Source organism: Equus quagga, chromosome 17, assembly GCF_021613505.1.
Source record: "Equus quagga isolate Etosha38 chromosome 17, UCLA_HA_Equagga_1.0, whole genome shotgun sequence".
Lineage (NCBI taxonomy): Eukaryota > Metazoa > Chordata > Mammalia > Perissodactyla > Equidae > Equus > Equus quagga.
Genome location: NC_060283.1, coordinates 17795170 through 17867258, shown reverse-complemented (window position 1 = coordinate 17867258; position 72089 = coordinate 17795170). Strand labels below are relative to the sequence as shown.

Sequence of the window (72089 nt, the reverse complement as noted above, 5' to 3'; positions counted from 1 at the left end):
GGACATGTTCCCTCTTGTGGGTCTCAGCAGCATTGTGTTCTCACATGGGCCTGGGGTCTGTTTGACCCAACATGTAGATCTGCTGTGGTCTCTGCTTGAGGTCCTCTGGACCAACCACTGTGCTTGGCAAGTGGGGCTTCCTCACTGGGACTGAGCTATCGCTACTCCTTGGTGGCACAGGGGCATGAAGGGCTGCCCCTCATTGCTAGAAAAGTGATCATGAGCATGAGTTAAGGGCTACCACCACCTCCTGGGGCTACAGTTTCCCCAGTGCATGTTCCAACTTTCAGGGCACTTGTGCTAGGCTGGAAAGTGTTTGTGTGCATGCACAAGGCTACTAGAAGAGAACAGGACATACTCATCTCTTTCGACTCCTTCCTGGGAGGCCAGTGCATCCACCTTTAGATGTGTAGCTGTGTGTGTCTCTCCCACATCCTGTTCTGCTGTGTGGGCTGCCTTCATTGGTCAGTGAATGTTCATTTAGTTCTATTTCAAAAGGGTGAGAGACAAACAGAACAGTTCACTCCACCATGTTGTTGATGTCAATTCCACTCTTGTTTCTTCCCAAAAGACACTTTTAATCTGGTATGAATAAATACTCATATGAGTGAGTTACTTCTTGAAGTGTGACTATTAATTCAACTGTTATATTAAAACATTTGCGAGGAACTCTGCAACTTGCACCCCTTCCCAAGTACTGAAGGGTGAATGAGGATTGAATGATGTGGTTTAGACACATAGGGGAAGGGTGAAAAAAGGTCATTAAATCAAGAGCAATGACATGGCAAAGAACATAAACAGAATTTAGACGTCAACTTATCAGTCACGGTAAGCATTTGATCCAAAATATTGTAAAATAAGCATGAAGATAACAAGTGAAAAATAAAATGAAACAAAAGGCCTAAGTCATAAATGTTGCCACTTATAACAATGGTTATTAAATTATTAGAAATATATATAAATATATAACATATGATAAAATATATTATATGAGTGACAGAAAGACATACTAATGCAGAGAAACTGACACAGACAGAGAGACAGAGAACTAATTAGATGCTGGGAATTATTCGAAGTTCTTAGCACATGATAGGTAATTTAATTTTTCTAAGATTACTCTGAAAAAATTATTCCTAATGTCTCCACTTTTCAGATATGATAGTATCTGAACTTCCAACAAAACTGGACATTGCAATCACAACAACAAAGAATAATGAAGGAGGCAGGAAATAAACAACAAAGAGGATATATACACATATGGTAATCTCATTCTGTGCATAAACTGACAAACGTTATGTTCATTGTAAAATAACAGGAATTCAATTTTGAATTGTATCATATTTACAAATAAATATGTGAAATAAAATGTGACTATACTGAGTTCTTCACTAAGCTTATGAGGTGTTACATAAAACTGAATGTGTAGGTCTTAACACTCCATTAAAGGTACTCTTTTAAATCATTTTAGATTAAATAAAAGTAAAGAACTAGGCTGCAAACTTTGAAATATGCTCAATTCTACTCTTGTAAATGGAAGAGGCAAGAAGATACGTGAATAAAAAAGGCTCTGTCACAACTACCTACCTCTTGACTGTTATCCCCACTTCAACACTGAAGCCCAATGATTTACCCCTCTACCAGCCTCCACTTTGGAACACTGAGTTCTGCTAAGAAAATATTCTCTAGGAAAATATTTTGGAGCCCTCCTCTTTTCTGAGAGCTTCTTTCATGTCCTTATTTCTCAAGCTATGGATAGGAGGATTCAGCATGAGAATCACTACAGTGTAGAACACCATGGCCACATTGTCAGTATCCACACTGTTGCCAGAACTGAGCCAGCAATACATTAAAAGGATTGTTCGTGGAAGACAATGATGGCTGTGAGGTGGGAGGCATAGATAGAAAAGGCTTTGCATCTTCCCTCTACAGAGTGCATCCTCCGGACAGTGATGAGAATAAAAAGTGGGAAATGAAGCTGATTATGATGGTGATGATTTCGTTAGAACTAGCCACCATGTATAGCAACACTTCATTCATAGTAACATCAAAACAAGCAAGACATAAGAGGGGGTAAATCACAAAAGAACTGGTTAATCACATTTGACCTATAGGACAGGATGTCAAGAGCTAAACACAAGTGAATCAGAGAACACACAGTCCCACAGAGGTAGCAGCAGGAAGACACCAGCTCCACACAGAGATTCCCTGACATGGTGACCATGTACAGCAGTGGGTTACAGATGGTCTCAAAACAGTCATAGGCCATCACAGCTAGTGGGATGACCTCAGTTACCAGACATGGGCAAAACAAGTAGAATTGCACAGCACATCCCAGAAAAGAAATGGTTTTGTCTTCATTTAACATATTAGCTAAGATCTTAGGCATGATGATTGTGGAGTAACAGAGATCCACAAAGGATAAGTGGTTGAGGAAAGAGTAAACGGGAATGTCAAGTTGATAGTTGACCTGAAACAGTGCAATCACGCCCAGTTTGCCCAAAACTGTCACTCCAAAGATGAGAAGAAACACCAGAAAGAGGAAGACCTTTAATTCAGGGAAATTTGCTAAGCCAAGGAGAATGAACTCTGCCACAGCTGTGCAGTTCTCCTTGTCCATGTCCCCACTTCACTTGGATTTGAGAAAAATGTTAATATTCATTCTCTACTATAAGAACCCCATTTCATTTTTGACTGTCTCCTAAGAAAAAAACATGAAAATAAATGAGATAGTAAATATTTTTCAGCAAAGAAATAAGACTTTGCTTTGTGAAGTTTATGAAAAGTTCAGACATTGTAGCTTACAAAATGTCTGGAGCTCATAGTTTAATTCACAGATCACACAAAAGCATTCACATCCATAAGAGCCTATATGATTCCTTAAACTAGCCCTAGATAGTTTATAGCTTGAAACTGAGTCATTAGAAATACAGGGCACATTATTTAATTACCATATCATCTTGTGAAATTCAAGTCTCTTTTTCACTTTTATCAGTACTAGAAACATTAGGATCCTGGGAAACAATATTTTATAGTACATAGTACTCTTCTCTGTTTTCCACTGAAATGATGATAAATATGCCCATTTAAGATTGTTAACCCACAAGTGCTAATATTATTCAACATCTTTTAAATGGAGAAAGTAGCTTTTATACTCTATGCTAGCATTTTTTCCTATGAAATTAGCATAGTGATCTTGTTAATAATGCAATTCAATGTCGTGCGTTGTTCACGGAATTGTTACTTGGAGTCAGACCTTCTGTAACTATGACTTTGAAGCCTTATAAAAAGCTATTTGAGAAATGAATTCACTACTTTAAATCTATTTGTAGAACTAATTGAAGATGTGAATATGAAACTATTAACACAAATTCTTGCTGCTGCATGGCAGCATTATTTACGATAATAAAACTTAGAAATAAAGTGTCAAACAAGAAGAAAATGGCTAAAGTTATAGCATATATATATTACAGAAAACTATGCAGCTGTTAAAATGAATGCTTTTGAAGAACTTTTAATGACCTGCAAAAAGAATATGATAAAATAGCAAGTTAAAAAATAGTAAGCCAGATTTCACGGATAGGATATTATATACATTTACGTAAGTTGAAATGCATATTTAATTCTCAAAACTTCCATGACACATAAATATTTCATTCCAATCACTTTCTTCAAAAAACAATGTAGAAACTTGCCTGAATTCTTACAAAACATAAGGTTTATGGAGTAGACTGGAGAAAGAGAGTGTGATGTTTTTAACAAGGGATGGACAGATTCCAGACTTTGACATACAGAAAATGCCCACAGAGGGTGAGAACACTCTTATTAATCCTCTCTCTCCTGACTCTTTGTTGATATATACATGACTGAAGATGTACTGGTTAGTTATTCTTGGAGGAAAAAGAATCTGGACTAAAACTCAACATATCCAGTTATGTTTGTCATTCTTCAAATGACTTCAAAGAGGTGAAGGATACATGTATTAAGAAATCCAGGTTTGCAAACAAATAATCATTCTGATGATAAATGTTATCTCTTCAACAGCCAGTAAAATTGACTTATTTGTCTTTTTCTGAGTTCACTGTAGTACATAATTTTAAAAACCTTTTTTCTGTTTTCTAGCCTAAAGATGAAAAATCAGGCTGCTGATTACTTATAAATCAGTGGTTCTTAACCAGGAGTTATTTTGATCTCCATGGGACATTTGGCAATATCTGGAGACATTTTTTGTTGTCACCATACGGAGGAATGCTACTGACATCTAGTGCATAGATGAGATGGTGCTAAACACTCTATGATGCACATGACAGTCTCGCCCCCACACACAGATAACAACAGCACATGCAAACACCGAAATATTATCTGGGCCCAAAGGTCAATATTACCAAGGTTGAGAAATCTGCTAAGGAGAGACATTTCAAAGTGTTTTGCACAGTGCATAATAATTCCTCTCCATTTTGCTTTTACACTAATAGCTGTTACAAGACACTTGGTTCTGTGGATTAAAGTCCTCCCGTTTTCAATTAAGCTTGTTTTCCAATATGGAAAGGGAAAATATTTTCATAAAGAGAGTGTTCAAAATACGTCATTTCTTAAAACACTCTAAGAGAAGGCTAAATACAGATTTCTTAAAATATGTCTAATACCACTGCCCTCATTTACAATTCCGCCTTCTCTCACACATAGCTATAGTAAATTAGTCCCATGAGAAAAAAATATAACAAATCCCAAGGCTCAGAATATATCATTCATGTGTATTCCAAAAACCAGCGTATAGTCCAACCAACCAACCTGTGGGATGGTCATTATTTCCCCTGTTTCTCAAGATGTTATGATGGAAAGTGTTTTAGGCTTTATGTCTTTGTGTCTGTACCTCTGGGGCCTATGTTCCTTCTGCTTCCCAAAATAATCATTGATCTTTGTGGGACATCAACAAGATATCAAGAAAACAACACCATCTTGGGACTCAAACAATTATGATTTCTATGAGATATAAACAGGGGGAAATACTATCTCAAGTTGGTACATATTATTATAATTCAAAATGATTCCTTACAGCATTTATAATGAATTACAGAGCGCTGTATCTTGCATCCAAGCATTGCTCTGTGAGCCAGGAATCACATCGCCATTGTGAAATATGTGAATAGGTCTTACAAATTTTGCCTGTCTTATACACATAAGCTCCTTCCTGGAGGGCATAAGGGCCGAAGCCACACTAGAGTTCTGCCAAATACCAGAAAGAGGTAGGGATAATGCACCTGTTTTACTGAGAATAATAAGAATTGATCACATTTATTGACTACTCCCTGTATACTAGGTACTGTTCTTAATACAACTAATAACACATTTCATCTTTATAATAATATATAAGATTGGTACAGTTATGTAACTTTATAAATGAGGTGACTGAGGCATAGTCAGGTCCAACTTGCCCAAAGGCTAACACAGAATAACTGATAGAATGAAATCATATGCTGCTTTTGGGGTTGTGCCACACATATGACCCTGTGAGGAAGATCAGACCTACTGAATGATGCTGGGATGGCATAGTCTTTACTCAGTGCTGGAGAACACTAAACAGGATCTCCTCAAGGATCTCTCCCACGTCTGCTCCTTTTCTGACCATATGATATCTTCCTAAACCAACAGTGTTCAAACCACTATCTGTGATTTGTGTCCTTGGATATATTAAACATTCCAAGAATTCCATGGATGTAATTAGCTACAGGTAACCAGTTTCCAAATTCTCAACAACCTATGTATGTTTTCCTAAAATTAATCCCTCTGATAATTTCCTGAGTTTGAGGGGTGTTTCTGCATCTCCTTTCCACCTAGCACTCACAATTCCATTTTTCTTATTTTTCAAAAGTAAAGATTCCTCTTATCCCTTCACATATTAGTACGTTAATTATCCCAATTAGAAGAATAAAAGCAAACTTCCAAAATCTAAAACATAAGAAAATTTGAAATGTTGTTTCTTATGAAGAATGAAGTTTTCCTTTTCAAGACACTTCAAACCGATGGTATAGCTTCTTGTCGTGACTCTGGCATATAGTACATATTTCTTTTCATGGAAAATGTTAGCATTAGACAAGTATTTTAGCCAATACAGTGGTTTTGAATTCAGATATATACTAGACTGATGACCATATTTTTTTTAACATATATTTGTTTTGTTGTTAGCGCACCATGAAACTACAGTCACAAAATGTATCCTAAAGAAGGAGAGAGTCTCATGACAGAAAAACTAAAAGACTATCTATAATGAGTATCATTGGCAGTGATATTTTAGATCATCTGGGCCACTCACTCACAGGATAGTTACTTTGCTTACCTATTTGTCTTAGATTTAAAGACATGGCAGGTGTTTGTAAAAATTAATTTAAAGGGGCTGGCATGGTGGTGCAGTGGTTGAGTTTGTGTGCTCGCCTTCGGTAGCCTAGTGTGGGCAGGTTTGGATCCTGGGCGTGGACCAAGTATTGGTGGTCAAGCCACTCTGTGAAGGTATTCGACATAAAAAAGCGGAGGATTGGAAACAAATGTTAGCTCAGGGCCAATCTTCCTCACATGCATACAAAGCAATTTAAATAAAAGTTTTATTGAAATGGATTTCATGGTCATTTTCCATAATTTGAATAATATCAATTGAATGTCTAAGCTTTTGAGTAAATGTAATTAAAACACATACAATAGTACCATGTTAGTAAAATATTGTACTGGCAAGGTTCAATGACATCAACGATATGTTAAATTTTCTAAACTTTTTAATTCCATTGTTTTGGTCAAGGTGCCTAGTCTAATTGGAAGGATAATAACATGCTTAATTGTTATTTGATAAGACTTGGAAGTTCTTTGAGGTAACCTTTTCAGAAATTGATAAAGTGAGTGGTTCTAATGATTGTATAACAAACCGCTTCAAAACATATTAGTTAAAAACAAAAACTACTTATTGTATTGGTCACTATTGCATGAGTCAGTAAGTTAGTACTGTTAGTCTAATCCTGACATGGTTGATCTTGGCTTGGTTTGCTGTGCCTATGATATCCACTTCACAGGTTAGATGATCTAAGAGGCTTCACACCCAAGTCTGGTGGTTTGGCTAAACGACAGCACATGTGATGGGGGTTTGTGTTCTGTTTCTTATTATCCACTATGATAGTCTGTGATGGTTCATGTAACAGCTTTTCTAAGAGACCGTGAAAATTCCAAAAGGTTGTGAGAAAGTCACAAGGGTTCTCTGACACAATGTCACTTCAGCTGTATTCTGCTGGCCAAAGCTAGTCACAAAAGAAACCTACATTCCAAGAGTGGAAAAACTGATTCCACCATTTGATCAGAAGAGTTGCAAAGGGGCATGGATGTGAGGAGGACTGGAGAATCCGAACATTGTTTGCAATCTGCTGCACTGGGTAACGAATTCTTTTGAAAGAAATAATTTCCTGGGGCCGGCCTGGTGCTGCAGTGGTTAAGTTTGCACGTTCTGCGTCTCAGCGGTCCCGGGTTCACTGGTTTGGATCCTGGGTGCGGACACGGCAGTGCTTGGAAAAGCCATGCTGTGGTTTGCGTCCCACATATAAAGTAGAGGAAGATGGGCATGGATGTTAGCTCAGGGCCAGTCTTCCTCAGCAAAAAGAAGAGGATTGGCAGTAGTTAGCTCAGGGCTAATCTTCCTAAAAAAAAAAAAAAAAAGAAAGAAAGAAAGAAAGAATTTCCAAAATTTTGACCTTCAACAAAATTGGAAGGCAATCTAATTTTGTTTAATGCAGTATTTTTTTAAAAAAATTTTGATGAAAGATCATTGTGAGAAATTGACATATAACCTTGTTAGAGTTGAAAGAGTTGATTGACATTACTATTTTAGCACAATTTCTGACAAAGTTTCTATTCACATTTACCTTTAATATCACCAAATAGTCTCAGTATTTTCATCAATTAAAAAGAAGAAATAGGGGCCAGCCTGGTGGTGCAGTGGTTAAGTTTGCACGTTCCACTTCTTGGCGGCCTGGGGTTCACCGGTTAGGATCCCTGGTGTGGACATGGCACCGCTTGGCAAAAGCCATGCTGTGGTTTGCATCCCACATATAAAGTAGAGGAAGATGGGCATGGATGTTAGCTCAGGGCCTGTCTTCCTCAGCAAAAAGAAGAGGATTGGCTGTAGTTAGCTCAGGGCTAATCTTCCTCAAAATAAAAAAAAGAAGAAATAGAAATGAAAGTGAAACCTCTTTCTTTCCAACATTAAGCGGTATCTTTAGATGGATACATTAATTGATTGAAATAGAAAACCCAAACACATATTCATAATATTTCTCATAAAAAGAAATATTTCTGAAAACAATTTAAATTTTGATTATGTTTTATCCAAATTTACAATGCAATTACATTTTTAATTATTGATGTAATTATTATTGTATCATTACAAGGTTAACTTGATCCAGAAAGTAGAATTTTTTATTTTACCGAAAGATTATGATAATAAGAAATAAAAAGTATGACCATGAATAATAAAATTATAATGTTCAATAAAGCGAGTAGAATTGAATATAAATTAAGGAGAAGGAAAGACACAAATATGACGATTTCAGATGTTATTATTTATGCTTTTTAGATGAATTATGCTAAGCAAAGGAAATCACACTTTTTGCTGCTATTTAAATCTATGATGAAATGTTTTATAGCTAAAATTAAATTCTTGAGATATACACCTTTTAAAAACTAGTTCAAAAACACATGATCAGTAAATGTGAATACTACTAATATGAGTCATGTTCTATATAGAATCAACCATAAAGAATCTGAAATGTCACAACTTGAAAATGAAAAGTATCTGATTGTATGTCAGCGTTTGGTGGAAAATGCAGGTTTTTGATTGTCTGCAGTCTTGAATGATTGCTTTAATTGTGTGACCACCAGTTTTACATCATTGGCTAAGTCATTTAAATGTTATGAACCTTGGTTTCCTCAAAGTAAAAGCTCAATGAGTTGTGTTAGTTGTACCACAAAGTGTGATTATCCTTGGTCCAAGCATGACATAAGTAAAATAAAATCTCTATAAATAGGCATTACCCATAACTGTTTCAATTTAAGATTAATATAAATAATTTCCTAATTTCAAAGAAAATTAAAAATTGTGTAATTGCCAGTTGTGTAGTGAAAGATAAATTTGTGAATACCCAGAGAAACATAGTCAATAGAAGAAAAACCATTCCATCATCAGACATCCAGTCTCTAAGACACTGTTTCTCACATATTTTATCCTTATGTATACAATCGCTGTTTAATTGATTCCTTATCAAATAATATACATAAATGAAACATTTTAATTATTGACCATAAATTCCAAATAATATGAACATTCCAGATAACTTTATGAGCCAAAATAAAATTTTTCCCCAGGTTGCTTGTCTCTTCCTTACTAAAACACTTGGAAATTTACATCCTCAATTACACTAATGATTTCTTTGGAATGTTATCCAGATATGCAGAGTAAAACGAAGGAGAAGGGTGTACAAGTTATTGAAGCAAAAGTGAGTTATTAATGTTGCATAGATCTATTATTTTTACTTTGCCAGATTAAATAGGTCTTGATGCTAATAACTATCTGGTTTCCATTTTATTTTGATTCAGGTTATATAGGCAGTTAGTTTTCAACACTTAAGGCAACTTCAAAAAGTTTTTTCTTTTAAGGAGCTCAGTTACAAAGGATTCAGAAATTACACTTATGTTCAGAAAAATAAAACATAAAGTATAGTTCATGTTTTGTTGTCTTTATAGGCATAATTATAGCATAAAATACGGGTTGGGTAGACACTTGCTTACGTTTTGCATATAAGATGTTCTCAGATCAGATCTAGCATTTCTAAGCCTTTGGTGGAGGCTCTCATAGTTTATGCTGCCACACTGGAGTTCCTTTCAAAATACATTCAGGATGTAGACCTTGTCTTGCCAACTTTCCATGTATGTTACATAAACTGTATACACAAAAAAATCACACTCACCCACACATACACAAAGATACACACATATATGTTATTTAGTATTTGCACAAGAAAAAGTTTGTTGGATCATTGACTCAATATTGCATTCGGATCTCCTTGATTTTGGCATGCTTTTGTCTCTGGAATAAAACTCCTTGGTGAAATGTACCTCCTAAAATTTTGTACATTTTTTTATCCAAGGAAAAGTTCAAACAATACTTACATTATGAAGGCATCACCCTAAAGTCCCTAGAAGGATTTGAACTTTTCTTTCTCTCATATCCTCTGTGATACTTATTATATTCTACCTTATACAATGGCCACTTTTATACTGCCCTGCTGTCAACAGTGAACATTTCATTTCTTAAAGGATGAAGAATCATTTATTTAACTGCTATATCTGCTTTTATAAGAGAAATTCATGTGTTTATTGAAAGTCTAGTCTACTCCAGGTATGTTATAAGAAAGGAGATGAAATTATTTATTAAGCTTACGGAAGGTTTTACACATGATATCTATTTTGTCTTTTAATGTTCACAATCAGATTAGTAGCTATTTTATGTTATCTCAATTTTGTAGATGAAAAATTAAAGATGAGAGAGATGGCTGTTTTATTTTCCAGTAAGAGACCGAGCCAAGTTTAGTCTCTTTGAACCAAAATCCATGACCTTTCCATTGTACAACATTAAATCTTCAGAACTTTAAAGATATCTTTAAAATCAACATTTATAGACATAAATTATTTATGTGTCAGGGAAAAATTACACCAAAATAATTGCTCAATAAGAAAAAACTTTAGTGTGCATTATTTTGCTGACTGTATCTTTGACATCCTTATTTCTCAGACTGTATATCAGAGGATTCAACATGGGGATCACCACAGTGTAAAACACAGAGGCCACTTTGACTGTGTGCCTGGAGTTTTTGGAGTTGGGCACACAGTAGAGGAAGAGGATGGTGCCATGGAAGATGGAGATGGCAGTCATGTGGGAAGCACAGGTGGAGAAGGCTTTGCGGCGCTCACTGGCTGAATGCATCTTGAGAATGGTTACAACAATAAATACATAAGACGTGAGAATGACGAGTAATGTGCTGACCCCATTAAAGGTGGAAAAAATGAAAAGCAGCAACTGGGTGACATAAATATCAGAGCAAGAGAGGGACAGCAATGAGGAGAATTCACAGAAGAAATGATTAATTGTGTTGGGACCCTGAAATGATAATTTGATGGCAGAAGATGTGAGTATCAAGGAACAAGCTACTCCCCATACATATGATCCAGCAACTAGCATGGTACAGAGCTTCTGTGACATAGCGACTGTGTAGAGCAGAGGGTTACAAATGGCCACAAAGCAGTCATAGGCCATCACAGCTAATAAAAAGGATTCAGTTACTGCAAAGGTACCAAAGAAAAAGAATTGTACTAAACATCCTATAAATGAAATGCTTCTGTCTTCCACAACTAAGTTCACCAGGGTCTTGGGAACAATGATGGAGGAATAGCAGAAATCCACAAATGAGAGGTGACTGAGGAAAAAGTACATAGGGATGTGCAGTTTGGGGTTAATTTTGATTATTACAATCATCCCAATATTCCCTAAAACAGTGACGCTGTAGATGGCCAGAAAAATCAAGAAGAGGGGGATTTGCAGTTCTGGCAAATCTGAGAAGCCCAAAAGAGTGAATGTGGTCCCACTTTTGTTTCTCTCTGGCATGGTTTCTGTTTGCCAGAATCTGACTCAGTCCTGAAAACAAATATTAAGGGGAATGAGAATATAAAGAAGCTTGGTTAACTACCCTTACCAAGACTGGATGGTGAAGCAAAATATGTCTGAGAATTTCTCTATTTTTTATGCAAGATATGCTAAATGTCTAAAATGTTAAAACATAGTAACTATTCAAAAATTTTCTCTAAGTAAAACCAATACAACCAAATTATTTTTTTAGTTCTCAATTATACTTTTTAATATTTGTAAATAAGAATATGAAATCAAGAGACTTATGGTTATTTCAGCTCTCCTTGAACATTGTAAGTTCAAAAAAGATAAGCTTAGCATAATACAATTACTAATTATATCAACCCTATAATCAGTAATAAAAATCAGAAATTTCTAAACAAATTGATTTTTGCATTATATATCCACACTGTGACATTAAGAATGAACATCCTTAACACTTTAAATTTGTGCCTTTATTGGTAATTCCATACAGCACTTTAATCTTTGTTTTTCACTCTGACTCAGTAAATGCATTTTCAAAATTAATCTTAATTAATTTTTTTCGGAGAGCATGCTCCTCAGCTCAGGGAGTCCTAGATGTCAATCCTTCCTCATTGCTTGAGGAAAAATAAAATTTGAACAGACGATAAAGATAATTTAATCTATTTCTTTATTCTAGAGGGGACAAAAGAGAAGCTAGAACTTTAGTTTTCCCAATGACATGCAAAATAAGAACCAATCTACACATCTGTGACTAGATCCTAGATCCCCAGACTCCTAGCCCTGGATCTATTATATAACATCAGACTCTGATCCATGTTCTGATCTGGATACTAACGCATTTCCTTTATTAAATATTCATACTTTTAATTGACAAACGAGAGACTCTAAAACTGTGGGAAAGAGTCCAATGACAGTGTATGTGCCACAGAGTCATACTAAAAATCAGCATCAAGATGAAATTAGAATGGGATTTAGGGACACTTTCTCTGCCAAGAATAACTAACTATAGTAAAGACTCTCACTTAAAAACTCCCCTTTTCTAGGTCTCTCTCCCTCTTTCTTTTCCTACTCTCCCTTCAAGACATATAAGGCAAGTATTAATTCTGTCTTTTATTATTTGTGAGGGAAAGGGATTGTAAATTGGATATAGTACTGCACTGTAAAGACATTTCATGAGAATAGTAATACAAAAGAACTATATTTCTCTAAATGGTTGTCAACACTTCTAACATCCTACCATTCCATAAAACTCTTTCTCTATCAGTTCTGGTAAGATTATCTATGGTCCCACAGAAATGGATTTTAGATGGCTCATCAATAAAAACGTCAGATCCTAGGCAGAAATGAGATACTCAAGGACCCTATCTGTTTCTATATTCATAAGTTTGAGTATTAAAGACAACCTCAGTAGACAATCCATTGCAAAGCGAGACATCCTAATAATCAAAGTTTTTTCTTAATATGACATTTAGTTTAGCTAAGGCATTTAAGAATTCATCTTAAACTAATGTTATATTTAGTATACTGGCTCTTATGTCCCAAAAGCTATATAGAAAGTATGACAGTTGAAATCTTCTTTTTTATAATTCTTTACCCCACTTTGCTGTAATTTTTGCTCTCAGAGCACACACGTGTTTCCTGCTTTATAATCTTAATTAAAGCTGGTCTTCTTTAATTTTTTTCACTAGGATCTATCCAATTTCTGATTGTTTCATTTTACTTAAATATTCGTGTATTCCACCTTGACTCCCCTTCCAAAAATTTATAGAATCAAGACTGGGGGCTGGCCCCGTGGCCGAGTGGTTAAGTTTGCATGCTCAACTTCAGTGGTCTGGGGTTTGCTGTTTCCGATTCTGGGTGTGGGCCTATACACTGCTCATCAAGCCATGCTGTTGTGGTATCCCACCTAGAAGAACCAGAGTGACTTACAACTCAGATATTCAACTATGTACTGTGACTTTGGGGAGAAAAAATAAAGAGAGGAAGATTGGCAACAGATGTTAGCTCAGGGTCAATCTTAAAAATAAAAAAAATAAAAAAAACCAATGCACATTGTCTAGAATTCTCAGAGCTCTTCTCTCTCACCCACCCTAGCACCTGTTGTTCATGGGCTGTTAGTGAGGAGCTCAGCTGAGCCAGGCTCTCTACTAGAACGCTCTGTAGAATAAGTGCTCATCCTTTTCCTTTCATGTTCAGATATGTAACTTTTGCAGTGGCTAAATATTTCTCGAGAACTATCTAGATCCAAAGGGTGAATTCCTCTCCTCACATTGTTGTCTACACACCCCTCATTGAGATTAATATCAATCTGTTTTTAGAATCTTAAAACAAACCTGCTGGTGGCAAAGGGAAGTCCTTTGCAGGTTGAGAGTGATGCATGTGTTCTTATAGCTATAGCCACTACCTTTGAGACATGAACCCTAGAGAATCCTATTGCCCTATTCTCTTAGGGTCATTAAATAATCAATTAAAATCAATCACTCTTCTCTGGTGTAATTCTTGTGTATTAGAAAACCTGGAGCAGCATGAGGACCATTTCATAAGAAAATTGTAAAGTCACTTCCCCCAGCCATCTGATCACTCCAATAACTTCCTACAATTATCAAAATTATGTAATTATAACAGTCATCATTATCAAGTATTAATTGAATGACTACTATAAGCTGGGCATAACCCTCTTCCTCTGTACCATCCACTCTCACCATATTGGAGAAGTGTGAGGATCCATCTTTTAGGTCATCATGATCCATTGACAGCTAAAGCAGAAATATTTACAAAGTTAAATATTAAAATAGGAAAATTATCTAGTCTCTTTGAAATCTCTGTTCTATTCTATTACTCTTTCTCCAGCTCATCTTTGTTTTTGTTTCTTGCTTTTTGTTTCTCAAAAAATATTACTCACTCTTTCCTTAAGGTCTTTTCTACCACTTTTTTCTCTACCCTTGTGTGCTTTCCGTTAAGTTTTTTCTCAAATATACTTTTTCAGTGAAAACTTCCATGAGCATACTATTATACTGCAAGGGCTACTCCACTACACAACTTAGTGTTTAAAGTACTTAACATGGTTCAAAGACATTTTTAATCATTATTTATTTCATTCTTTCATATTGTTTGTTTCCCCCTGCTAAAATAAACATTTCAGGAAAGCAGAGAATATTTTCACTGATCTATTCTAAATAACCAGATCAGTAATGAGTGTAAAGTAAGTGTACCATGAACCTTTACTGAATGATACATATGACCTTCCAAGGAACTTGGACAAGAGCCAAACCTACCAGAACTATGAGGAATTTAGGTTCAGAGAAGAGATAGTTCACTAAGAACGATAAGGTTATTTTTAGAAGTGATCATTGAAACTGGGCAGTCAAAATGAAAGACAAGGAAAACAACCTAAAACAAAGGTTCACTCTGCTGGATTTTCTATCTCTAGTCAGGAACTAGGGAAAGAAGGTTGAGTACATAATGAAGCTACATAATCATTCATTTTTTCCTTCTTTCATTCATTCAATAAATATTTATTACAGGTTTACCCTGAGCTAAGTGCTATCTTAGGTATTGGAGAAAAAGAAAAACAATGTCCTTTTGTCAACAAATTTATTTGTAATGGGGGATACAAAAATGTAATAGTTTTACAGTAATTATAAATGCAAAAACAGAAAATTGAAGGTGTCATTTTAAATAGGGAAGTCAGAAAAGACCATAGTGAGGTGTTATTTGAGCATAGGCCATTATGAAGTGAGAAAGCAAATTATTCAAATAACTTGGGAAAGAGTGCTGTTTGAGGCAAAGTTAACAGCAAATACAATTGACTTTCAGATAAACAGTCAGCATTTTTTTATGCTTCTCAATAATTGTGCAGTTTGTGGTGATATTTCATGCTTTCTAATCTCCTTCACAAAAATATAACTTGAATATTTCAGGATGACATTATTTATGGCAGAAAGAAAAAGATGATAGCCAATCTGGGTATATTGGTAGGTGTCTTTAAGCTGTGTTTATGCCACTGTGTTAATATTTCTTTGAACAATAACAAAATATGTGATGCCATTAGCTGAGCACTTTTGCAGTACATTTTCATTAATAAATTACCCTTAAATAATTTCATGTCTGAAAAATAATCTGGGATGATATAACTAAAATAGATTTATCAATGTAATTTTTAAACCAAGTCTTTTGAAGATGCTGAGGAAAATAAAAAGTACTTCAGCCAAGGCTACAAGCCTCCAAACAAGGAACTACAATAACTGCTTGCTATACTGAATTTTTTCCGTCCCAAATGTATTTCTGGCCAAAAGTGCTGTGTGCAGCCTGAAAAACAAGACTGTATGGTGTTCTTTGTCCCAAAGGATCAAGACATTGCAGGGACAATGAGTCCCTGGCTTCCAATCTCATAAAATTGAGCTATTTGAAATATAATTATATTTGTAGGACATTTTATTTCCCTATCAATCTACTTGCTAAGTCATTAATAGGAGTTTATGAAAAATGTAACCATCAGTAAAGTGAACATTGATTAAATACTCATGCCTAAATTGCACTTAACAAAAATAATAACATATCCTTATATAATTTAATATCAAGCCCAAGTTTAAATTTCCACAATTGTCTCGAAGACATATTTTTACACTTATTTTGAGTCAAGAATCAAACAAATTTGGTTGGTATAACTAAGTCTTCTTTAAAAGGTAATCGTTCCAGGAATTATGTAACATTATGTTCTGCTTATTGTGTAACAGTTCCTTGTGTGTTTGTGTGTGTGTACCCATGTGTATATTCAGATAATTGTTTCAAAAAGTTGGACCATTTGTAAACTGTTGCATGCTCTGTATTTGGCTTATTGCTTTATTTGTTATCATTTGTCTTGTTCCTGCAACAATTCTTTTAAACTGAAGCTCACAGCAAGAAGCTTTATTAGTTCAAATTCACTCTTTTAGTTTCTTTTAGGCAAGAATACATCATAGGTGTTTCTCACTACTGCCTGTCACATCAAAGTGTGAGGTACGTGTTAACTAGTTGTCTGACTTTGAATGCTGCTTAGTCTGATCTTTGGATTCAGGTAGTGTCATCTTGATGACATACTTTTAACATTCCCCACCAACTTTTCACTTAATTAATAGTTATTGAAATCATCACCTTGATCAGTTTTTTTATTAGGTGTTCTAAAATTGTGATATTCTAATTTCATTATTTTTTTCTGTTCTTATTTCCCATCATAAAATGTTAGGTAATCTTGATATGCAATTCAAAAGGAAACACAGAATAAATATTTATCTCCATTATTTATCAATTTTCACAGTCATGACTTGATACCTCCAGTTACTTTAATAGTAACCAGTGACTTATTACTTTTATTATCTATACTTAAATTTTTACATTTAAATATATTTGATACCTTTAAATTAATTTCAATCAATATTCATTATTATGTTAATGTTAAGCCAGTGGGAGCCATGTCTAATTGCCTCCTATGTCTCTTTGAAATGATACAGCTAGCTACTGATAGCATTCTAACTTTCTGGAAATTACGCTGCTCAAGGCTCATTACATTTTCCACCTCAGACTTCAAAATAGCTATTTCTCCAAAAAGCTCCAGCTCTGTTTAGAGAGTAAATATTTCCTTTCAGAGAAAATTTTGAGAATACGAAAGCTCATTGCTACTGGGCCATCATTTTGAGTCGTACTATTTTTAGATAAAAATATTGTTTCAAACTAAAGTACTATTTCAAACTAAGATGAAAAGATTTTTGCTTACCTTATTTTACTTTAGAGCTGAAATTCTTCTTTTATGCTTGCAACTTACTTTCAATATTTCCATAATTACTTATTAACTTTATACTAAAACAAGCATTGCATAATGAGGAAGTACACTCAAAAGCTGTGTTTAAAGTCCTTTATAAAAAATTTTTTATAGTGTGTGATCATGTGTAAACATTGTAAATAGATTCATTTGCTTTTATTTGTTTTCGAATGTTGGAGATTTCTGTTTACTTTTTGACATAAATAAATCTCTTTTTTTTAAGATTTTTAAATTTTTTTTTCCTTTTTCTCCCCAAAGCCCCCCGGTACACAGCTGTATATTCTTCGTTGTGGATCCTTGTAGTTGTGGCATGTGGGACGCCACCTCAGCATGGCTTGATGAGCAGTGCCACGTCTGCACCCAGGATTCGAACCAAGGAAACACTGGGCCGCCTGCAGTGGAGCACACGAACTTAACCACTCGGCCACGGGGCCAGCCCCTAAATAAATCTTTTAAACTGCATAAAATATTACATTTCCTCCAAATCAGAGCTATATTACAAGGTAATATACATATATTACAAGGTAATTCCCCAAAATTTTCTTTCATCTCTTCCTAGCTATATTAGTTTTTGTTTTACCTTTTGCTCTTCTCTCACAGAATTTATCATACTATAAAATCTTTCCTGTGTCTGTTTTTATTCACTTAAGAAAATTTTCCGGAAGATACACCATAGCAATATCTAGAAAACTTCCTCTTTCCATTTTCACTATTGTATACTTCTTTACCGTGACCCATAGTTTAATCAACCAACATCGAATTTGATTTTATCTAGTCTGTTGTTATTATAAATAATCCTTGTGAATATGTTATTTATATACTTTTTACTACCCTATCTTTGGGATAGCTTACTAGAACTGTGAATGCTTTCAAAAAGGATAAGTGCGTATGTAATTTTGCTGGAACTTCAAATCACATGTAAATGTTACCTTCCTGCCCCCAACATATAAAAATGCCTGTTTCCCTGCAGATTCACTTACAGGACATGTCATTAAATTTTTGGATTTCTCCCTCTCTGAAAGGGAGAAACCATAGCTCAGGTCAGTTTTCATTTGTATTTCTATTATTATGAGTCAGGTTGAACAATTCTTCATATTTATAAGGGCTATTTGTATCCCTTTATACAGACTATTGTATTATATCTTATGCCTTTTTTCTGTAATATTTTCATTTTCTTCTATAATATATGTGACATAAGTGGTTATATTTTCTCAGCTTTTCATTTGTCTTTTCATTTATTTTCTGTTGTTTTCGGCAATGTTTTATATATTCATATAATCTAAATTTTAAATTTGCTTTTAGAACTCTTTTATGGTGTGTGAAATAGAAATAGACCTAATTTTATCTTTTTCTCATTTGGCCATTTTTCCCAATATGATGCTGTTTTAATAATAGGAAATTTATAATTTATTTTAAATTCTATAGGGTTAAACTTCCTACTGTAATTTGCTTTAATTTGTAGGATGTTTGTTACTAGAAACTTGTGCTTTTTTTGTCATTCACATAAACATTAGAACAGAAATTTTAAAATACGATTCCTCATTATTCCCAGATAAAATGTATATTACATTCATCTTGATCCTAATACATATGAACTAGACTTGATAACACTTGTACGAATTTCCAGACCTGACAGTACTGGGGATGCAGCCTTTTGAGTAATAATATCCAAAAATAATCTAGGAATGTTGAAACGGCTCCAGAGATTATCCTTTCCAAAGGACAAAGCTAACTCCAGTGACCTCTCAGACTAATAGCCTCAAAGGTACTAGAGTGAAAGGGCACTAGATTTAGAGTTAAGAGAGTTGAGTTTCTGTATTAAATTAATCGTCTGAGTCATATCTAGGCTAGTTTCTTGAACCTCTGTGTCATCATCTACACAATAGATGTAACTGTCCCAGCCCAATGGACTGCTCAGCTTAAGCTGACCGTTGGAAAGCACAAGACTGTGCTTTCGTAGAATTCACAGAACTCAAGGAATGAAGATGTCAGAAAAGTATCATCCCCCCCTTTGCTCATACGACATATTCATATGTATGTCCCAACAAAGACACAATGCTTCAGTGACAAACAACACAAATAACCTCAAAGAATTTCAGTTTACCTATTCACCATATATTAACATTAATAGTTACAGATAAAAACCTCATGCAAATATATGCTATAGGTTTTAGAAAGCTCTGTTCCCATTGTTCTTTGACTAAAAACACCTTTTGAGATTGGTTCAGTGAAATGGAACTTTTGTGTCTACTAATTGCTGGAAGGCATCCTTCACATCTTTATTCATCAAGCTTTAAGTTAGCGGGTTCAACATGGGGTTGACCACCGTGTAAAATACAGAGACCCCTTTGAAAGTTTGCTGACAGTTTCTGGAGTTGGGCACACAGTAGAGGGAAAGGATGGTCCCACAGAAGATGATCATGGTGGTCAGGTGGGAGGCACAGGTGGAGAAGGCTTTGCAACACCTGCTAGAAGAACTTATGTTTAGTACAGTCACAAAAATAAATATGTATGAAGCAAGGACAATGAGTAGTGTACTCACCTCATTGAAGGTAGCAAAACCAAAGAGCAGTAGGTGGGGAATGTGTATATCAGAGCTCAAGACAGCAATGAGAACAGTATAGTCACAGAAACAGTGGTTGATTATGTTATGTCTACAAAAGTTTAGCTGGAGAGTATAGCATAGGAGTACTAAGGGGCTAAACATACCCCATAGATATGACCCAGCCACCAGCAGGGGACAGAGACTTTGTGACATGGCTACTGTATAAAGCAGAGGACTACAGATGGCCACAAAGCGGTCATAGGTCATCAGTGTCAGTGAGAAGGACTCAGTCACCACAGCAGTGCAGGACATGAAGTACGGCAACATGCAGCTAGAGTAGAAGATATTTGTATCAGCCATGACCAGGTTCTCAAGCAGCTTTGGAGTAACAGTGGAAGAGTAACAAAAATAAAGAAAAGAAATGTGGCTAAGGAAAAAGTACATGGGAGTGTGAAATTTTGGGTTAATCTTGATGATTATTATCATCCCAAGATTTCCTACTACAGTCATAACATACATGATCAGAAACACAAGGAAGAGAGAAATTTGAACCTCTGGGAAACCTGTGAGACCCAAGAGGGCAAAGCTTGTCTCCACACTCATATTTCTTGCAACCATCACCAAAATGCCTTTGAAGGGAGGGGATGGGGGAAGAGAGCTGTTCCTGCCAAAGGGGAGATTTATGGAGGTGAGCAATAAACATATCATGACCTTCTATGATAGACAAAAAAAGAGAAGAAAGAGTTATTGGTCCCAGTTTCTTCAATATAGAACATGTCTCATGCAGATAACTGCTATGGATATACTAAACCAAAATGAGTCTCTGAAATGTCTTTACATATCTGTTGCAATTTGTGTTTCTGTAAGAAATACCACATTGTGATGTGTATATCCACACATTAGTTAGTAGCATAACATGCACATAACTGATGGGAAATGTTTGTATAAATGCTTAAACTAGTGAAGCATTCTGTGAAAAAATATGAAGTATTTGTCTCAAAGAACAACATATATTTTATATTTCTAATATATATTTTGACCATGTACACAAACCAATTAAAATCTTCAAGAAAATAAGTTTCTATTTTAAGGATAAAGGAAAATATTAGAACAATCTAGGTAAAGAATACATGAATTCCATTATAGCACCTTTTGTTCAGTAAAAGTTACTTCTCTCATGGAATAGATTAGCTGCTGAGGGAGACCTCTGAGTATAGTGCACATTTTGTTAGTGTTTATAGTCTAAGGGTTAACTTCTATTACAGCCTGGGCACTGTATAGATATCTCTTAAGGGTCTCAACATTTATCAGGTAAGAATTCTCTCAGAACTAACTCATTCTTATTCTTGTGAAAGGTTGTATACCAATCTAACATGCATGTAAAGAGCATATGGATAAATATCCATCTCCAGGTGCAAAGTTGGGTCTATTATTTGTGAAATGGCTGTCAATGGACTTGAAGCCAAATATTTGCTTGAGTGTTAATATCTTTCTTTAATATTATTGGAGTCAGAATCGAGTAGCATTTACAGTGACTTAACATAACAAGAAAAATAAAAGACCCCAGTTACCGTATCAGCAAAACAATATTTTACCTGTTTCAGAGACAATCTGAGTAAACTTACCTGTTAAGAAAAACAGGCCACCATCCAACTTTTTGTCTGTAAGCTGAGTATTACTGGGTCTCCAAGGCTCTTACATCTAACTCTGTAGCCCTGGGGACTCAAACTCTGGAGAATCCCTAGCAGCTTATTCCTCACAACCATCAAAACAAGGAATTAAGGCAAGTGCCAGATCCTTTGCACTATTTTTAATGTCTGGAATTTCCTTGAAATTACACAGAAAAAATGCATCTTGAAATTGACTACCAGGCCTTGTTTGCACTTAATTAAAATGCCCTCTGGGAATTAAAACGCTACAGTAAGGAAGTATTTCTCAAATCCTGCCTCATCTACAACAAAATTCAATTGGCCCCTTTCAATTTTGTGAGCAGTATACACCAATTTCAGGCAAGTTACTCCAATCTATTTATGAAGTTACCCAAAAAATTGTCCATTTTGAGTATATGCCAAAACAAGGGAAAACTTTAACAAGTCCTGTCTTCCATGCCAGCTGCTGTGCTATTTGGACCATATGACCCAACGTATATGATTTTCCTTAAAGTGTGTTTGCAGGTGAGGATTGCACAGAACTTTGGATAAGCCCGTATAGTGAATAACGGATCAGACTTTTAGGATTTTTCAAGCAAAGCCATAACTTCCTCTGCATATAATTATCCATCTTTTGAGAAACAGCTTTTGATTTTTTAATAGACCTTAATACAGAGAATGATGATAGGTTACTAAGTTACTATGCGACCTACACTTCCCATCATAAACTGGCTATTGTCTATCTCACTAATTGATAATGGTAGGCATGCACACCAGTCAATAGCCTTCCTGTTCTTGAAGATGGAAGTAAATTGCATGAACAAGTGGTCCAGATGCCCGTAGTCCACACTCCTGTTGTACTGCTTCCTCCTCAAAAGTCTGAACATTTTGTGAGGTATTACCTAGAAAAACTTGATTCTTCAAAGCCTGGACTTGTCATGAGGTGTTCCTTATGAACACCTGAATATGGAAGGAAGTATTTGGGATTTATTTTCAGATAATTCTGCATGATATTCTTGCACCACACAAAAGTGGACATTTGCAGCACTATAATATTTCATTGGGATGTTCTTGAAAGACATTGTCAAAGGAAAATTCATCTAGTAATCAGAAATTCAAAAAGTGTGCCTGGAACATTGGAATGACCTTTTTAAAACTAAATTATGTGGAAGGCTCTGTTGACAATACTTTAGAGGGATGGAATAACCACCTCCAGAATGTGCTATATGCTGTAAATCTGAAACCAGTATATATTGCTCTTTCTCCCATAATTTATGGGGCCCAGAATTTGTGGGTGCAAATAGAAGTGGATCTTCCACATATTATCCTAAATGATTCAGCAGGTAAATCTCTTCTTCCCATAAGTGAAGCTATGAGCTCTAGTGGTTTAGAAGAGTGATGCTTCCACTAGGAAATTCAATGATGGATCCAGCAAGCTGGAAATGTGACTTGTTTGACCAAAATATGTGGTGTGGGTGATGTTAAATAGATTAAGGAATAGAGGCACCAAGATGCCTTACAGCTTATACTTCCAGTCTCTTCCAACACTGTTCTGAGATCACCACATAAGGAAGCCAGTGTAATCTACCATAGATGAGAGACTGTGTGGGACAATACTGAGTCACTTAGCCTATAGTCAGCATGAAATCACCTAATAAAATGGTAAAATAATATTGGCATCATTTTAGTCCCAGCAGAGCTCCCAAATGATTGCAGCCACATGATGAACCCAACTGCGACTGGCAGAAGAATCATGCAGTCAGCCCACAGAATGGTGAAAAATAACAAATTGTTTTTAGCCCCAAAGTTTTGGGTTGTTTTGTCCTCAGCAAAAGGCAAATGAAATATGATCCAAGCTACGCTTTCAACTTTAAACCACTGAGAGACTGAACTGAAAAAAAAAAAATGAACATTTGCCTATTTTTTAAAAAATATTACAGTACAGATTGGATTAAAGACATTTTCATAACCTTCAGCCATCTCATTCTCTTCTCCCTCCTCAGTGATAACCTTCATGTTTAATTTGGTCATCTTCATTCCCATGATGTTATTTATTATATGTGAATACCCATAACTAATATATATTATTCATTGCACTCTTGAACTATATAAATAATATTGAACAATATTTCTGAGATTTATAACTGACTGGTATATTTTTATATACAATCATTTTAACTTGTCCAGTTGTGTGAGCACAACCATTATTTTTATGTGTATTTAGACTATTTCCATTTTTGTCATTATAAGCAATATGCAACTTAACATTTCTATATATCCCTTTTTGTGCATATGTACTTGAGTTTCTCCAGGGTAGTGATTTGCCACAATTTTTCATGTCATGGTATACACAGAAAGTAATATTTGGAGGATTCATAGGATAAATTGAAGATGATTTGTTTTATATATTTTCCAGTTTTATCACTATTTTATTGACTGTCTTTTCCTAATTAATTTGTCATAGATATGTCCGTATTGTGAATATTGATCTTTAGTCAGTTAAGTATGTTGCAAAATTTTTCTTTCGTTCTGAGGCTTCTCTTTTCAATATTTCCATATGTTTCAGTAAAATATGCTTTACTTTTAATATAGTAACATCTACTTTGCTTTCTGAATGTTTGCCTACATAAGAAGTCATAAAGAACTTCTCCTTTATTGTCCTGAGAGTTCAATTTTTACAAGAATTATGAACTGAAACATTAGTATAATATGCATTGTTTACAGAGAAATTTCCACAGATATTTTGAAGTGTATTTATATATTTCAAATACTTTTTCTTGGGAATTGTGCATAATGATTCCTGAAACCTAAGCATTTTAGAGGTACTATACTTCAAGAGTAATGATAGTGATATGCTCTTTCAACCTTTCCAATAAGCTAAAATTATCACTTTGCCAGTGCCCAAAAGAAATTTAGCCAGAAATATGTGGAATGATCTAGAAGTATTTTGACACTTAATTCAAGCTATAAAAAAGTTCTCCCATCACGGTGAACCGGGATCATTCCAATCAGGAGTCATTATTTGTCAATTATATCCAGAACCCTACAGGTGAGTTTCTGAGTCTATGCAATCTGAATGAACCAAAATTGCCTTCAATATTAACTATAATACTGAATAAATTCTTTAATTTTTCTGAAAACTGAATTTAGCTCGGAAAGAAGAAGACTAAGTTGAATATGACTGATTTTCAAAAATTAATTTCATGCCTAATTGTAAGAGATATTGTTGATGATGGAAGCACCATTTTTGTGGTTCTGACAACTGTAAGATAGGCAAGTAGTTATAGAATATCTAGCTAAAACCAAATACTTAAAATAAGACATGAAAAATTTCCACAGTACAATAATCAGCAATAGAAGCATTCATATAAACAAGCAAGGTCATCTTTGAGTATATCATTCCTGTTTGTTTTGGCTTTTTGAATCTTAAGTGCAAGCTATATTCATTGAGGATTTATCACGCCAGTCTTACCTAGTTAAACAAAACATAATACTAAATTTTATCAATTTAGTCTGAACGTTTTCTTTCTTTCTTTCTTTTATTCATCCAGTAAGTATTCTAATGTGTTTCTAGGTACTTTTTTAGGCATTAGAGATACAAGATACAAAAATAATGCAGAAACTTTTGCCTTCTTGGAATTTATATTCTACTGAGAGAAACAAACAACATAAAAATAAATGACTGCCTACATTTAAAACATCATCTATTGCTATGAAAAGTTGTAATTCAGGTTAAGGGAATAAGGAGTGACTGTCTCATTTTATTAGATTTTCAGGAAAAGACTCTCTGGGAAGGTGATATTTGAATAGTTGCATAAATAATTCATAAGAATATATTTATTAAAATTGAATGCAAAAATACTTTGAAGTCTAATAGCTTGTTCACAGACTCTTTCACACTTTTATATCTCAAGCTATAAGTCAGTGAGCTCAGCATGGAGATTAGCATGGTATAAAACACAGACCCTACTTGAACAGCTACCCATGAGCTTTTGTAGTTGGGCACGCTTTAGAGAGAAAAGATGATGGTGAGGTAGAAAGGACAGATAGAGAGGACTCTGGGATGCCCAAAGGTAAAAAGTATCTTTAGGACAGTGATGAAAATGAAAGCCAGGAAGTGATGACTATGAGCTTTCTTAATTAATCAAAATTGGCTAAAGTAAAAAACACTATCTAGATGAAGTGAAGAGGATTCTAAAGGGAAACAAATATTCATACAAAATGTATTAACTGTTGAACTCACCATAGGCAATACAATGAGAGAATGAGTATCAGGTTACAGGCTATGTCCAGGTGTAGCATCTAGTCAAAAGGATGGAGCACAGCTTCTACACAAACATCTAGGAAGTGGTTATAGACTAGCGCTGCTAAGAATGAGGTCTTTTTTTTTTTTTAATAATTACATGTGGTTTAAGAGGAAAGAGAGAGCTGTAGAATTCATCATCTTTTATAAACTATATGGGCCCCTAAACAGCTTTCCAATTTCCAGCCTTCTCTCAAGGTTTGTTCTCAACATCAGCCAGAGTTATTCTTCTAAAATTTAAATTAGATCATATCACTCTTCTAAAACCCTGCAGTGTTTCCCCATTACACTTGAAGTAACAGCCAAAATTATTAAAATATACTAAAAGCTCTGACTGATCATGTTTCCTGCCTTTCTGCCTTCTTGTCCTACCACTCTCCACCTGGCTCACTCTCGCAGAAACTTTGTCTGCAAAAGTTTATATAATTCAGAGAAATGGGAACTATACTGCCACCACACACGGATTATGAAAGCTTTGTTTCTCTAATTTAAATGGTTCATATAAACTACATGGATGGACCTTGAGGGTATTATGTTAAGTGAAATAAGACAGACAGAGAAAGACGAACACTGTATGACTCCACTGGTAGGTGGAAGTTAACATATAGACAAAGAGAATTGATTGGTGGTTACCAGGGGAAAGGGGGGGTGGGGGGAGGGCACAAAGGGTGAAGTGGGGTACCTACAACATGACTAACAATAATGTACAACTGAAATTTCACAAGGTTGTAAACTATCATAACCTTAATAAAAAAAACTATGCTTGTTATAAAGTTTGTGAAATTATTAAAATTTCATAATTACAATTATTTTTATTTTAATTATAATTATTTTCATTATTATTTGAATTGTTGCTGATGGAAGAAAGGAGAAATAAGGAATTCACTTTACATTCTCTAGTGAGTCCATGTACGACTAAACATGAGTTTACACCAGCTGAATTTAATCCAAAATTAAAATATGTTTGTTTAGATTCCTGCTACTCAGAGTGTGTCCAATGGTCAGTAACACCGGCATCACTTGGAAGTCTGTTACAATGCAGAATCATGTCTGGCACTGCACTCAAATCTGCATTTTATAGCAACCCCCAGGTGATTCGCCTGAATAATAAGGTTTGAAAATCTCTGGATTTGATTACCTTTGGTTTGCTGGAAATTCTTGTGATTTGGCTAGATATTCTGCTAAATTAAGAATAAATAAATGAAGATGCTAATTTTTTTTCTTTTTCTGTGTTGCCATTTATCATTGTTCTTCCTTTTTTATTCAAAAACCCAAGTCCAAAGAGAATTTAACTTTTCTCCATATTCAAGCCAGTGTACTACAAAGTATGAAATAAAGGCAACTCACTCTGAAGGGTAATAATTGATAATGCTGACTTTATTATAAGTCTGTTGGAAGAAGGAACATATATATTTTGCATCCTTTAATAACACCACACCACACACACACACAGAAAGAGAGAGGAAGATACAAGCCTCTCTGGTGGAATTAAACTGGAAAGTTTTTATTTCACTTCCCAGAGTGAACAAACCTTGAGTAGTAGTATCTGGAAAATGTGCCGTACAGTATGTTAGTAATTAGTCAGAATATTATGGTAAAGTTATGTGGAATCTCTGTTTTGGAACTAAGGAAAATTAAAAGTAAAATATCTGCTTATGTTTTATAATTGCCTACTTACACATATAAGAAAATGTTGTGTGGTATATCTTTATAGTGTAAGGTGAAGTCAAAATGTTTTATTTTAGATCAATACACTTGCTCTGAAGATGAAATTATTATTTAATCACTAAAGTGATGTGGAACCACAGCATTGGGTATCTGCATAGTGCATATTCTGGGGAGCTTTGTGTCACACAAATCATGATTAGAAAGAGATTAACAGAGATAACACTTTGATTTATTTTCTAATTCAGTGGCTGGGTTAATATTAACAAACGAATAATCAATATAGAGGACATTTCAATCAAAACAGTTCCAATCATGCCATATTTGTCTGGCAGATGAAGCTACGTCATGTAGATGAAATGTGTAATTGAATACAGATTAAACTTTAAAAGCAAAACAAAGATTATACAAACTGTTTTTGAAATGTATTATGATATCCACTGTGTTAGTAAATAGAATTTACAAAATCAAGTTTGACACATTATATTGTGAGATATGTGAGATCAATAAGCATGAATTTTTCATTTTCGGTCCCCTTGGTTATCCTTCCAGAAGTTCACATAAAGATATTTTTACTTGATATTCAGAGTCATCGTGTTTAACTTCCTATACCATAACACAACTACAAGAAACCCTTGTGAAAAAAGGAGCAAGTAATTTGGCCAGATCTTAGAGATTGTGCCTCCAGGCTCTCACTGCTAACTCTTCCATATTCACACTCCTAGTCAGCTACAGCTTTTCAGAATTCCTCTACAAGCCTGACATTCTCATTGCTTAAGTGAAATTGAAAAATGCTATAAAAATGATTTATCGCACCAATATATACGTCAACAAATTTGTATTGTATGATCTGATATTTACTGTTAAGTAATCTTCCTAGAGTTGCTGCAGTAAATTACCACAAACTTGGTGGCTTAAAACAATGGAAATTTATTCTCTTACAGTTCTCAAGACCAGAGGCCTGAAATCAATGTTTTGGCAGGACCATGTTCCCTCTGAAGATGCTAGAGAAGAATCTTTTCTTTCATCCTCCAGATTCTGGTGCCTCCTGGAACCACACTGTTGGTAGTAGCAAATGCCAATCCCTTCCTCTACCTTCACAAAGCCTTTTCCTCTGTGTGTCTCCATGTGTCCTTTTCCATCTTCCAAGGACACACTCACTGGATTTAGCACCGACCCTAGTCCAGTATGATCCCGTATTGATCCTTACCTTCATTACATCTGCAAAGACCCTACTTCCAAATAACATCACATTCTGAGCTTCTTGGCAGACATGGATATTTTGGGGACACTTCAACCCATAACACTTATGTTACTTGATGTATGGTTCACAGCTATTTTACTAAACATTGGTGTGAATAGAAATCAAGTGATAAAATAACTAGTTTATTATAGTAGATTTAAAAATTTGATAAATTGACTAGATAATTTGAATCATCATCTCTGTTAGAAGCATTGAACAATCCTCCATATAATAAATCAAATTCCTTTTGGAAGTATAAATCTTCAACAAAATTATATTGAGTGATTCATTAATTTCCTGACACTCTCCTTCACATCTTTGTTCCTGAGTCTATAGGTCAGAGGTGTCAGCATGGGAATCACAACTGTGTGAGATACAGAATGTACTTTGACTAAGGAACCATGAGTGTTTGGAGTTGGGTACACAATAAAGGAACAGGATAGTCCAATGGAAGGTGGTGATGGTGGTCAGATGGGAGGCACAAGTGGAGAAGGCTTTTTGGGGTCTACCAGCAGAAGGTGTTTTCATGACAGTGACAAAAATGAAAATATAAGTAGTGAGGATGATTACCACCTGCTCACTTCACTGAATATGGCAATAACAAAACAAAGCACTTTGCTGATGTAAGGTTCAGAGCAGGAGACAGAGATGATGACTCAGCGCTCACAGACAAAATTATTTATGATGTTAGACCCATGGAAGGATAATGCCAGGAGAAAATATGTGAGTGTCAGGAAAGAGACTATACCCAAGATATAGGGCCCAGCCACTAATGAGGCACAGCACTTTGGGGACATGATTCCTGTGTAGAACAAAAGGTTACAAATTGCCACAAATCAGTCATAGGCCACCACTGCCAACATATTTTCTGCCACTGCAAATATACAAGCCAAGAAGAATTGCATGATGCATCCTATGAAAGAGATGATTCTGTCTTCCACAACCAGGTTTTCCAACAGTTTGGATGCAACTGTAGTAGAATAACAGAAATCACTACAGGAGAAGTGGCTAAGAAAAAAATACATGGGAGTGTGGAGTTTACGACTGACCCTGAAGATCATGATCATGCCCAGGTTCCTCTCACTGCAGTGACTTTGTAGGTGGTCAAGAATACCAGGAACAGGGGCACCCGAAGTTCTGGACATTCTGAGAATCCCAAGAGGGTGAATGTGGTTCCAACACTGATTTCCTTAAACCAACAATGTGATTATTGTTGGATAAAATATGAAATAATGATGATAAAAATAATAGCAATGATATTGATGGTAGTCCATTTATATAACATGTACCATGTGGCAAGCATTGTGCTAAAACATTAAAATATATTAATTTAGATCCTCAAATACCACTATGAATTGCAAAACAAGAAGCCCTATATTTTACATAAGGAAACTGAGGCATATGTAATTTTAAAAACTTGTTAGAGGTTGCACAGCTTGTTAGTGATGAGTGGGGTTTTGAAGTTGATCCTGAGTGCCAGGATTTGAATTAAGTTCAGGGTAACAAAGAAAATTATTCTACATTGTTGTAGAAAATATGTTCCTTTCCCAATTTCATCATTCTGAAGATCTGTGCTTTCTAATAGTACTAATATAACAATGAATATAAAGTTAGCACTGAGATTTATAAAGGAAGGATAAGGATAAATAAAGTGTCGGAGGTGATAATGTTTCTAAAGTCATGATTTTCAAATTGAGGATCATAGGAAAAGCAGCATTTGTGAGTCTCCACAAGAATTTTTGAGTTTTGAAAAAATGTATGGACATTGAAGGGATTATAGCCCCATATATCTTCAGGCTTTACATTGATTTTATCTTTATGCTACAATAATCGCCTTAGTGTTCTACAAGCAATATAGCAACCTGACAAAATGAAGAAGTTGCGTTTGTGACATATTATTCCCACACTCCTGTATCTTCTTTCCTACTAATGTGTTTTCTCACTTAGTGTCACTGATGTTGTCAACATACTCATCTAGATTCCTTGATCATTATCTTTTAACTTTCCATGATTAGTTTAATTGTGTGTGTGTGTGTGTGTGTGTGTATGTCTCTGAAGAAGATAGTCCCTGAACTATCATCTGTTGCCAATCTTCCTCTTTTTGCTTGAGGAAGATTGTCACTAAGCTAACCTCTGTGCCAATCTTCCCCTATTTTTTCATGTGGGATGCCGCCAGAGTGAGGCTTGAGGAGTGGTTCTACATCCATGCCCAAGATCCAAATCTGCAAACCACCTTAGCAGAGTGCACACTTAACTACTATGCCACTGGGCTGGCTCTTTTATTATTATTTTTTAATCTGATAACTTTACTAGGCATATTATAATATTAAATACTCATAAACTATCTGAGTTGGAGAGTAACTTATAATGTGTTTTACTCGAACCTTCTATATTCTCTAGAGCTTTCTATATTCTTTAATATGTTTTTTCTATATTCTTACTGGATATTATGGTAATAAACACCAATGGTTACATAATCACACTCAAAATGTCTGATAATGGAAACACTGATTTTGATTAAAGGTACATATGTGATAATCTTGTTTTGAGTCATACAATCTTTTTTATATTTGTATATGTTATTTTTAGAAAGCAAAGCATCTGTATTCTCAAGTGGTTCATAAGCACAGAAGTATCTTTAATAATTTGACAATGTCTTTAAAAATAAGTTTAGAATAATAACATGTGCCAATAACAAACATATATCTGAAATGTTCAGGTTAATAAAAGATTATTAGTATGATTCTCGTAGAGAAAGTCATCATTTTAGTTTTGTCTGACCAGGTCAAGGCAGAAATAAACTCTTATCTCTTTCCTAGCTAAATGCTATTTTTTACACTCTAAGGAATGTATTTACTATACATAGAAAAGAGAATAGGTTGGAAAATGACAAATAGCTAATATTGATTGACCAGCATAATGAAAGAAGGATGGGCTAAGAAACATATATTTAAATTCTATTCGGGCTTTGCCACTTACTGTGTTATCTTTGGTGAATTACACAAATTTTCTGAGCCTCAATCTCTTAAGTAATAATGACGTGATAACAAATATTTCACAAGCGTGTAAGGATTAAGTTAGGAAATGATGTTAACATATTAGCACAGAATCTGACTAAGGTGGAGTCCAGGAGATGTAGGTTTCTCTACCTTCACGTCTTTTAATTCTTAATGCTATGTTATTATTTTTAGAGCCTTACATTATTTAAAAACAACAACTAAGAAATAGATCATAAGCCAAACTGGGCATTCGCAGACATGTGGGTACAATTTGGGATGTCAAAGGATAACTCAGCTCTCTTTCTTGGATCTCCTCTTGGCCCTGTTCAGCTTAATTAACCAATTACTGTCCTTCAATAAATTGTCTGTTTTCCCCTTTGTTTTTTCGTTACTATCTGACTCTCTTGTCCTCCCTTTCCAATCTTGGCTGGTGCCTGTGGGAGACTTAGCAAGCTGCAGTCATGACTCAGGTATTATGGCAGCTGAGGCACAGCCAGTGTCCCTGGTGTGCTGCCGGCTTACACTGTGAGAACATCAGTTTCTTCTTTTCTTGATTACTGTTATTATGACAATCCTCAGCTCTGAAAACTTGTATTTCTCCCTATTCGCTTATTTACAAAATCTAAATGTCTCTGCTCAGTTTTACCTAAAACCTTAGCTAATTATTACCTAGTGTTCAATCTTCTTCAATCATGCCAATATCCTCAGCTTCTAATGAACAACACTTGCTCGTTTATTCCTTGGCTTATTTGATTTTATTCTTTTACCGGGAGCATCCTCTTTTTCTAGTGTACCAATGCAGCACTTGTAATATATAAAGCTTTAAATGAAAATCGCAATCACAAATAAATTTTATCTTTTCACTCCAGCAATGTTTCCCACATTCTTGGCGGACTCACAGACATTACCATCAAGAAATCAAATTCCATGACATATTGTGTTCATTATTACTTTACACATATTATTCTTATCTGCTTTATAAAAGATTGTGAGGAAATTCTCAGATTTCATAATATTCTTTTAAAACTTTTCTGTGTGACTGCATTCTGCTAGACACATGGTAAATGTCCTTAAAGCAAAAATCAGGATGATACCACAGGGAAGGAGGAAGAAATCAAAACGCAGCAATGTGAGGTTTTGGGAAGATGAACTCAGGAGATACTATGTCATTTAGACTAATAAAGAGTGTACACTGCCTCAAAGGTTGCAGGACTTCAATGTCACCATATACATGAAAGATAACACCAGATAGATCACCCAACCTGAAACCAACACACCTGAAGATCTTGCTCCTAGTAATAATAGTCTCCAAGGAAGTATACACTCAGAATCCAAACACTACTGAAAATATTAAGGAGTTGGTAAATACAGCAGGGGTCCACAAAATATTTTCATTAATGTGGTGGAAATATATCTCTTTCTTAATATCCAGAAAAAAACAGAGAAAAAGAGAGAGAGGGAGAAAGAGAGAGAGAGAGGAAGAAAGAGAGAATGAAAGAGATTTGCAAGCTGAATCTAACTCCTAGGAACAAACTGTAAGGCTTATGTGTGCCTCCAGAAACTCTGGGATTTAGACTCTAGCAAATCTTTAGTGAGCTATTTCTTTTTATATAGTAAACTCAAAAATTAGATTGAATGCTCTCCTATGTGGCCTTTTACATGAATGCAATTTCTTCTGAACCACTGGAGACAATGCTTCACCAAGTCTACCTCATGAATTTCTTTTCACAGTTTAATTATAGAAAATACACAAATTGACTTTAGATATCATGGTGACTACAGTATACAGCAAAGGAAAAGAAAAATCAGCTAAAATGAAAGTTCAGAGATAACTGCTGTTAACATTTGCTGTATGATATTTTTGTATTTTTGTATGCATAATGTGTGTGTCTTGAGATCTATAAACCGTGTAACTTGGATTCTGGCTTTTTCATTTAACGTAAAATCAACATTAAGACTCTTGGAATTGTTGATTCACTTCATCAAGGCTAATTTGCATTCTCTTCTGTATATGGACAATCTACTCTTCCAAGCTAATATTAATACAATTGAATAATGTAATCTGTTTGCATCCATACCTTCTTAAAAATGACATATGTATTTTGCAAGAATATTTAACTCTCTAAAGCCACTGGGTGTCAACCAAGCCGTTGGTTCCACTACACCCAAATATCACCCAATTAGATCCACTTACACTTTCTCTGGGCCCCTGACAATCTGACTAATCCTTGCCAGACTCTACCAGGAACCCCTAACACAACAGAAATTATTTATCTCAAAGCATAGAATTATTTATTGTATAGGGCATGGGCTTGCTCCAGAAAACCGGGGGTCTGCATTGTTATTCTCCCACTGTGATTGGCATGAGTTGCACACTGTATCTGCTCTCCACCACTGACTCCTCTGCACCCCTTACCAGCTCTGGAGCCAATTTCTGCCCCAGAGTCACTGAAGGCTAGCAGCCTTCTTTGTCACCTGGTATACGAGAATTTTATGCTGAATAATAAATTACCACCTACTCAGTGACTTAACTAATAAACCTTTTTATATCACAATTTCTACAGGGAAGCAGTCCAGGTACCACTTAGCTGGGTGTTTTGGACTTTCTGGGATTTCATCAGGCTGCAATTCAGGTGTCATTCAGAGCTGTAGCTTCATAAGAGGCTCAGTTGGGGAAAAATACCTTTCTAAGCTCCGCAAGTTGTTGGAAGAATTCATCTCCTTGCAGGTACAGGACTCAGGTACCCGTTTTCTTGCTGGCCATTGATCACCAGCTACTCTGAGATCCTAGAAGCCACTTGCAGTTCCTTGTTACATGGCCCTCTCTGTAGGCTCTCTCACAACATGGTATCTTACTTCTTCAAAGCCAGCAATGAAAAGAGTCTTTCTTTCTTCAAGGGCTTTTAAGTGCTTTCACTGATTAAACCAAGGCCACCCATGATAAACACTCATTTAATTAGGTCAAAATTAACAAATGTTGGACTTTAATTACACATCCAGAATTCTTCACATTGCTATATAACTTAGTCTAACCAAGAGAATGCCATCCTGTTAACTTTGCTACAGTATATTGTTTGGAATCAAGTCACAGGTTGCCTGCACAGAATGATAGGAGATTTCACAAAAGTATATACACCAGGAAATGACAAGCAATTAGCTTAAGGATTGTTTATCATACCTGGTATAAGAGTCAAAGCAGTATTCCTAGGTGTGGAATGTGTTTCCTCTAAAGCCTTAAAAGAGGTCTTCTAAGAGCTGTACATTCTCATTTGTGATAAAGGACAGAAGATGCAATAATTAGTCTTTTATTTTGGAGAGGATAGCCTGCAATGTTTATGATTACTTCACCCCTAAATGCATCATTTAAGTGGAAGGTCCCTGAATCTCTTCTTCCTTTATGTCTTACTAAGACCTTCAGCATACTAGCCACCTCTTGTTTATCCTCTATTGTTAGAATGATGCTATCAATGTAATGCACTGGTGTGTTGTTTGTGGCATGTTCAAATGGTAGAGATTTATTCAAACTGTATCACAGCAGAGATCTGGATAGTTAACATGGACCTGAGCAAAACTTAAAAGAAATACTTTTATCCATCCCATGGGAATGTTAATTGTTTATGATTTCCTTTTAAAATCCAAAAAGAAAATACGTTTGCCAAATCAATGATTGCAAACTATAGGTCTTAAGCCACATTCACCGTCTGAAGGGATACTATTTGGTTGAGTTTTCCATAGTCTACAGTTATTCTCCATGATCAATCTGATTTCCTTCTGCCTGAAGAACTCTTCTTCTGATTGATTTTACTGTAGATCCACTACGGCATATTCCTTTAGGACTTTCGTCTGAAAAGACTTTGTTCCATTATATCTTTTAAAGGAATATCTTAGGCATAAGATCATAGTTCTACAGTTATTTTCTTCACCAATTTAACAATATCACTCATTGTCTTCTACTTCATGGTTTCACTACAGGTCAGTTATAGTCCTCTGCTTCAGTTAGGCTAGGGAAGATAACTGCAGAGCAGCAATTCCATGAATTTTTTTTTCCCAAAGATGAATTGCAAAAATGACTTTTTACAGAGAAAAATGGACATAATTAGCACTAGGTTATTAAAATTTCAGAGAAGAAGGGGACCTTCCTTGGTGAGCTGGAAGTTACCAGCTGTTTCCTTCACGGCACACATCTTCTGATTCTGGGAACAGGCTGTTTCAGATTTGTCACTTGCAGAGGGACACTCCTGAGGAAACAAAGACTCCAGCAGTGCTTTGTGGACACAGAAGAATTTATTGATAAATTGAAAACAAAAGAAACCCAAAAGTCATGAACAATTCTCCCCACAGGGCACTTGTGTTTTGCTGTGGTGTGGGGGGCTAGGGATCTGAATCAGAAAGGCAGATTGAAATGTCCTACAGAAATGTCACATTGCTTAGGAGAAAAAAATATGACTAGGGAATTGAAACCTTCCCCAAAAGCTTAACTGTCTCCCACTCACAATATTTGTCTAGCTATTTAGCTGCATTGGGTAGCAGGATAAAGTGCTAAACTCAAACTTCAGAGGGTAGAGCTCAACAATTATCAGCCTTTTAGATCTGAGGGAGACACAATATCTGTCAGGTCTCAGTCAAAACCCCAGCCACACCCAATGAACTGTGATTACCATGGGATGGCGAGTCTTAAGAAAACTTTTTTTCTCCAGCCTGCCAATTTTAATGGTTTCTTTACTAAACTCTGGAAGACCTCTCTTCCCCCTTTTATTCCAGCATTCCTTCCAGTACGTTTATGAAAAATCACTATTCTACTTTCCCTCTGTTTAAAAACGAGGAGTAGTTGTTCACTTGTCCTAGCCAGATTTTGACTCATAAATGCAGGTTCTGACTGTTCTCAGAATTATTACCAATTTGAAAACCTTTATTTTATGGACAAATTATGCTTTCACCTTGAATCTCAAAAGGACAATTATATGAGAAGACAATTATATCTCATCAGTATAATTCTCAAAGGCTTGGTAAGATAGATATTATGAGAAGGTCATCAAAGACAATGCAGGAGATGTACATACGTTAACAAGTATATTTGTTGTACCATATTTTACTTAGATATACATTTCTCTATGTTAAGGAGTCAAGATCTTTCCATCTCTTTTCTGCCATTTCCTGTTTATCCTTGTAAGTCTATAGAAACAACTCTTCATGGAAGAAAATCGACCTCTTCTAGGAAAATCACTTTTTAAAAGAATAAAGTCAAAAAATTCATAAAACGACAAAAATATCCACAGACATCACTCTTGCTGCTCTTTCCCCTTCCCTATATTGCGGCATATACCAGAGAGAACAATTTTCTCCTAAGTTAAATTTTGGATTTCATTTGTCATTGGTGAATATTTAGGCCAGGGATTGTTGAGTTGTATGGGAAATGTTTACACAACTTTCTAAGATACTGTTAAACTGTTCTCAAAGTCATTTTACCTTTAACTCTCATCTGAAACATATGAGCATTCTACTTGCTCCACATTTTCACCAGTACTTGGTATTTCAGTCTGACTCATTTCAGTCATTCTAACTGATATACAGTAATGTCTTTTGTGATTTTGCTAAGAATTTCATTGATGACTAGTGATATTTAGTATTCTTTAATGTGTTTTTAAATGATTTGCATATCTTGTTTTGTCAAGTGGCTGCTCAAATATTTCACCAATTCTTTAACTAGATTGTTTGTCTTCTTCTTTTGAGTATAAAGAGCTCTTTATATATTCTCCACACAAATCATTTGTCAAACATATATATTGCGAATATTTACTCACAATCTGTGGTTTACATTTTTGTTTTCTCAATGGTAACATTCACCATTACGAAACTTTAATCACAAGCCTTTAATGTTGATAAAGTTCTTTTTATCAATTTTTTGATGGTTCATCCTTTCTGTGTTTTGTCTAAAAAGTTCCTGTCCCAGGGCCAGCCTCATGGCCGAGTGGTTACGTTTGCAGTTCTGCTGTGGCGGCCCAGGGTTTCGCTGGTTCTGATCCTGGGCACGGACATGGCACCGCTCATCAGGCCATGCTGAGGCAGCATCCCACATGCCACAACTACAAGGACCCACAACTAAAACTATACAACTATGTTCCGGGTAGCTTTGCTGAGAAAAAGGAAAAATAAAATCTAAAAAAAAAAATTCCTGCCCCAAATTTCAGATGATTTTTCTATGTTTTATGCTAAAATTTTGCACTTTTAATTTTTATGTTTAGATCTATGATCCATTTCATTTAATTTAAGTTAATAGTTTTGTACAATGTGAGGTAAAAGTTAAGGCATATTTATCCATATGGATATCCAGTGATCTCAGCACCGTTTGTTGAAGATCATCATGTGATTCCTCCATTGAGTCACAATGGCACATTTGCTGAAATTTAAGAGACCAGATATGTTTGAGTCCATTTGAGGGCACTATTAGTCTAATATCCATTGTCTGTATTACTCAATTTTTTAAATAAAATAAGATATGAATTTATTTTAAGCAGAACAATTCTTTATTCAATTTTCTTTACTATTCAGAAAGCTACAATTTTAATGAATGAAAGACAACTTCTGCCATTCTCAGTAATCAAACGTTCTTTAATATAACAACATGGTTGGGGTTTTTAACAGAAGTGGCATTATATTGCAAAGGATCTGTCTGTAAAATGGCATTTTGTTTTCAGGACATAAGAAATATCAGTGAGTACAAAGAAAAAGCTGAATCCACATGCTAAACTTTGCCAAACTCTGGGTCTTATATCTGCCTCTATGACTACGAAGATATATACTACAGAGAATTATAACTACAATTGAAGTATTACTCAGTGGGCCACAAAACATACAATTAGTTGAAATACTGTCTCTTGCGTGATTGTGGTAGATGCATTTTCTCCTAAATCATTAGGGATAATTACATGACCACATCTCTTCCATTCACTGCTTTTAGAAGTTGAATTATTGAAATAATACTTATTCATTGAGGAAAATGTGTACTGTAGAGTTTGAAACAAGAAAACAAAAGAACAATCCAAAAATATCTGTTATTAATTCAATGGCAATTCAAATTCCACATTCAAGTTTAGAGTGGAGAAACTTGGCCAATACTATCTTAAATAAAGGATGAAGGTGACCATCATCAGTGATAAAATGTGAATATTATTTACTCACCCAATATGATGTGATGAGAAAGATTTCACCTCTGTGATATTCTTCTCCCCAAATCCATAATCCCAACTTAATATCAGAAAACCATATTTGGAAGCATTGTACAAAATATCTAGCCACTACTCATTAGGATTGTAAAAGTCAAGTGAAGCAAGAAAACAGTGAAAAATTGTTGCACACCAGAGGAGACTGGGCAGATATGACAACTAACTGCAATGTGGATCCCAGAAAAGAAAGAGGGCACTGATGAAAAAATCCGATGGACTACAAATAAAGTTTGGATTTTAGTGATCATATTGCATCAATATTTACTTCCTTAAATTTAATTTTTCTTTTCTGGTAAGAACACTTAATGTGAGAGATTTTTAAGTGCACAATACAGCATTTTGGACTTCAGATACGATTTTGTATAGCAGATCTTTACAAACTTGTACATCTGCCAGCTAGACAATGGTATTGATTACTATCAAAATGTTACCCAGAAGCATACATTAAGGCCCATCCCAGTCAGTAGCTCCCAAGGGTAACAACTATTCCGATATGTTACTGTAGACTAATTTTGGCTGTTCATGAACTTCATGTTAACAAAATATATGATTTGTTCACTTTGGTATTTGGCTTTTCTTGCTTATCATTATGGCTGTGAAATCTCATAATGTTGTTCTGAGTATCAGTAGTTGATTCTATTTAATGTCTCTACAGTATTCAATTGGATAAATGCAACAAAAATGTATCTTTTTTATGGATATGTAAGTTATTTCAAATTTGGGGCAATAAGAAATAGTATTATTATGAATATTCTTCTCCCTATCTTCTGTGAAAATATGTATATGCTTTTATTGATTATAGATCATAGAATGGAATTATGGGTTCATACCTCAAAAGAGTTTTCGAAAACATTTGATCAGCTTGACATCCTACTCATTGCTAACTATTATTTAATCCAAATTCTTGCCAACTCTTGGTTTTGTCAATTTACTTTATTTTTGAAGATTGTTTCTTAGATTGTTTCCTAATATTAATTAGAGTTTTTGTACATTACTGTTAGTAGGAACTCTTTATATATGATAGTTATTACACGTATTTCTAATATGTGTTGCAGAGATGTTTTCCAGTCTTTCCAAGGGTGCTGTCCTTAATAACAGACCCTGTGACAAGGATTTGGATGGAAGCAGTTTATTTGGAAGATGATCCTAGGAAGCTCCAGTAGCTAAGTACGGAAAAGAGGCAAAAGAACAATGAACAGGATATTTTTGAGGACAAGTAGGTCTCAGACCCACTGCAGGCCTCTGGAAGACTGTGTAAAATATAATTTAGACTTGTCCCACCCAAGAAGTGAGGAAGTTGTGGTATTTATGTACCCGCTACCATATACCAGTGTTTTGAGAGCTATTCCTGGAGATGTTAAGTGGCTTGGGACTTTCAAGCTGGTCTCTGCATGGACTGAGGGCTCTCATACAACCAGGAAAAAGCAGCCTTCAGGTAAAGAGTCATGGTTATTTCCAGTAAGAAAGTAAATGAAGAAAGAATAAAAAATTGGGAGACAAAAACAATGAACTCAAAATTACAGTTTTTCCCATCTGAGCAATTTTCCAATAAGCTATTTTTCTTTTCAATTGTGTTTAATCTGCTATTAAACCTTTCTATTGAGTTCTTAATTTTAGTTTTTATATTTTCAAAATAATATTTTTCTTTGCTGTTATTTTGAAGACAATCATCCTTGTAAATTATTATGATTTACAGTTCCCTGAACATTCGTCAACTTTCTTTTTTTATTTTGTCATTTTAATCATAGTTTGTGTAGGTGATTTACAAGATGCATCCGATAATTCTCATTTTTAAAGTTCCTATGCATCTATTGTCTTTTGCTTCACACAGTCTTCCTTATGTTTTCCTTATGTTCCATATATTGCCTCACTCCAGAGTTTCAATCCAGGCCAGGAAACATTTTCTCTGAATCTCCAACTTTGCTTGTCTTTGAATTTGACCTCTCCTTGTATGCCCCTGAGATCATAAAAAGTATACTTGAATCTTAAATGCGTAATGCTAAGTGAAAGAAGCCAATCTGAAAAGGCTACATACTGCATGATTCCAACTATATGACTTTTGCAAAAGGCCAAACTATGGTGACAGTAAAAAGATCAGTTGTTGCCAGGGATTGGGGGGTGGAGGGATGAATACACAGAGCAAAATGGATTTTAGGGCAGTGAAAATACTCTGTATGATATTACAATGATTGATATATGCTATTATACATTTGTCCAAATCCATAGAATGTACAACACCGAGAATGAACCCTAAGGTGAACCTTGGACATTGAGTAATTATGATGTGTTCAGGTAGGTTCATCTTTGGCACCAAATTTACCATTCTGATGAATGGTGTTGATAAGGAAGGCTATGCATGTATGGAAGCAAGGGGTATATTGGAAATCTCTGTACCTTCCTTTAAATTTTGTTGTGAATGTAAAACTTTTCTAAAGAAATTGTCTTTAAAAAAAAGTATAACTCAGCCTTTCAGCAATTGGCTCCAGGGGAAAAGCAGCCACAGGTAACCTGGCTCATCTCTCTGGGATACTTGCTTAACTTTGAACTTGGCCTACTATGTTTTTGCATGAAAGATATAAATCCATTTTTCTGCTGCTTGAATCTGATATCTGTCCCTCAGATAGGTAAACAAAAAACTGTATTAGTAAGAAGGGCAGCAAAGCCCACAAAAGACATATTCACTACACAAACTACTCAAGATAACTGAAATTTAATCTCAGGATGTTCCTCTTATTAGCATGACCCCTGCCATGATTACCGAGGGACAGTTCAAAACCTTCCTTTCCTTAGTTACACATGTAGATCTCTGGTTGCTTCTTGATTCTTCTCAAAGTTCCTATAAGTGAGTGGAACAGCAAATGTTAGAGTCTCTCTTCTGGACCCTAACCATACCCCTCAATGGAATGCTAAGATTCTCAAAAACTACGTATATATTTCTAGCCCTCTACCTTAACTTTCAGTAATGATCCTGCTTTCCACTTCCAAAGTATATCATGTTTGGTAGAGACTGCTCTGGATTAGCTATAGTTCTGCCCTCCTTAAGAGTTTTTTTCATATTTACTACTTTTTTAAGACTCTACAGATAACTTCTTGGGAAATTACCTGTTGCACCATTAGCAGAGCCATAACTCTCAATCTTTCATTTTTAGTTTCCTTTGGAACATTTCTTGAACAAAATGCCACTTGTCTTTTCCATTTAATTTGAAAATATCCTTCTTGAAAGGCTATTCATCTCTTTCACATTTTACATAATTAATCATTTACTGATTCCTCTTCAGAGCCTGAAACAGATTACTAAACTGAACTCTATTACGAAAATAACTTTCTTCTTGAACTTGAAAACGTTATTTGTGCCATGCTGTGAATATATTACACTTCATATCCCTAATTAGAAATTTTGAAAAGAGAGCAATATAAAGAAGATAATCTCTGCTATAACGTTCTCAGATAGAAATACTGCGATGATTTAAGGTGTTTGCTCATTATTTTTCTTCTTTCCCGAGTAATTTTATGGAGATCATAATGGGTTATAATATTTTGGGTGTACATTATTATTTATCAGTTTTTGAATAGACTTCATTGTGCTCACCACCAGTAGTCTAGATTTTGCCAACCACTGTACATATGTGTCCCTTTACCCCTTTAGTCCACCCCCCAAACTCCTTCCCTTCTAGTAACTATTAATCTGTTCTATTTATCCATGTATTTGTCATCTTCAATATATCAGTAAAATCTTGTAGTATTTGTCTTTTCATGTCTGGATTAATTCAGTTAACATCATACCCTCAATGTCCATCCATGTTGTTGCAAATAAGACAATTTCATCTTTTTTACACCTGTGTAGTTTCCATTGTATAGATATATCATGTCATCTTTATCCATTCATCCACAGAACGGAACTTGGGTTGCTTCTACATCTTGGCTATTGTGCATAATGCTGCAATGAACATAAGGGTGCATAAATCTCTTTGAATTGTTGATTTCAAGTTCTTTGGAAAAGTATCCAGTAGTGGGATAGCCGGATGGTATGGTATTTCTGATTTTTGAGAAATCTCCATACTCTTTTCCACAATGGCTGCACAAGTTTGCATTTCCACCAGTAATCTATGAGGATTCCCTTTTCTTCAAATCCTGTACAACATTTGTTGTTTTTCTCTTGGTAATTATAGCCATTCTGACTGGTATAAGGTGATATCTCATTGTAGTTTTGATTTGCATTTCCCTAATAATTAGTGATGCTGAACATCATTTCTTGTATCTGTTGGCCATCTGTATATCTTCTTGAGAAAAATGTCTCTTCATATCCTCTGCCCATCTTTTGATCTGGTTGTTTGCTTTCTTGTTGTTGAGTTGTAGGTGTTCTTTATATATTTTGGAGATCAACCCCTTGTTGAACAAATTATCTCCAAATATTTTCTTCCAGATTGTGGGTTGTCTTTTCATTTTGTTCCAGGTGTCCTTTGCTTTTTCAGATGTTGTTTAGTCTGATGTAGTCCCATTTGTTAACTTCTTCTTTTGTTTCCCTTGACATAGCATTTGAAAAGATGCTGCTAAGACCAATGTGAAATTGTGTACTGCCTATATATTCTTCTAGGAGTTTTATGGTTTCAGGTCTTACATTCAAGTCTTTAATTCATTTTGAGTTAATGTTTGTGTATGGTGCAAGATAATGGTCTACTTTCATTCTTTTGCACGTGGCTGTCCAGTTTTCTGAACAAGATATTTTCTCATCATTTTTATTTGTAAACAAATTTTACAGAATTTAAATTATAACAGATCTTATAATTTTTACAAGGCATTCAAATACATAGGATATTTATTATAACAAAAAATTGATAAAAATAAAGTCAATGCTGAGATGTTACAACAAAAAAGAAAACGAAAATAATTGATAAGCCAACAACTAAGATAATAATGTTAATATTTTGATATTTATTTTCCTATTTAACTTTATATACATCTATCAATAAATCAAACTATATGTAACTATAGTTTGATTTATGGACTATGTGTCTACCCATCATTCACCTATGGAGCGATATACTCAAAAAGAGTGGATTTTTTATTCCATTGGACAAAAGCAAAATATATATACGTTTATTGCCTCTCCCTTCCCTCAGAACCCAATCAATAATAGTAATGATAATGAAGCAATAAATCAAATAAGAAAGCCACACTAAAACAGGCAATAGGAAAATAAAAATCCACTGATATGATTTTACCATGACTTTAAGAAGAGGATAGGGGAGTATAGACTAATGAAGCAGAGAAAGTACAGCTATAGCTAGGAATGCTTTAAAGTGCAGATCTAAAAAACAAGTACAATTTTTAGTTCCTGTGAAAGACTCAAGCTTCAAATGTATGCAGTAAATGAACAAAATAAATCCTGAAGATAGTATGAAAATGTAAAGGGCCAGCAACAACCGGGATCCACCCATGGAGAAGCAAAAATGACAGAAGTTTCTCTAATGGACATCAAAATTTATTTCAAAGCTATAATAATTAAGAGCATGTGGTAATGGTAAGTACTAAAATGGAGTACAATAGAGAGTTAAGAAGTTGACTGAGGTTGGTTGAACGATTGGGGCCAATTATTCATCATCTCCTTGTATCCGTAAATCTTCCCTTGTTCTTTCTTGGTAGTGTGTATTTCTTCACATTTGGAGTATGAGCCCAGCCTTGTGACATGTTCAGTGATATGTTTACAAAGGAGAAAATTTGGTGGATCTTAGCCTAGGCTTACAAGAACTTGAACGCTTACACTTGGTCTATTTCTCTTCTGACATTTCCATAATATAGGTAACCAAGTAGTCGAAAAATAATGAAAGACACGTGGAGCAATTCATACTCACAGAACTCTTGTTTGAAGTAAAACATTCTGAGTCTCATATCCTGAATCAGAGCCAACTCAGGTGAAGTTTGAAAATAAATCATCATACTTTTAAACCATTGATTGTTCGATGCTGCTTTCAAGAGTTATTGTGGCAACACTTAAAAGGTACATCGATAAACGTATATATGGGCACTTTGTTTATAACAAGTTTGGTATTGCAGAGCAACAAAAATGGTTGTTTTTTCAGTAAACAGTGTGTAACAATGTTATATCCATATGGGTAAAAATGAAGTTGTACCCTGAGTGTTGGTGATTGCAGCTCTGATATGCCGTGTTTGGTTGAGCTTTGCTCAATTCCCATGTGTTTTCATTCCAGGACTCAGGTTGAAGGAAGACTCACTGTTTGTGGTATGGTCTTCTGCAGGATGAATGCATAAGCTCAAGGAGGAAAGATTCAAACCATGGAGGGACATTTAAAACTTCTTCTCTGATGTATCTTACAACACATTCACTCACTTTCTATGGTCCCAAGCAAGGCACGAGGGAATTATTTCCTCTCTGCCTACAGAGAAGCATGAGAAAAATGAGGAGGAACAAATAGTGTTGAAAAAGTAAAGCAATATATCATAGACCGAAACTTCACACCATCCACAAAAAATGGTTTTTAGGTGACTCGTACGACAAAATATAAAGACAGCAAAGATTCTTGAAAATAAAATAGAAAAACGTCTTCCTGATCTCAAGGGTAGGACGAATATCACCTTAAGCAATTACAAAAAGAATACTGAAGTAATACATTTGACTAAGTTAAAATTCAAACTTGCTCTTCTTCAAAAGACATTGAGTCAAAGTAAAAATAAAATGCAAAACTATTTTCAATGTACGTAACTGCCAAAGAAAGCATATTCATAGTATAAAATAAATTTTCAAACAAATAAGAATAAAAACACATAATTTAAAAGAAGATTGATAAAATGCTATATGAAGGCACGTAGAAAAATCCAAAACATCTTAAAATGTGCTTAGAGTCAATAATCATAAATATTCAAATTAAACTATAAATTAAATATTCTACATCAAGAAAATGGGCAAAAATCATAACTTCTAATAACACTGAACACTAGTGAGGAAGTGAATCATAACTGTAGAACTTTCAAACATTGCTTTTTGAAGTCTATATTGATAAAATCACTGAAAAATTGAGAAGTAAATAAATGCATAATAATGCTAGGTGTAAACCCCATTCTAAGGAGTGCTTATGTGCAGTCTAATGGTATACATGTGCAAAATTGAAACATTCCAAAACTCCATCATAGTAGACTGGATTAAAGAAATAATCTGAAATACTTATACTATTAAATAGGGAAAAATTGAAAAAAACTGTAAATACATGAAGAACATGAATTATTTGTAAAGACATAATGTTCATTTATAAAAGTCAGATATATGGAATACATAGTGTATGTTTTCATTTACATAAAATTTTCAAAGAAGGAAAATAAATTTGTGTTTTTTGAGGGGCATAGTTAGATACTGAATCTATATAGAACAACAAGCGCATCATTATGATAAATTCATTCCTTAGGCTCTTGCTGACATTAAGAGGAAAGGCTAAAAATTGACTCTGGAGTACTGGTGAGGTTCTATGTATTGATCTACTTGGGAGGTACATACGTCTTTGTTCAAAAAATATGTTTCAATGTTTTAAATTTAAAATGATAAAGCCAGAGAATTAGGCAGATGCTACATTTTGCAGAATTAAATTTTCATGATAAATGTAATGAAAACTATTGCACAATTCTAAGCTGGGAGTGAAATAAATTTATTTTACATTTTTAAAAAATCACTATGAATAATTTGAGATTCATGCGTTACATAATGTTAAGAAATATGGGAAATATATTAACTTGGTATTAACTGCTGAAAACCAACTTAGCGACAAGTTTGTCTCAGAAAGCAGAGACATGGACATAGCTTTGTTTTGGAGACAGAAACAACATAACTTTCTGAAAGGTATTTGAGAGAACCTGCAGAATAATAAATCTTAATAAATAATGATTTCTCCTTTGCTTTATTTAAGCAACTGAGTAGATGTGAATGTCATGTACCGATGTGCAGAAAATTGGTAATTGAGAAAATTTATTGTTGAGAATGGATGATCAAAAGTATATTTTATCAATCTTGGTATTTTTTTCAATGAATAGTGGATATATCTTGTTAGAAATAAATTGAACTTTTTCTTAGTGTTCAGTGTTACTTTCAACATTTTTGAACTATAATATATTACATTGATACTCAAAAAATGAGTGATGCATATGGAGATACTAATATTTTTGACCCCTGCTCACTTAAAGTCAGATAATATTTCTCATAATGTAAACTTTAAGGTCCTTAATTTTACTTGGAATAAAATAAAGTTTTGAGGGGAAAAACAGTTGTGTTTTATAGAACTTTCTGAAACTAAAGAATTGGTTTTGAGAACCTCAGCACAGATCAACTAAAGACAGTTATCATCTGTATTTGCAGCAGTTTTACAAAACACAACGTAAACTATAACATAAGTAATGAGTCTCTAAATACATATACCTTCTTCATTCTGACTTCCATAATGTCTAACTGGGAGATTTTGAAATATATTTCTATCTGAAGCAAGCTCAGATGAAGTGTATCACAATGGATTATTTATTTATTAATCCAGAGCCTCTTGACCATTAAAAATGTCGGAAGTGCAGTATTTAATTAATAGAAAACATCATCATAGACTTACTTAAAATAAAAGTAAACTAGCATCAGAAATAGATATGAAAAATTACTAGATGTAAGTAGGACATGAATACATACGTTTATTTGAATTGTATTGAGGGATAGAGCAGTTTCAAGTTGATTAAACCCCTGACTGTCTCTTTCACATCTTTGTTCCTAAGGCTGTAGATAAGGGGGTTCAGCATGGGGATCATGATGGTAAGAAACACAGTGGCAACTTTAACCAGGAGCCAGGAGCTTTTGAAGTTGGGCACACAGTAGAGAAGAAGGATAATTCCATGGAAAATGGTGATGGCAGTCAGGTGGGAAGCACAGGTGGAGAAGGCTTTTCGGAGTCCACCAGTAGAAGGCATTTTGATGATTGTGACAACTATGACCATGTAGGACGAGAGGATAATCAGGAGGCTACAAGCCTCACTGAATGTAGAAATGACTAAACATGTCATCTGACTGAAATAGAGGTCAGAACAGGATAAAGACAGAATGGCAGAATACTCACAGCCAAAGTGATTGATGATGTTAGAACCACAAAATGATAGTTCCAGAAGAGAGTATGTGAGTGTCAAGGAACATATTCCACCACACATGTAGGCTCCAGCCACAAGGAGGGTACAGAGTTTATGAGACATAGCAACTGTGTAGAGAAGGGGATTACAAACAGCCACAAACCGGTCATAGGCCATCACTGCTAACATGAACATTTCTGTAATCACAAAGGTGCAGCCAATGAAAAATTGCACCATGCATCCTTTGAAGGAGATAGTTCTATCCTCCACAACCAAGATTTCTAGCAGTTTTGGTGTGAATACATTGGAATAACAAATATCCAAAAAGGACAGATGTCTGAGAAAAAAGTACATGGGTGTGTGGAGTTTGGGATTGATCCTTGTGATGACAATTATGCCAAAGTTCCCCACCACACTGACTGTGTAGATGGTCAAGAAAAGCAGGAACAGGGGTGCCTGGAGATGTGGGTATTCTGAGGAGCCCAGGAGGATGAACGTGGTCACAGAGCTCTGATTTCCCTCATTCAATGTCATGACTTTGGATTTTAACAATGTCAGTAAGAAGATAAATAAATAAATAAATAAATAAAGCAAAGGAAAAGAAAAATTGAGCAGCAGAACTTGAGAAGGTGCGTTAAGAAGAAGAAAGCACAGATCAATGTAAACTAGTGAAGAATACGTAGTCAGCGTGCACTCTCGAGTGTTCTGCTCCAATTTGGAGTCTTACTTGACAACTCACTGACTTTTTGATTATGGGCAATGAGCTTTATCTTTCAGTACTTTAGTTTCCTCATCTGGAAAACAAGAAACAAATAATATTTATCAATAGTGTTATTTTATATAATGATCCATAAATGCTTGTAGTACTTTGGGCATTGAATATCCCATGATAAAATAAAATTATATAAGAGCAAAGGAGACGTATAATGAAAACAGAAAAACATTGCATAGAATATAGTAGTAATATGATCATGGCAGAAGTCACCTTGGGAAGATTAAACACTTTTAATACAAAAAAAACAAAACATTGAAATTCTTTGGGGAAAAATGTGTTATCAGGCATTCACAATTCTATATTGATATGTTGCAAGTGGCCCTCTTCTAGTGATATCCCATTATCAAGGACTCATAGAACATCTACTTAGGAAGATCTTTAAGTGGTCTTGTCAATAATCCCACTAACTGTTTTCTCTGAATTAGATACACACCATATGGTGATTTATATGGCTCAAAATGCCCAATGGTTTGGGGCTGGCCCCGTGGCCGAGTGGTTAAGTTTGTGCGCTCCGCTGTAGGCGGCCCAGGGTTTCGTTGGTTCGAATCCTGGGTGCGGACATGATACTGCTCATCAAAACCACGCTGAGGCAGCGTCCCACATACCACAACTAGAAGGACCCACAACGAAGAATATACAACTATGTACTGGGGGCTTTGGGGAGAATAAAGGAAATAAAATCTTTAAAAAAAAATGCCCAATGATTTAGAACAGTCTTCCAAGGAAGTATTTTGGAAATATTCTTGATAGCTTCACATTGAATATCTTCAGTTGGTTGTGCAGTCTGCTTGTAGTACATATTGTATTAAAAAGAAAAAAAACCCTGCTTATTTATCAGTGGTTATAAATAACACACACAAAATAGTACTAAAAAAAAAGTATCATCTCTTAAAACAATAACTGAAAACGTTTTTTTGGTGAGGCAAACTCAGGTGTAGTGGCCAATGAGGAATGAAAAATTGTGTAATATTCAAAATATAAATATTTCATTTTTCTAAACCAATAGGAGTTTGGATATTAGAAATTTCACATTATTAAACCTAAAAAAATAATTGTTTCTAGAAATGAATGTGGAGATGCAGTGAATACAATGTTGTCATCATAAGTATGTCTGTGAACTTGCACCACTTTCAGTTTTGTTTGCAGCAGGCAACGGCCTGTCATCAAATCTCCACTAATCCCAGGTACAGAACATCAGCTGTGCAACAACACTTTCCATCCCAGAGAATACTGAGTTGACCTTGTGTTCACTGCATGTATTTCGTCAAATGGATTGACAAAAATGGCTTCTCTAAATTCAGGAACTTAGATTGCTTTTATTGGATCACAATGGTGCAGGTTAAGAATTTTGAGATAGATCTGCTACTTCTGCTAGAAAGCTAGGTGAAACAATTATATCAATAAAGGTTCTAGAACCTGGAATGGAGAAAGAATCCTTGGAATTGTTAGGTCTTATTCTGTCTAATATAAAAACTAAGTGACCTTTGTGAAAGACCGTAAACCAAAATTAACGCAAAATTTGATACAGGTGAAAAGCAGAGAATTTCTGAGCATTTTCATATGCCTGGTGTTCAGACTTCATTAGCAATGCTTCTACGGTGTTTCTTACAGTAATGTACCTGTCGCCACAGCTAAAGATCCCTCCTCGAACTCATCTAGTGAAACTTACCAAAGCAGTAAACATCATAGTGAATGCTGTGTTTGAAAATTTCTTTTAAGTAATATTCTTTCTATTGTATTTTGTAGTACTTTCCAGGTTCAAGTGGATCTAACTTTATCTCTGGAGTTCACAGAAATTAAAGCTAACCCGCTTTTACATGATAGACTTTCAAATGTGATGATATTTAAAACAGATGTCTTGCTCTTTTATTCTTTAGGTGAGCGTTACTAGTGTTGTTTGATTTATTTGGTTTTGTTTTGTTTCCATTTTTTTCACCACACTGGTTTCAAAATATTCCAGAGGAACTACTCAATATTCTGTGTATACCACTGGCCTCTCTGAGCTGATATTGAAACTAAAACTAAGTACATTTTCTCAGGGATATCCTGCCAGGCCAAGAGACAAGGAAGTCACCAATCTGCTCTTATTTGCTGCATATCTAATAACAATGCCTAACTGAGAGCTTGTAGTCAAATATTTGAACTGTGTTAGATCAATTTACTGTCTCGCTAACTTCTGTCCATGATTTACCAGTAAGCAACAAATTCCATGTATGCACTTGAAATTTTCAGACAAAGTTGGGGAATGTTCATTTATTGTTAAATTTCATGCACTGCTTGACTTTTTTCTTCTCCTCTTTGATACTTGCATGACTTTTCATTCTAATTAAATTGACTGTTGACCACAATGCTTCTTGCATTTACTCAGCCCATTGCTTGGAATTCCTTTGCTATTTCTTCAGGTTCCATCACTATTACCAATTATTAGTGACCATTCCATTATCATTACCATTTGGGGTATTTCTTAAATTTGATAAATATTTCTTCACCTCTACTTTTGAAGAGTACAAATGTTCTGTTCAACATGCTGTGCTCAACACAAACTTTAAGTAAAATATTTACAGGTAGTTTGAACAACCTAGGAGAGTTCAAAATCCCTTACAATGAATGTAACACGTCCTCACCCATCTCACAACCATTTTGAGGGCCAAGATCACATTGTATATTTATAGTTCCCCAATAAAACAGGTAGTAAAAATGCATAAAGAAGACAACGATGGTTGAGGTAATGTTATGGTGATAATTTTATCAAAGTCGTTAAGTTTTTGTTTTTAACTAACTTAACTTGGTACCTAAGCTATAGGTACAGCTTCAGCTACATATGACTGAGGCTGAATGAATAAACTACATCCTTGTTCACAGAACAGAAAAAAAGAAATTAAAATGTCCCACATTTTTCTTATCAGACAGTTTTTTTATAAAACTATAATATTTACCTTTATTTTCTCCTCCTTCAGAGAAGGGATCTGTGTGACTGGATGGAGAAAAGGTACCATTATGTCCTGCCGTGTTGTAAACAGCGTGGACTTAAGGAAGCAAATCTCATTAGTTCAGATTCATCCTTCATCATTTATTACATACATAGGTTTAGCAACTTGTTTAATTTTATGAGCTTCAATTTTATCATCTTTAAAATGTGGATAATAACACTATGCTAGATCATTTAGTATTTAGTGTGAGCATCTTAAATGAGGTATGACTTTAAAACTTCTGAAAAAAAATCCTACACTTAGTTAAAGCCTCCCGAAACATCGGCTCCATTCCATCTAGATATTTTAATGCTGTTGATCTCCAAGAAAATAGCATCAGTTCCATGTTCTGAACATGTCTTTGCGGTGTAAATTTGGAAAACTATTTTAAAAATAGACATACCCTGGACTCCTTTAAATTTCAGATTTTTCACTCAGTCTGGGATTCACAATTGTATCCATTTCTAATCCACTGATACATAATCTTCATTTCTTCTTGTTTTCCTAACCCAATCTGGTTCTTTCTGACCCTCTTTTTGCCATATCTGTGATTGTGAGAAGGGCAATCAGGCAAAAACGAAAAAAGCGAAACATTCAAAATGTACCTCCTTCTTCATTTCCACTCTTATCAACTATCCACTCATCTGGATGTAAGATTTCTGACTATGCTGCCAAACTACAATCCAATCTGTAAGATTAATTTTTTTTAACTCTCATTTAGCCTGGAATGCTATAGTGTAGGTGTTTTGGAAGGCATTTTATGCCTACATGAGTCAAATTGAAACTCATCGACCTTGTTTCTCTAATATCTCCAGGAACTGTATAACCACATACTTTTGTCACTACAAAACTGCTTCATTCACAGCAATGTTTGAAATCTTTATTGTACAAAAACAAGTCATTTGTATCTTCTAATCTTCCACTGTCTAGGCCTCTCAAATGGCACCTCTACCCTTATTCTTTTACACTGTGTGATCACTTCATGAATTATTACATACCTCTTCCAAGAAAACATTGGTGGTTAATCCAATGTCCTGTCTCTTACTCTCTTTCTACTCATATCATCATGCCATTTACACGACTGGCGTATTTTGCTGTTTTTATGTATATGTGTTTGTATGTGTGTTTTAGCCTATTCTCTGAAGAATATCACTTCTTTAGGACAAGCCTTATATTTAACATTTCATCTACAAAACTCTCATACGCTTAACAGAACGATTAGAGACATATATTCAAGTTCAGGACAATGGTCATGGGAATAATTAAAGTAGAATTTAGCCTGTTGGTTGTAACCATAAACTAGGAGATATTACTGTTACTCAGCTCATGTAGGTTTTCCCTGTCAATCATTAGCTAGATTTCAATATCACTCACATCAGAATGAAAAGATGATCCTAGGTTGAATCAACTCACCAAAAGCCAGATATTCCTGACGTATTTTTATTGAAGGCTTCCTTGTTAGTATCAATAAACTGCATATACATTCTGTTGCAACAGTAAAATTTTTGATCAAACTTTTCCAGTCTTTTAGATAGTTGATGATTCTTGCAAAATATAACTCAGTAAAGATACCAAGAAATGTCATTTCTGCAATTGTCAAAAAATTTTGGAGATAGCATAGAGATGTCCTTGAGGAATAGACAGACCTGGAAACTATACTCCATGGTCACGTAATTGTTTTATCTCTAACTATCTGATCTGGGGACACATGCCCTGGAGAATCCTGAAACAATTTGTTATCATGGGCTACAAACAAAATAATTAGAGGAAACTTCTTCTTCTGCAACTTAGAATATAATTTCTTTTAATTTATCAACATGATGCTCTTTATGTGCTAAGAAAAATTCACATCTATATAAAGGCTATACTTCTTAAAATCATGAGACAAATTGTAGCCATGTCTATTCCAATGACCCCAACATAATTATATTTCATGTCATATGTTTCTTTAGTTACCTTTTTTTACTCATGCACTTGTACATGTATTTAGATAGAAGCACATTTAACATTATACTGTACAAATTTTTACATTCAACCATTTAGGATTATTGTTTGCTACATCCTGAATATGCCTGCCTTCAGGTGAAGGCTGGGAGATTTGAGATGTGTTAATTTATGCCCATTTTGGCTATAGATCCAGTTATATTCTTCTGTTCAAGCATAGGGGTCATAGTGTTGATGTTTTAAAACTGTGTGATTACTGCACCTACTCTTCTAAAACATGTAGAAAGAAAATAGTGTTAAATATTGACCTCTCCTGTCACAGGTCTTCAAGGAAAAAAGGTAACATTTGTACCTACTACATCCAAAAATTTAAAAGAAGAGTAGCATATAAATCAATTGGGAGAAGAAATATCCTGTAACCATTACTTAATACAACGATTAGAGAAGTAAAATATTATCTATTATAAATTTAGCTTCATAATTAAAATACCTACTTTCAGGCTGAAAGTACAATGTGAGAATTTTTGAAAAAAATGTTGCTTTGCATTTGCCTAAAGGAACTGCACATTGAAGAGTATTTACCAAAATAAAAGGACATCCTATTCTAAAAGCATTTTGCAATTATTCACTTTTTTCTTTTATTTCCCACTAAAAGAAAAGTAGAGTGCTAAATTACAAGTTATATAACATCAAAGTCAGTATTTTAAAATATTCCATTATAATTTTATCTCAGAAATCTTATTAAATGTACCAAATATCCCATGATGCATATATGGTCAAACTTCCTCAATCCCTTTTTGCTCTTAAAAGATCTTTATTAAGCTATACATACACACACTTGTAAAGTACCTGATAGGGCCATTTACTTATGGCCCTTGGTTGGTAAACAATTAAAAATTAAAGTAAATCATTTGTTACTATTGTAACACACTACAAATTTTGAGAATTATTTTGTATATCCCTAAAAAACTAAGTTACATAAGACACATGATTTGATGTAAAGAATTCTGTTAAAGAGTATTCAATTTCCATATGAAAATGACATTCTAAATCATTAGAGGAAACAGATAACATTTATTTTGTTGAGTTAGAACCACAACACATGGATATCTCTCTATTCTCCACTTGTAAACTTTCATCATAATCAGTAAGTCACAAGTAGAAAAGGAAATTCTTATATATTAATCTCAATCAGTCATGTGCTTAAAGCAACCAATTATCTATCAATTATTAAAAAAAAAACTTTAGTAAAACTTGTCCAAGTCAGAATTTATCTATCTGCTATAGAATTATCTGGTGTTATCAAGAAAGAATGTGTTTGATGAGGTAAATGTTTTCATCAATCTTTAGTAGATTTTGGGCCCAATTCTACACTTCTCCCTATACCCATGACCTTTGACTTGTTACTTTATAGTTCTATAAGAGGCAGATGACTTTCCCACACTGACTTTGGGCTTAGCCATATGGTTTGCTTTGACCCATAAAATATCAGCATGTGAGACCCAAACAGGGGCTTGAAATATGCTTTTGTTGTTGGGCATACTTTATTGTTATTTATCATTCAACATAGACCTTTAACCAAGTGGCTCGATGGCGATGACATACATATAGGCATGTAGATTGAAGGTTAGCTGATCTGGTTACTCAGTCATGACACTCAAGTGACCCAACTGGTATCAACAGAGCTACCTCAGTCAAGCCACTGATTCAAAATGATTGTTATTGTTGCATACCACTGGAGTTCATGGTTGATTACTTTTGATCAATAAAGAACTGATGCCTAAATAAGATCTTTATAATGTATTATCAATATTCTTGTGGTTATACTGTACCATCATAGGGGAAGCTAGGTAAAAGATATGAAGATCTCTCTATACTATTTATTACAACTTAAAATGAACCTAAAATTAAGTCAACAAAATTTCCAATAAATAAGTAAGTAAATAATAACGTACAACCACACTGATGTGAATTGAAAAAACTAGAGTGATGGACTCATGTTTCCAAAATATGACAGCTTCTTGTGCCAGTAGAGAGAGGGAAGATGTCTTATATTTGTTTATACCAATTGTAATTTAACTATTCAATATTAGGGACTTTTTAAGGGAGATATACTTATTATTTATTTTTGTTTCCTGGGTAATCTTCAGATGCTAAGACAGTTCTTATGGAGTTAAATATATACTTTTAAAGATATTTAGGATTTCATGTTGAACAGCTCTTCAAGTACTACTTCTATATTAAGGAGTAAATGCTCACATTGTAAGCTATAACTTTTCAGATCATCTCAAAAATATTACACTTCACATGATTTAAATTGACTGAAATTTAACCCTGGCAACCATATGGTCATGTATATTAACACAAGTCTTTACACTCCAATTTCTGAATCAAAAATTATTTTACGTAGTCTGACCTTTCATCCATAACATGTTTTGTAATGTTAAGATTACTTTACTAAATTTTAGAGGGAACAGATATTGGGCTTTCAATTGCAAGCTTACCATAGGTTCATGTACTGCTTGCTATTTGGCAACTCTTACCAGTACTCTCAAAAAGAAATAATGAATATTCCTAGCTTTATATTTTATCCCACAACAATCTAGCATTGATTAACTTCTTTTTTTTTTTTTTAATTTTTGAGGAAAATTAGCTCTGAGCTAAAATGTGCCACCAATCCTCCTCTTTTTGCTGGGGAAGACTGGCCCTGAGCTAACATTCGTGCCCATCTCCCTCTATGGTATATGTGGCATGCCTGCCACAGCACGGCTTGACAAGAGGTGCATAGGTATGCACCCAGGATCCAAACCAGCAAACCCCAGGCAGCCAAAGTGGAACATGCGAACTTTACTGCTGCACCACCAGACTGGTCCCTTTTTTAACTTCCTGACTATCTCTTTCACATCTTTGTTCCTGAGACTGTAGATCAGTGGGTTCAGCATGAGGATGAACACTGTATAAATGTTAGAGGCCATCTTGATCATGAGCCATGAACTCTTGGAGTTAGGAACACAGGAGAGAATAAGGACAGTCCCATGGAAAACGGTAATGGCAGTCAAGTGGGAGGCACATGTGTAGAAGGCTTTGTGGCTCCCACTAGTTGAAGGTATCTTCAAGACAGTGATAAAGATGAAAACATAGAAAGTAAGAGTGATCATCATGCTGATCATCAACTATTTCATTGCATGTGGCAGAGACTAAAATGATCTTCTGGCTAATGTAGGGATCATAGCAGGAAATGACAACAATGGCAGTACGCTCACAGAGTTACTTATGAAGTTAATCCCACAAAAGGATAAGGTAAACAAAAAGTATATGAATGTTAAGGAACAGGCTATACCCCAAGAATATGATGCACCCACTAACAAGGAGCAAAGCTTCTGAGACATTACAACTGGGTAGAGGAGATGGTTACATATGGCCACAAATCAGTCATACGCCATTGCTACCAATATCAACATTTCTGTCACCACACAGGTGCATGCGAAGAAGAATTGCAAGATGCGTTCTGTGAAGGAGATGGTTCTGTTTTCCATCACCAAGTTTTCTAATAGTTTGGGTATAGCTACAATGAAATAACAGAACTCAATGAAGGATAAGTGACTGGGAAAAAGTCATACACGGGGATGTGGAGCTTGGGATTGATCTGGATAATCACGATCACGCCCGGGTTCCCAGTACAGTGACTGTGTGGATGGTCAGAAATACAAAAAACAGAGGCAACTGGAGTTTTGAATATTCTGAGAAGCCCAAAACAAGAAAGTTGACTTCACCACTGTGTTTTTCTTGGTCCCAGTGGACCACGCATCAAAGTTGATCCAGAGAAGTAAGAAGCAAAATTTAAATATGTAAGATAATAGCAGAAATGTTGAGAGGCTCAATGAGTCTCTTTAAGATTGTTGCTGAAAATGCTGGATTTTTCACTGTTATATTATTTCAAAAGTTAGTATTCACTTATATAAAAATTACACAATGAATAATAATTCTGTGTGAGCCAAATAATCAAATACAAGATTAAGTAAGGGAGAACAAAAAACTGAGTAGACCCTGCTCTGTTTTAAATAATAAACCTCAGGGTCATCATAGGCAGCTGACTTCATGAGAAGGGCTGCTCTAAACTCTCTTGAATCAGAGCTTAGTAAAAATAGTTGCACTGGAGGAAATACATATCATGAGTTTCATCAGTTTCTTCCTTGCTTCACTTCTTTAGCTGTGAGACAATTAACTTACATCTGTCAAAAATGTTTAAAATGCTAACATCGCTACAAAATCATGAAGTTAATATTTTCTTCGTTGTTCTACCTCCTTTTCAGTGTCCTCCTGACTCAAAGTAATCCAGTACACATTCTGGAGCTGTGCTGTAGAAATATACAAAACTTTTCACTCATGTGGAACTAATTTTGAAAATATTGAGTCCATGCCACGTTATATTATTCATCAGGAGGTGATTACAGCAAAATATGTGCTGTGTCTTCAGTGATAATAAAACGGTATTGAACAAAAAGTCCTTCTTTTTTCAATGTAGTAAATTTTGGAAGTAGGGTAGTGACAAACAATAAGAACTATGAAAGCCCTGGCCAATGTATATAAATTTCAGGCTGCAAGGAAAACACATTCTATGATTTTGCATTAAGTTTAAAGCTTTTCCAAAGACGGGTGACAGGGTATAAACCCATCTCAAATAGGACACTATAATATTTCTTGAATATTACTTGGTACCACTAGGCATTTCTTCAACAGTAAAATGAGAATATTAATAATACAAAATTTAAATCACTAGAAAGGAAGCTACTTCGCAATGAATATAAAAGCTATAAGATATGGTGTAATGCATAGTAGATATTCAACATTCTTACTTATTATAATTGGTATGGTTTCAAAAACACTATTTGGTTGTGAAATTCAGGCCATAGCATTGGCAGCTATCAACAGGTGGGGGCATTTGGGAACACAATATAGAAGTTCTTTCCTATAGAACCTACACAATAGAAATACTGTAGGTTTTCTTTGGGTACTTCAACGAGGATACATAGTAAACATTCCCCATACTCTCATGAATTTTTTCGTTATGCTATAGCTTTCTCTGATTTCCACATGCTTCTGCCTGTAGGAACAATATCTTTCACAACCAATCCCACAACAGATGCTCTGTAAAAATCATTTAAATGGTCCTTAGCATTGCAAAGCTAGATTATAGCCATTTTTCTCAGCAACATTCCTCAATTTATAATATTCCATGCAACATTGAGAGAATAATTTTCCATGATTACTTTAACCTGACCACCAATTATTTTTAAGATTTCAAATACTTTTTATTAGTGTATTCATAAAATTTACATTGTTCAGTCTGGCTAGGCCAAAAATCCTTGCATCTATAAATTCAACTTCATTACCACTTAGTATGTTTTTTTAGTCATGATGGATTTATCAAGTTCTGTCACATAGCACATGCTCATTTGCATACAGTTTCTTTTCCCATTGTATTCTTATTCTTATAATGTCTCATTTTCCACTATTGTCGACACTGCTCACTGTGTCTTCTCCTTTTTAGACATATGAACGTTAAAATTTGTAACTCGCAATCACCATATGCTGTATTCTATCATTTACAACTATGGTTATTATTGTCACTTTGTTCCTCAGAGATTATAGGAAGTGTGAAGACAAGGCCAATTTTTCATTATTCTCTATCTGCCAAAATGTTTATTTCATTGTTGGCTACAATGTGGTTATCCAATGAGAAAACCAGGATGAATCTCATTTGAAAGAAAGAAGGAATCAGAATATAATACCATAAGCCCTCTCCTAGCAAAACTAAGTAGATTTGTGGGCACTTTATTCTACACTGCAAAGATCACTGGGACTCCATAATTTCCTTCTAAAGTAAAACAAAAGAATACTTTAACTCATGTAAAGAGAGAAGCTGTTGATTGAGTCATTTACTGAAGAATTCATTGCTAAGACTAATGAATTACAGGAATACTCCTGCTTGGCATTTAATTAGTAGAAATAGATCTGTAAAAAGTAGTAGGAGTCAACAAAATATTTCATTAAATGTTTCACGTAAGAAATTTTTTTCCAACCCATGCAGAAAGCTCAGAGATTCCGGAAATAAGATGACACCTGAAAACTAAATCATAGCATCAAACTGTATTACAGATATGTGACATCAAGACCTTATGGATATGGAGACTAGAAACATTACTGAAGTATGGCCTTGAAAATTGCCATTCAAGTAATTAGATGTAACACTGTCCTGTGTAATATCTTGGCTATATATTATTTTCCTAAAGCCCTGGGGCATTTTCATTATTACCTTTATTCAATTAATCTTAAGACAAATGAGACTGTATATATCTTGACTTTACATGGATGTAGAAAACAGAAATGTGCAAGGGAAAAAAACATCTATAAGACACTGGAAGAGATAGCTGTTATTAATACTTGAATTTATTTCTTCTATTTTCTCTTGAAGATATATTTCTGTTCCTATGTTTCTAAATATAGAGCTGCCTAAGCAATAAGTTGCATTGTTTATTTTTCCTTTGTTAGTAATATCTCATAAAATTCATTTTCTATTCATGCTATTGGTACTCTTGATAGATACTTGCTTTGGCCTTTTAAATATAAGTAAAGTGCCCTCACATATTAATATTTACTGTTGAATCTGAAAAACAATTTCGATTATATGTTTCCTAAAACTATTGGTTTATGTGACAGATGGTATATTCATTAATCTTGGTAACTCTATCCATCATGCCTTTAAAGACACAAATCAAATTTAACAGTGACCTGATGCAGTAGATGATTGTTTCTCACTAGAACAAGGTCAAAATACATTCTTGAACATTAAGCAGCTCTATTCCACATAGTAACATAAGGGCGCAGGTTTCTTCCAACTTGTGGTTCACCATGAGTACAGTGCTTCCAGGGTATGATTCTTTTTTGTAAATGAAGAAGAGGCAATCATGGAACAACTCATAAATACTTCTTTTCTTTTTTCTTCTTCTTTTTTTTTTTCTGGGGAAGATTCACCCTTTGCTAACATCTGTTGTCAATCTTCTTCTCTTTATGTGGGGCTCTGGCACAGCATGGCCGCTGATGGACAAGCGGTGTGGTTACATGCCTGGAGACCAAACCCAGGCCACTGAAGCAGAGCATGCTGAGCTTTAACCAATAGGTTGGCCCTGTAAATATATCTTTAGAAAAGCTCTGTCTCCTTAAAGCTGACCTTGCACAGCATATAGCAAAATCAAGGTCAAGAGAGAGCAGTCCCAGGAACAATACACATGAGGATAAAAGATTAAAAGAAATATGGATCTAGGTTCATCAGGGACATTGACCTGTACTTTTCTTGTACTGTCTTCATCTAGCTTTGGTATCAGGGAAATGTTGGGCTCTTAACATTGGTTTAGAAGATTCCCTGTACTTTTTGGAAGAGTTTAAGAAGAATTGATCTTAATGCTTCCTTAAATATTTGGTAGAATCCTCGACAAAAGACTAGCAAATAGAATCCAACTACATACTGAAATGATCATATGACATGACCTAGTGAGAGTTTTCCAGGAATACATGTGCGATTTAACCTAATAGAACCAATCAGTGCAATACACAACATAAATAGAACAGAGAAATAAAAACACATGATCATCTCAATTAACACAGAGAAAGCATTTGACAAGTTTAAACAGTTTCATGATGAAAACATTGAGAAAACCAGGAATAATAGGGAAATTTCTCAATCAAATAAATGCTATTATGAAACTAAAAAAGGTCACTTATGAAAAATCCACAGGTAGCATACCGAATGGTTAAAGATTGAAACTTTTCCACTAATTTGAAGAGGATAAGGATGCAGCTTTCATCACTGCTGGTCTTTTTTTACTGAAGTTCTAGCCAGAGTAATCAGGCTATAAAAAGAAATAAAAGGCATCCAAGTCAGAAAGAAGTTAAACAATCTCTATCCATGGTATATATGGTATATTTATCTCAGCCTCAGTCTCTGCAGTAATTGATTCAAATTCATCATAAGAAAAAAGCTTCTCCTCCTAACTAAAGTTCCATTGCTTCAGTCTTCTGTACTGCTCATAATTCATTATCCAGAAAGATGGAAGTAAATGAGTTCATGGTTTTAACACTCTATCCCTTCTGTTACCAGTTTGCTCAGCATTTTTATTATGAAAAGTTGCTTAATTTCCTTAACTATTCTTTACATCTGTTGCAGTCAGTATATGTGTTTCTACTTTATTTTGTTAATGTGGTGAATTACATTGATGGATTAGAAATAATACACCAAACTTGTATTCCTGGGTTAAATCCATCTTGGATGTGATGTATTATCTTTTTATATATCAATGAATTTATTTGCTCTCTTAAGTTTTAGTAAATTATTTGTCAATTTATGTTTATGATAAATTGCTCAGTAATTTATATAACTGGTGATACTGGGATCATAAAATGAACTGGAACATGTTTCCCTCTTATTCTTGTTCAGGTAAATTTATGCAAGATTGTTATTATATTTTCTCAAATTTTGGATAAGAGCATAATTTTTATAAGGCTTTCCTGTAATTTTGATGATAGCAGTGGGGAAAAAACACCAAATATAACTAGAAAATCACTCCTAGGTGTTGCTTCTCTCAGAGCCACAAGCTCAGGACTATTTTCATACAGCTTCTATTGGGTTTTATTCTTGTGCCTAGAATGCAACTTTCCTCATGAAGGAGATTGTGCTTGAGCTTGAATGAACAATGTATCTAGGCAACAATATTCAGGAAAACCAGAGTATTGATGTAGGCATTCCACAATCCTTCCCATAACAGCCCATTTATATTTTCTTTGTCTTTTTCATGGTCAGTCTTTTTCTAAGATAATGAATAGTAGGGAAGATGAGTTATGCAGTAAAAAATATCACTTACCACCCATGGAAAAGTCATATCAAAGATAATTGTCCAGAATTTTCAAATTCCCTGAAGTCGTATTTTTTAAACATGACATGAAAATTAATATTTACATAATGTAGTCTACATTCAAATTATAACACTTTCTCTAAGAGACTATTAATTCTTTCTTTAAATCTTTTGAATATCTTCACCTAAATTCTTGACACAGTTCCTCAGAAGTGAAACAAAAATCTGCACCTATCCAAACTACTACCAAGACTTTAAAGTAAGAAGAGTGTAATTCGTAGATAGAAATAAAGAGCCCATCACTAGCACTTTGTAGAATCCTCAAGAGAATAATTTATATTAACAAACATATGCTCACTTCATCATTTAGAATGCATACACTCAGATTAAAATTATAATGTTAAAATTCCTGGAGAATTTCTGAATTACATTTATGTAAATAAGTGTCCATTCAAAGCTATTTTCCAGGATAACCAACAATCTCTTTTTTGGGGGGAGGAGGAGGAAGACTAGCCTTGAGCTAACATCTGTGCACATCTTCCTCTCCTTCTTTTTGTGTGGGACGCCTGCCACACCATGGCTTGCCAAGTGGTGCGTAGGTCCACACCCTCAATGCAAACAGGCAAACCCAGGGCTGCTGAAGCAGAAGGCGTAAACCCAACCACTCTGCACCGGACCAGCAGCCCAACAATCTATTTTAGAGAAGCTTGCAGCTATCCAGAGTTTTCTTTTTCTTTTCAATTTTTTTTGCTCTCCCCTACAAGACAGGAAACTAATTACAGTTTTGGAAATTATAATTTACTTCATGTCTATCACCTATTTTTTTAAGATTAGGATCTTAAATCCAAGCATATGTCAAATATAGTTCACTCTGTACTGTGTTCATAACACATAAATACATTTATTCTGTCATTAAAATATTTTATTAACACACACACAGCCTGTTTAAGTACTTGTTGACTGGAACATTTAGTTAAGTATCTATGACATCCTGTTGACAGAGAATTAAAAGTTAAATAAATCACGTAACTCTATAATTATATGTTCCGGATTGTTGAAAATCTTGTTAGGTATTTATTGCTAAACAAGCAAATAAGCAGGTTAGGTTACAAAGTTTGATAGCAAATCTTTATGGTAATATAAATTAGAATTTTTTTACTAGGAAATAAAAAGCTGATGATTTGGGTGAAGCTAGTAATATAATTCACAGTGTGCAGTTTGACTGAAACTATGATATTTGGAAATTTATCAAACTCTATCCCTTGAGTCCATGATCAGCAAGCGACAATCAGCAAAGAGAGTCATTTAGTTAAGATGGTTAAACAGTCCATCAATTTATAGAAAACTCTGTCAAACTAGAACAGTTATATTTATCTGGAATATATAAGAAAAATTTTTCCCATGAAGTAAAATTGACCATAAGCTGTAGGTATATTGAAATATTGGGCCAAAATCTTCGTTCTTCTTTGTATCTATGCTCATTGTCATGTAACTTTTCAGTTCTACAAGGGGAAAATGTACTTTATCAACCATTGACTTTGTGCTTAGCTATATGGTTTGCATTGGCTAATAAAATGTTAACAAGTATGACACAAATGAGAAGTTGAACTATCTTTTGTAATAGCACATTCAGTCTTGTGACTCAGCCATTGACAATGCAAGAAAATATTCTAACTAGCACAATGGTATACAGAGAAGAGCTATCCAATAACCGTACAGATCTATAGACTGGAGGTGAGTTTGCCAGGTAGGCAAGACTTTATGAGGTTAACCAAAATGTTGTAGCTGATATTAGCAGAGCTGCCCCAATCAATTCCCCAATAAAAAATAATAATTGCATAACATTACATATCACTCAAATTTTATTTTATTATTATCAATCAACAGTTATTATATACAACTCAAGATTGTTGTGAATGACAATTTTAGGTTTAGTGATAGCTTCTTCTGAAGGGTGCGGTTTTAACTTTTATTTTCTGATGTCTTATATACAAAGAGCAAATACAATTTATATTAATGTATATACTTTAAACAAGCAATGTTCTGGACTTTGTAGGAGCCAAGACATGACTTCCTTGCAATTAAATGTACCAATGCTTCCTGTGTGGAATTAAATAAGTAATTCTTTTCAATTTAGTGTCTGAGTGTAGACCAACACTTAGTTTATTATACTGAATTTGATGTATCCTCCCTGATGACAATCTATAACTTTTTAGAACAACTTTATAAACCCATTCTGTGATGACTTAAAAAGAAGAATGAAAGATTTACTGTGCAGCCAAATGGTAATGTGTATTAACGCAGAAACCTTTACACGAGAAACTGTGTGTAGAGATTTAAGTTATCTGAACATTACTGTGTTATTTATTGTTTTATAACTAATTTACACAGTTTAAATTTAACAGATGTTAAATGATCTGTCAACTGGGGAGTTACATTAAACACATGCACTGCTTTGCTGTTTGAAAAAAGGAATTGTATTAAAAATAGTAAAAGACTTGGGCACTTCTTTACAATAGTCTTCAAAATGAATGTCTTACCTTCTTACATTAATGACATACTATTTGGTATGGATTAACTTCCTGACAATCTCTTTCACATGTTTATTCCTGAAGCTATAGATCAGTGGACTCAGCATGAAGATGAACCCTGTGTAAAAGACAGAGGCCCCCTGACCACGAGCCATGAACTTTTGGAAATAGGAGCAGAATATAGAAATGGGATGGTCCCATGGAAAATGATAATGGTGGTCAGGTGGGAGGCACAAGTGGAGAAGGCTTTCTGGTGCCCCTCAGCTGAAGACTTCTTCATGACAGCGATAAAATTAAAACAGAGGAATTAAAAATGATCATCAAGCTGCTTACTTCATTGAATGTGGCAGAGACTAAAGTACTCTTCTGGCTAATATAGGAGTCAGAGCAAGACACAGAGTCAATGGCAGTGTGCTCACAGACACAGTTATTTGTTTCCTATGAATGATAATTCCAATAGAAATTAGGTAAAGGTAGTGGAACAGACTGTGCCCCAAGAGTATGATTCACCCATCAACAAGGAACAAAGCTTCCAGGCCATTACAATGTGTAAAGAAGAGGGTTAAAATTGCCACTGATACCGAACCTGAAGTGAGTTCACTCTCCCGTTGTGCAGCAAGCCAATCTCTGACACCGGGTGTGATGGAAGAAAGTAGGAATTTTAGTTTTTCACAGCGCTGAGCAAGGAGAGATGGCAGCTAATGCAGAAATCCCAAACTCCCCAAAAAGCTAAAAGGAAGAGTTTTTATTTGGGGCTTTAGGTAGGGGAGGGGGAGCATATGGCCTTGCTGGTCAGCAGCTTTCCCACCAGCCTGTATCTCTTTGCGGGGAGGAGATAATCCAGGTGCTTGTCCTTGATGGTGTCTGTCTCCATGGAGGATAGTGGATTCTGGAGCCAGGAAGCCAGAGAGTAAGCAGGGAATTAGCGTTTTGGTTTTAACCCCATGTATGCTGGGTTTAATGTGGGGAAACTGATATCAAGTTCGATATCACCACAAATCAGTCCTATGCCAACATGAACCTTTCTGTCACCACAAATATGCATGCAAAGAAGAATTGCATGATCTGTTCTATGAAGGAGATGTCTCTGTCCTCAATAAGCAACTTTTCTAATAGTTTGGATGTAAGTACTGTAGAATAACAGAAATCAACAAAGGATTAGTTGCTGAGAAAAAATAGGTGGGGTTGTGGATTTTGGGATTGATCTTGATACCCATGATGATGCCCAGATTCCCCAGCACAGTGACTGTGTAGGTGGTTAAGAATAAGAGGAACAGAGGCACCTGGAGTCCTGGATATTCTGAGAAGCCCAAGAGAATGAAAGTGACTTCAGCACTGTGGTATTCTTCATTCCTGTGGACAAAATAGGAAAGTTGATTCAGAGAAGTGAGAAGCATAATTTGGATAAAGCAATTTAAAATGAGGAAATGTTGAGAGACTTAGTGATTATCTATAAATAAGTTTGTATAAAATACTTAGTTTCAACCATTACATTATTTCAAAAGCTAGAATTTACTACATCATAATTATAGAGTGAATGTGAAATCTATGCAAGTGGAATAATAAAAGAAGGCTGTTCAGAAAGGAAGCACAAAAACAAAGTTGGCCCAATTATATTTCAAGTTAACAGACTCAGTACCTCAGAGACTTTGGCTTCATAAGAAGTCCAGTTTAGTTTTTGTATGAATCTGAGTTTAGTTAGAATGCTTGTCTTGGAAGAAATACATATCATATGTTTCTACAATTTCTTCCATGCCTAACTTGTTTAACTATGGGAAATTAGAACTCGAAAACAAACTTAATGACTGAGCAAAATGATCAGGTTACTTTTTGTTTTTACTATTGTTGCTATAACTTTTTCTGAATTTCCCTTTCCAGTGAACTTCTTACACTCAGTTGCACATTCCCCCCCCCATATTTTAGATATTTCCTGCAGAAGAATAATGCACTTGATCAACCACATTTACCTAATTATTGAACATAGTAAAAATCTGTTATATTGTAATGTCAAATATTTAGAGAGATTTGTAGTAGAAATAAACTTAATTATAATATGTCCAGATAATTTGTATTTCACTGGAGACCTTCCTACAATATCATCATTTGATAGTCGTTTTAGTGTTCCTCAAAAACCCCAAAGCCACTGCTTCCTGAGGTATTACAGTGTGGTTTTTATTTGGTTAGGGATTTTCTTTCATTGAGTTGGTGTCAATAGACAGAAATATAGTCCTTCCAATGCCATTTTCTTAATTTCTTGATCTTCCAATAATTTTACCACCACTTGACTCATTCTTCATTGATCATGGTCCTACTCTTAACCATGCCTTTATCGATAATTCTAAGACCTCAAAAATATCAATTTCATCCACATCTGTAACATACTATGTATTGTATGTATTTTTTATCATTTACCGTTTTAACATTGTGTGTTCCACAGTAAAATAATATTCATAAAAGCAAACATGGGGCACTAGAACAGAGTAAGTACTCAATAACATTTATCAAATAAATTAATATATGAGTACATGAATGAGTGAATTCTAGCCATATAATATGCATGCACTGGGGTAAAAGCTTATAATAATACTAAGTAAGTTACATTTGACTAGAAAATGAGCACCACGCTGTAAACTCACAAAGCACTGAAACACATCTTGAATCCTGCAAAACAGAATAGCCATACTTAAACCCCATGGGACCTAAGCTTCATGAATTAGCATAACGTAAGGATATTGGGGGAGGGGAGAATGCATTGAATTCTTTTTTAAAAATGTCCTGTGTTCCTCCAAAATGTCTTGACTGCTTTTTTCTGCCATTATCATCAATTGTTCTCAAAGCCACTTCCTGACTGCTTGCTGAACCCTAAAATGGCTCTAGGCAAAGAGAAGGCTATTTCACATACAATTCTGTAAAAATTCTATGTCTTATTAGTAGCTGAAATTCAACATGTTATAGTTTTCACTCAGTTGTTTTGACTTTGTCCTCCAAGACCATATACAGCACTTAAAGGTTTCCTGTATGTATATAAAGATATCATTCAGAAGCTTGCCCTGTGTCCAAGTGGTTAAGTTTGTGTGCTCCGCTTCACCGGCGGAATCCCTGGTTTGGATCCTGGGCATGAACATGGCACTGTTTACCAGGCCTTGATGAGGCAGCACCCCACATAGCACAACCAGAGGCACTCACAACTAGAATATACAACTATGTACTGGAGGTCTTTGGGGAAAAGAAGAAGAAAAAAAGCAAAAAAGATTGGCAACAGATGTTAGCTCAGGGGTCAATCTTTAAAAGAAAAAATAAAGATATTATTCACATATCCCTGCTTTTTTTCTTTGTCACTTGCTCCTAAATTCCTTTGATTTGGTACCTGTGATTTAGTCTTCCATCACATTTATTAGTATTTCCTGAATGTTTTTTCAATTTAACATAAAACTCATTGAGTGCAAATTCCATACCTGAATGTACTTTTTCCAAAATTTGTGTTCATTCTCTATGGCTGATATAACAAGGTCTGAGCTACTAGGATTGAAAGATAAAGCATCACCATCAAGGAGAAATATAATTTCTGATATACATTAAGCTCATTCTTACCCACACATCTTTTCCCCACATGCTACTTTTTACTCCACCTCCTGCACACTGTATTTATACTAACAGAGTTGCGGCAAAGTTCATGGACCCTCATTTAGTCCTAGGATGTGTCAATCCTCTTCAGCTGACGGAGAGCACAAGGGGCTGTGCACATTCTTTTCCTCTTTCCCAGTGCATTTCCACTGGGAACGGCTTTCCCATAGCATTTCCACTGGGAACGGCTTTCCCATAGCATTTCCACTATGTGTTCAGCACTACAATAGGCAATTTAGAAACCACAAAATTATTAAACATGGACCTCATCCTCAAAATTTTTTCTTATGAGAATTATTCTGAGGAATAATGGATATAATTACAAATTATATATTACAACATATAATTCCTGTTTGCTATTAAAATTAAAGTTTGTGTGCATAAGGAGAAAGATAAGAATATTGTGATTGAAAATATCTGAAAACATTTCCTAGGTCTGTGAATAATAATAAATGTGGTGAAAGATAAGTAATCAGATATTTCTAGTTGGCTGAATGGAGTAGTAATCATTGCAGTTAGATTTACACAGGTGTTTGCTTCCTGTAAAGATTATTGAAACACATTATTTTCCTTTTAAAGTCAAATAAAATAAGGTTGAATCAGTTCACCCAAATGCAGAATAATTTGACTTTTTCATTTAGTGAAGCTTATTTGCTGAGATTAATGGACTTCAGGAAAGTTACTGCTGAGAATTAAACTTTTTAAAAAATGCAGTAACAAACCTGAAAAAATAGTAACAGTGGTAGTCTACCGTATATTGCAATGACTTCTTGCTCTAATCTATCGAAAATAAACTCAGAGTTCTCACAGAGAAAAGGAGAGCAAAAAGCTGAATCCTACCACCCAACTGTGTCACACAAATACACCACAAAGACCTTAGGGATGTTAATCTGGGAGAACATCACTGAAGTCTTGCCTTGGAGGCTACAAATAGAGCAATTAGAAGAGTTAATGCCTCATGCGATGTTTTGTTAACATGTAATTTCTTCTAACTATTGGGGAATAATTTCATTATGAACTTTAATCCATTGGTCTTTTAAACATGTTGAACCAGACAATACATTTTGTCATCAGATACCCATAAAGTACAGAGACATACAAAAGAAAAATCAGCTATTTGACAACAATCCAGAGAAATCCACTTTTTTTTTTCTGAGGAAGATTTGCCCTGAGCTAACATCTGTGGCCAATCTTCCTCTAATCTGTATGTGAGCTGCCACCACAGCATTGGCCACCGCCAAGTGGTGTAGGTCTGCACCAGAATGAAACCTGGGCTGCTGATGTGGAACATGCTGAACTTAACCACTTGCCACCAGGGCTGGACACAGAGACAATAACTCTTAATATTTGTTGTATTTCTGGTTTTCCTCTCTATATGGAAATTTATGTATGAGTGTGGATCTGGATATAAAATAGATCTTAAGTATCATATTATACATATATTGCTTATTATCCTTTCTTTAATTTAACATTGTATTATAAGCTTCATTTTCTATGAAAATCGTCAATATTCTTAAGATAATACAATTTTCATTACTCTTCCAAACATGAGCACAATGCTATTCTCTTCTTACATTCGTTATTGAAATTTAAAGAAAAAAAGCTTGTATTTTTCAGTTTGTAATCTAGGTTTATAGGAAGGATAACACATTGATTATTTAAGGACCTGCCATATCTTAACATATACACATCTCAGCTGATTTAAAAGAACAGATGTCAGCAAACTTTTTCTGTAAAGATCCATAAAGTAAGTACTGTAGGCTTTGTGGGTCATATAATCTCAATCCCAACTATTCAATTCTGCATGTTATAGCATGAATTCAGCCATAAACCACACAGAAATCCAAGGGCTGGCTCTGTTCTAATAAAATTTTATTTGTAATAAAAGGGCAGACCAGATTTAGTTTGCGGGTCATAGTTCCTCATCCTATGCAATAAGAAAATTTTTCTTGATTATGCAAGGTCGAAAATTATGTTCAGACCAGTAGGAAGATGTCTTCTGATTAGTGATACACGGACCTAGCCTCCTTCCAAATTGTGGTTTATAATAATGTGATTATTTAAGGTAATTCTAATGTAGGGGAATAAGAAATAATTTGTTTTAAAAGATATTGCACTCTTTGAATTGTCACTATGCAAATTTTTTTATGTTTTTTCAATTTTGTTTTGTTTTGTTTTAAGCTACGTTCAGTCCATTAGGAGTACTCTTCAGAAGTTGAGATAATTGAATAATGCCCACGATTTTTTCTGATTGGCAACATCATAATAGGATTTTGAACTTTGGGCTGAACTATAATGTTAAGATATATTGCAGGGACAAGAAATAAAAACAAAAGACTTTGTAAGCAAAGATAGTCTGAGCCAATGTAGAGATTTGGATGTTCCTGTTCCCATCAATTAGAAGTAGAGTTTATGCAGGTAGCAGGAAGGGATAAGGTTGGCGTATCAAAGGAACCAAATTTGTAAAGAATGCAATTGGGATCAGTGTGTCTGGTTGAACCCTGTAATAGGCTTCCATGCCAACAGGGTAAGTAAAAAACAATGGAGAAGTTGTGGTTGTAAAAAGTAAAGGTATTGTGAAGGAAACAGATTCCGTTCTAACATAATCATGGCATGTGACTTGACTGCCTAAATAGGTTGTGTAGACAGAAAGAGGCAACTCTTCTTTTCACTTAAGTTTTGAACAGAGCATTATGTTCTGGAGAGCATCTCATTGTGTGAGCCAGTCATTCCCAATAACTATTACTAATTGTATAGCTACCCAGCAATGTCAAGTAATTAAAAGTCAGAAGTATATATTGTAACTAGAGCATCTAATAAACCAATCAAGGGCCTGAAGATGTCTGGAATACAGAAGAAAAACAAATGGATACCCTAACTTATGTCTTCAAATAATTCAAGGCTAAGATGTGAAAGAATTGCTGGCCTTGTTTTCTATGTCTTCAAGAGAGAGAATTAATTCTATTGATTTAAAAACCACAGGACAACAAGTTTCAGAATGGAAAAAAACAAAAGGAATTTCTCTCTATAGTGTCCAAAAGTAGAATAGTGGGAATCACTCTTGACACCCCTGGGTTGCTCAGTTTCACTAATAGGATACAATAAATGGCTATAAA

General features: G+C 34.8%; 3 protein-coding genes and 2 pseudogenes across 3 annotated transcripts; all 5 read right to left on the bottom strand.

The window, feature by feature from the left end:
• Nucleotides 1-1682: 1682 nt before the first annotated feature.
• On the bottom strand, nt 1683-2617 carry LOC124229397 (olfactory receptor 5L1-like; annotated as a pseudogene).
• An 8136-nt stretch (nt 2618-10753) lies between these two features.
• LOC124229240 (olfactory receptor 5D18-like) lies at nt 10754-11689 on the bottom strand. Its single transcript, XM_046644358.1, has one exon. It carries the CDS (start codon nt 11687-11689, stop codon nt 10754-10756), a length of 936 nt encoding a protein of 311 aa, XP_046500314.1.
• An 8096-nt stretch (nt 11690-19785) lies between these two features.
• On the bottom strand, nt 19786-20655 carry LOC124228489 (olfactory receptor 5D14-like). Its single transcript, XM_046643028.1, has one exon. It carries the CDS (start codon nt 20653-20655, stop codon nt 19786-19788), a length of 870 nt encoding a protein of 289 aa, XP_046498984.1.
• A 27140-nt stretch (nt 20656-47795) lies between these two features.
• LOC124229160 (olfactory receptor 5D18-like) lies at nt 47796-48755 on the bottom strand. The gene has a single exon (XM_046644249.1). The coding sequence runs from the start codon at nt 48753-48755 to the stop codon at nt 47796-47798; it is 960 nt and encodes a 319-aa protein (XP_046500205.1).
• A 216-nt stretch (nt 48756-48971) lies between these two features.
• LOC124229159 (olfactory receptor 5D18-like) lies at nt 48972-68836 on the bottom strand (annotated as a pseudogene).
• Nucleotides 68837-72089: the final 3253 nt, after the last annotated feature.

What these genes read in the sequence shown, in the direction of transcription:
- LOC124228489 (XM_046643028.1), bottom strand. Translation starts at nt 20,655, where the DNA reads ATGGTTGCAAGAAATATGAGTGTGGAGACAAGCTTTGCCCTCTTGGGT.
- LOC124229160 (XM_046644249.1), bottom strand. Translation starts at nt 48,755, where the DNA reads ATGACATTGAATGAGGGAAATCAGAGCTCTGTGACCACGTTCATCCTC.
- LOC124229240 (XM_046644358.1), bottom strand. Translation starts at nt 11,689, where the DNA reads ATGCCAGAGAGAAACAAAAGTGGGACCACATTCACTCTTTTGGGCTTC.